We start from the raw sequence: 65,584 nt of genomic DNA on the forward strand, positions 1-65,584 counted from the left end.
GTACCGTATGTAGTGCAGGCAAACATCTCCTGTTCCTCCACCTCCTCATTATCACCTAATCTGCGTTGAGAAGATGAGATGAGGCTGGGCTGTGTAGCATCACCAAGTATAGTTTCTTTCTCCATCTCAACTTGCCCCACCCGAAAAGCCTCCTCTATAATTGTGAGCAGCTAGCGTTTTAGTAGACAGAGAAGCCGGATGGTGACGGTGATTATGGCATCATTGCCATTCACCATCTTAGTCGAGTCCTCAAAGTTTTAGAGAACCACACAGATGTCAGAGATCCATGGCCACTTATCAGCTCTTATGTGCGGAGGCTGACCGGAATATCGACAAGGCATTGTGTGGCTGGTAATCAGCTATTTCCAAAATATATGATGTTGAATTCCAACATGTGGTGACATCACACACCAGTCTGTGACTTGGAAGTTGCAAACGCTGCTGCAGCACTGCGAGGGCAGCGGCAGTTGTAGCTGACTTGCAGAAATGGGAACACATACAGCATACTTTCACAAGTAGCTCAGGCAGATATGGGTAGGTTTTTAGAAAATGCTGAACCACTAACTTGAGCACGTGTGCGAGGTTACCAAGCTTCAGAGGTGCCACCAGGTTACAGCCAGTGTCACACACAACCATGGCTGTTTGTTGTTTCAAGGGCAAGAGCCACAGATCAGTCTGGTCTGCTAGAGCTTTCAACAACTCTGCAGCGGTTTGCGGTTTGTCACCTACGCAGATTAACTTCAGCAGTAATTGTTGCCACTTGGCCGAGGCAGTACTGCAGTGCTTCCAGCTTGCGACTTATGTTGACATTTCAGAGATGGAGGAGGAGGAGGTGAAGGAATTGCTGTAGAAGATGGAGGAAACCCTGAATGAACCAGTGCCTCCAATCCTCGGTGTCAGTAGCACGTGTTCCATCCCAGGGCCCGACTGGGTCCCGGCTTTCACAATGTTCACCCAGTGTGCCATAAGCAAAATGTAGCATCCCTGGCCACAAGCACTTGTCAATGTGTCTGTGGTTGAGTGGACCTTCACAGTAATAGCATTGGTAATGGCATAGCTAATGTTATGGGACCGATGCTTGTGTAAGGCAGGGATGGTACCCCGAGAGAAATAGTGGCGGCTGGGGACCAAAGGAAGGCTGACACCATGAGGTTGTGGAAATCTTCCATCTCCACAAGCCTAAATGGCATTATTTCCAGGGCAAGCAGTTTGTAAATGTGGCTATTTAGTGTAGTGGCCTCTGGGTGGGTGGCTGCGTATTTACCCTTGCGTTCCAATGCTTGCATCATAGACAGTGGACTGGCGTACACGTAGAACAGAGGAAGAGGCAGGCAGTGCTGTCACCCGCAGACACTGTTTCTGTACCCTGATGTTCAGCCCAACTATTCAGGTGCTTTGCTGTCATATGTGTGAGCATGCTGGTGGTGGTCAGGCTAGGTAGTTGTGCTGCCCCTGCTGATGCTGGCATGGCAGATGTTGCAAATGGCATTTTTGGGTTAACTGGGCTGTGTTTAAATAAACGCCAGACTCGGGAACACCTAAACCTTGGCATGGCAAGTTCACCTGTGTGGGTGCTCTGGGGAACAGTGACCCTCCTTGTGTCTCTGGCCACCTCACTGCCTCTTGCTGACTGTTGTGGTGCTGAGGATAGCTCTCACTGCACGCTTCTGTCCTCGCTCTGTATGTCATCATCCCAGGTTAGGTCAGTGACTTCATCGTCCACCACTTTGTCTTAAACTTTTGTACCCTGGTCCTTCTCCTGACTTGCTGACGTAACAACACCATTTGGTGGCAATTGTATATCATACATAGGATGGGAAATCTTGAAAAATGAAATTCTCAAAGCACAATTGTTAACAATTCCGAAAAGAGGGAAGAATAGGAAGCGTTTAAGGAAACCAGGATGGATGAACACAGAACTGAAGCACATGCTAAAAAGGAAGAAAGAAATGTTTATAAAATGGAAAGAGGGAGGCATATCTAAAGAATAATATAATGCTGTCTGCAGAACCTGCAGGACACGAATCAGATTATCTAAAGCTGACATTGAATTGAGGCTTGCAAGAGATGTCAAAAGCAATAATAAAGGATTTTGGGGATATGTCAAAAGTAAAAGAAAAGTCAAAGATGCTATAGGATTTTTACAGGATGAAAATGATGAAATGGTAAGACAGGATGTTGAGAAGGCCGAACTTTTAAATTCCTATCTTGCATCTGTTTTCTCTCAGAAAGGAAATGTAACATCAACTATTCTTCACTGTCCTATTAAGGGAATAGAAGAATCCAGGATATCTATAAACAGAAATATAGTGAGGAAACACTTAGCTAACTAAAATGAATTCAAGTCTCCAGGTCCAGATGAATTACACCCCAGAGTACTGAAGGAGATAGCAGAAGAAATTTTTTAACCGCTCTCCATAATCTTTGAAAATTCGTGGAGAACAGGAGAAGTCCCAGAAGACTGGAGAAGAGCAAATGTTCCTATCTTCAAAAAGGGGAAGAAGGTGGACCCAGGCAACTATAGGCCGGTGAGTCTGACTTCTATACCAGGAAAGATCTTTGAACAAATTATTAAACAACATGTATGTAAGTACCTGGATAAGAATGAAGTGATTAAACAGAGTCAGCATGGGTTTGTAACTAATAAGTCATGTCAGACCAGCTTAATTTCCTTCTTTGACAGAATCACTGATTGGGTGGATCAGGGAAATGCTGTAGGTATAGTATATCTTGACTTCAGCAAAGCATTTGACAAAGTATCTCACACAATCCTTATTGAAAAAATGACTAAGTATGGAATAGACAAGGCAACTGTTAGGTTGGTTCATAACTGGCTTAGTGATTGGACCCAAAGAGTGATTGTAAATGGCTGCACATCCAGTTGGAAGAATGTCTCAAGTGGGGTACCACAGGACTCTATCCTGGGCCCTGTATTGTTCAACATCTTTATCAATGATTTAGATGAAGGAATTGAGGGTAAACTGATTAAATTTGCTGATGACACAAAGCTAGGAGGGTTAGCTAATATTAGAGAAGAGAGAGAAGATTCAAACAGCACATGTGAAAAAGACTTGGGTATACTAATAGATCACAGACTGAATATGAGTCAACAGTGTGATGCAGCAGCAAAAAGGCAAATGCAATTCTAGGATGTATTAACAGAAGCATACAGTCTAGATCATATGAAGTCATTATTGCCCTCTATTCCTCTTTGGTCAGACCTCATCTGGAATACTGTGTCCTGTTTTGGGCGCCACATTTTAAAAAAGACATCAACAAACTGGAGCAAGTTCAGAAAAGAGCGACCAGAATGGTGACTGGTCTGCAAACCCTGTCTTATGAGGAAAGGTTGCAGGATTTGGGAATGTTTAGCTTGCAAAAGAGAAGACTGAGAGGAGACTTAATAACTGTCTACAAATATCTCAAGGGCTGTCACATTGTAGAAGGATCATCTTTATTGTCATTTGCACAAGGAAAGACTAGAAGCAATGGGATGAAACTGAATGGGAGGAGACACAGATTAGATATTAGAAAAAACTTTTTGACAGTTAGAGTGATCAATGAGTGGAACAGGCTGCTAAGCTGCTAAGAGAGGTGATGAGTTCTCCTTCAATGGAAGTCTTCAAACAGAGGCTGGACAGATATCTGTCTGGGATGATTTAGCGAATCCTGCTTTGAGCAGGGGGTTGGACCAGATGGCCCAGGAGGTCCCTTCCAACTCTACGATTCTATGATTCTATGATCATCCACCTCTTGTGACAGTAATGGCATTTTCCCACCGGCGCCTTTCTGTGACAATGGTTGCTCAAATATTTGAGCATCGCTACATACGATCTCTTCACATCCCATTTGAAATCGGCAGGGCGAGAGGCCAGAATCTTTCAATGGAAATGTGAACAGCTCTTCGGAGTCTCCAAGTGCTGGATCACTTGCCTCCTAGCACTCTCCATTGTGGGAGGAAGGAGGATTATGTGGTCTAGAATCACGGCTACTGAGACTGGACCGTGTGGAAGACAGGGTGGTGCTGGCTAAGTGACCATATAAATTTCGCCTTGCTCCGCAAAAAATAAGCCTTCAAACAGCTCCATTGACCGAAAAATGAAAACACTTTTCAGCCTGGCTGCTGCACTTCGTGTCCTCAGAACTTCCAACCCTTATCCAGGGAGACTTCAGCATCCCATTAACATCCCTACTTCCACATCTGCCTCCCAGCTTCTATCACTGACTACCTCTCTAGGCCTCTCGCAGCTTTCAACCTCTGAGACACACAAGGATGGTAACACCCTTGATCTGATCTGGTCTTCGTCCGGCTCTGTTCAATCTCCCACCTAAATAACTCACCACTTCCACTATCTGACCACAACATTCTCTCCTTCACGCTCACAAATCCTCGCCCACCCCAGCTCACTCCTACCTACCACACATTCAGAAATCTACAAGCCATTAACCCCCAGACACTTTCAGATTCCCTACACTCATCACTGTCCCCAATCTCCTCTTTTTCCTGTCCTAATCTGGCTGTTCATCACTACAACGACACTCTTAGAAGCACCCTTGACCAAGTAGCTCTCCTCACCCTCAGAACCTCCAAGCACAAGTAAAACAGCCCTGGCTCACATAGCAAACTCAACTTCTCCAGCGATGCTCTAGGAGTGCTGAACGCTTATGGAGAAAAACCCACACACCAGAAGACTTTATCCACTTCAAATTTATGTTAAGAACCTATAACGCTGCCCTTCACCTCGCCAAACAGACCTACTTCACCACCCTGATCTCCTCACTAGCCAACAACCCCAAGAAACTTTTTGACACTTTTCACTCCCTCCTCAGGCCAAAAGCACAAGCCCTTATCACAGACATTTGTGCTGATGACCTGGCCTCCCACTTTACAGAAAAAATAGATAATATCCATCAGGAAATCTGCTCCCAACCACCAAGTGCTGTGACTCCCATCCCTTCCTGCATCTCCCCTGGCTCACTTTCCACATTTGATCCCATCACAGAAGAAGAAGTGTTAGGAGTGGCGGAAGACACTAAATAAAAAATAAATAAAGTGCCTTCGCCACCCGGGGTCCACCGTGCGGTGGATGGAAAAACCGCTGCTAGAGAGGCAGAGCACAAGGCAGTAATGTGCACAAGGGTCAGAGGGCACCCAGTGCACAAAAGCAAGCTCTGTTATACTCACAGAGCTGCAGGCAAATAAGCTCAAATTAAACGCTGAGTCTGTTCAGAGTCACAGACACACAGCGATACAGTCACGGTATTCGCGGTCACAGGAGTAGCCTTAAACAGCAGGACCGCTCCGTCTAGACCTACCGTGAAATAAGGTGCGAAGCGTCGCAACCGCGGACGCAGAGAAAGCTGCAACTGCAGAGTGGCAAAAACTGAGCCGCTGGCAAGGCGCTGCAATAACGCTGGCGCAATGCAGACGCTAAGCTGCTGAGCAAGATGGAGCATATGCACGCTGGCGCTAGCGCTGTTACTGGCTGTTACTTGCCAAAAAACGGGGATAAGCGCTCTGTTGGACCATTCCAACTTGGACGCCAGTGTCCGCAAACGGACGGCATACTGGCTAACCGAGAGCGACCCCTGAGTAAGGGCGAGCAGCTGCAGAGACGTATCGTGCGTGACCCAAGGACCAAGAAATACTTGCTTGATGGCTGTTAACAAGTTGGCCGCAGTCCGAATCTCGAGGTCACCACGTTCCCATAGAGGCGTAGCCCATTCCAGAGCCTTGCCCGACAGTAGAGTGATAATGAAGGCCACCTTAGCCCGCTCTGTAGGGAATTGTGCAGCCAGCAGCTCCAGGTGTATAGAGCGCTGGCTGATGAAACCCCTGCAGGAGGCGCCATCCCCAGAGAATTTTTCGGGCAACGGGAGGCGGGTAACTGTCGGCACAATGGAGGAAATCGGCATCTGTGAGTGCCTGAACAGCAGCATCTGTGGCCTGTGCAGCTGCAAGAGACCTCTCAAGGGTGGCCAAGCGAGCCTCGAGCAGTCGCACACACTGCACCAGTTGCTGCTGATCTGTCATCTCTAGCCAGACCCTGGCGCTAGTATTATGTTAGGAGTGGCGGAAGACACTAAATAAAAAATAAATAAAGTGCCTTCGCCACCCGGGGTCCACCGTGCGGTGGATGGAAAAACCGCTGCTAGAGAGGCAGAGCACAAGGCGGTAATGTGCACAAGGGTTAGACGGCACCCAGTGCACAAAAGCAAGCTCTGTTATACTCACAGAGCTGCAGGCAAATAAGCTCAAATTAAACGCTGAGTCTGTTCAGAGTCACAGACACACAGCGATACAGTCGAGGTATTCGCGGTCACAGGAGTAGCCTTAAACAGCAGGACTACTCCGTCTAGACCTACCGTCAAATAAGGTGCAAAGCGTCGCAACCGCGGACGCAGAGAAAGCTGCAACTGCAGCGCGGCAAAAACTGAGCCGCTGGCAAGGCGCTGCAATAACGCTGGCGCAATGCAGACGCTAAGCTGCTGAGCAAGATGGAGCATATGCGCGGTGGCGCTAGCGCTGCTACTGGCTGAACCCAAACACTCACACAATCGTATTATCAGAGGGAAGGGGTTTCTTAATAAGTCAGTCACCAGTTCAAGCATCCATCACCATACATACAGCAGCAAGTATGAAATACTAGCGCATGGCGGAACAGCCATGCGTGCTTTTTATACCAAACGGGACCTTCCGGAAGTCTCCAAGGCTCCAGGAGGAGCCAATAGGATTAGACACAGGACCTGAGCATGTGACTCCCGAACTCCAATGGGAGCTCGTCCCATGAGCATGCTCAGTGGAGGGAACAGAGGACTTAGCCTCTGGAGAGAGTTGCCGCAAGGCACTCTCCTCTGCAATCTCCTCTACCGCAGATGAAACGCAGGAGACTGCAGCATGTAAGGGTCTAGATTTCATCATAGGGAAGGAAGAAATCAGACTCCTAACAAGAAGTCTCCAGACTCCTCTCTTCTCTCATCCGACTACATGCACTACCGACCCCATTCCCTCACATCTCCTCCAGTCTCTCTCTCCAGTCGTCTCAACCCACCTAACTGCAATCTTTAATCTCTCCCTCTCCTCGGGCATTTTCCCATCCTCCTTCAAACACGCCATCGTTACTCCATTACTAAAGAAACCCGCTCTCGACCCATCCTGCACAAACAACTACAGACCAGTCTCCAATCTCCCCTTCATCTCTAAACGTTTGGAGCGCCTAGTTTACTCCCGCCTTACCCGTTACCTATCCACTCACTCCCTTCTAGACCCTTCACAGTCCAGCTTCCGCCCCCTATGTTCGAATGAAACTGCACTCATCAAAGTGACCAATGACCTTCTGACAGCAAAACGTAACGGTGGCTACTCTCTACTCATTCTTCTTGACCTATCTGCAGCTTTCGATACTGTTGACCACCATCTCCTACTCTCTAGGCTCCAGTCACTAGGCATTAAGGACACTGCTCTCTCCTGGTTCTCTTCCTATCTCTCTGACCGCTCCTTCAGTGTTTTGTTCTCTGGCTCCACGTCATCTCCTCTTCCTCTTGCAGTCGGGGTACCTCAGGGCTCAGTCCTTGACCCCCTTCTTTTCTCTCTCTACACGGCCCCAATTGGACAGACCATCAGCAGATTTGGCTTTCAGTACCATCTTTATGCTGATGACACACAACTATATACGTCTTCCCCCGACCTTACCCCCGCTGTACTACAGAACGTCAGTGACTGTCTGTCCGCAGTCTCCAACATCATGTCCGCTCTCTATCTGAATCTCAACCTCTCCAAAACTGAACTTCTTCTGCTCCCGCCATCTACTAACCTCCCTAAATCTGACATTTCCCTCTCCGTGGGTGGTACCACAATAATACCCCGGCAGCAGGCGCCCTGTCTGGGTGTTATGTTTGACACCAATCTCTCCTTCACATCCCATATACAATCTCTTGCCCGCTCTTGCCGCATACACCTAAAGAACATCTCTAGAATCCGCCCTTTTCTCACCATGGAAATGGATCGCCCCCACCCAGGGCAGTGGAGGACTTGGTACCGGGCCCGTGGAGTTCAATGGGAGATGTCACGGTAACTGTGACCCGGTCCGTGGCCCTGGGCGTCCATTGAAAAAGGGGAATAGAGTGGATGATGATGTTTAAAGTTGATAAGTGAACGATTCGTGACGCCACTTGTGGTGTTCGGCAATGAAGATGTTAAGCCGACGCTGCAGACAGATCCCCTGGGACAGATGGTGTGGTGCAGCAATGATGTTGTGGCCCTCCACAGGTAGGGCTGTAGTTCCAGGGCAGTGTATATGGGAAGATAGTGAGGAGAGCGTAATGGTGCAGTGTTAAGCACAGAGATGTAGAAGTGCTGAGTGGGTTGGCGCAGGAATAAGCGGAGGACACCAGGGCATGTAGTTCCAAAGCTTTACTCACAGTCTGTTGTGCACACAGGTGCCTGCATCCATGCTGTGTCCTCCAGGTCAGGAGCTCAGTTAACCTCCAGGCAAGATGAAGTACTCCGTTCCAACACTCCGCCAACATATATGCCTTTTCTGAACGTCTCCCTTCTAGCGCCTATTTGAAGTACTCACAGTACTGAGTTACACTAGAGTTCCTCCTTTCAGATGTTCTTAGAACTCTACTTGTACGACAGACAGCTGTAGCCTGCTTCGGGGACTCCTTGCTACTAAGTCCCGGCTCACTCTCGTTGCTGTTTTGCCCCCAAGTCTTGTGTGGGAATAAAATGGTGACAAATTCTATTCCTCCGGTGTCTGCTGTAGGACCATTAGTATCCATACAAACTCGGGGACCGGACCCCGGCCATGCGCTGAGAACTTGAGGAAGGGCTCTGCTCTAACCCTAATCCTTAGTTCTCTTCTTCTCCTCACGGTCCGTACAAAATTATCTTTCTTATGGAGAATTAGGCTTTCTGAATATCTCTTTCCTGTGCCAGCAGACCCAGATCACTGAGGTCTGCTGCAGCACTTCCTTCAATCCATCCCACTCGGGGGATCTTCTCTCACAGACTGACCTAGTCCCAATAATCTCCCGCTCTCTTGTGCAGACTAAGCTCCACCCACCTCCCAGCTCTCTTGTGTTCCAAGCAGGGAGCCACCAAAGGTGCTTTGCTACACTACTATGTTGTGTGGGATGCAGGGGTTGGAGTGTGGTACCTGAATGGTGGGGTACCAAAACTTCAGGAGGAGGTGCAGTACCTCTGTGGCGACTGAACCCTCAGGGGTGCCACAGAAACAGCAAAAAACCTCACTGTAGCATTGATCCACTCCCGCCTGGATTACTGCAACACTCTATTAATTGGCCTCCCCGTCACTCGACTATCCCCTCTCCAGTCCATACTTAATGCAGCAGCCAGGGTCATCTATCTGACTAATCGGTACTTGGACGCGTCCGCTCTATGCCAGTCCTTACATCGTCTGTCCATTCATTATAGGATCCAATTCAAAGTACTTGTTCTCACCCACAAAGCTCTCCACAGTGCAGCACCCCACTACATCTCCTCCCTCATTTCTGTCCATCGGCCTAACCGACCGCTGCGCTCTGCAAATGACTTTCGACTAACCTCTGCACTAATCCGTACCTCCGACTCCCGACTCCAAGACTTCTCCCGTGCTGCTCCTATCCTCTGGAATGCTCTACCCCAAGAAATCAGGACTATCCACAATTTGCATAGTTCCAGGCGCTCCCTCAAAACACATTTGTTCAGAGCGGCCTATCACATTCACTAATCAAAGTCATTCTATGTGTAAGTGTGCGTGTGTAGCCCATTCACTATCTCCATCCATCTCTCACTCCGTCAAGATGGCTGGACCTTCATTGTAAATACACCATTGTAAATACACACCTGTACTTTGTATCTCCCCCACCTCATTGTAGATTGTAACCTCTCACGAGCAGGGCATCTTATCTCGTCTTATTTTGCTTTAATTATTGTATTGTTAACGTTGTTACTTATGACTTGTGTTTTGAAACTGTTAAACTGTAAAGTGCTGCGGAATATGTTGGCGCTATATAAATAATGATTATTATTATTATTACTACAAGTTTACAATTTATTTTACCACTAAAATAATTTTAAAAAACTGGACACTTTCGAAAAAATTAAAAAAAAACTATTGCTCTTGGAGGAAAAAAAAACAAAAACGGAAATTGGCCATGTTAGGAAGGGGTTAAAGATTTTCCACTTTAATTGAATGCTTCTTTTGTTGTATGCAGTAGCGTAGGTACCGGGGGGGGCAGAGGGGGCGGTCGCCCCGGGTCCTGCTCTCTGAGGGGGCCCACCGGAGCTACACTAATGTAACTGTATCGGCGTGCACAGCGCGCCGATACAGTTACATTCTGCGGCAGAGCAGGGAGAATCGATCTCCCTACTCTGCCATCCTGCCGCTATGGGCCCCTGAGAAGGCAGTGGGGGACCCCGATGCCAGCAGTGGGCTCACAGCCAGCAATGTCATCCTGAGTTAATCTGTGCGCACAGGACCTGTGAAGAGGTCACACGAGGGGCTTAGTCAGGGGGTCACATGATCAGGGACTTCAGTGGCTGTCTGCAGGACTCTGCTGTGCTGGTTGTCATGCATTGGTGCTGGATAAGGTGAAGTTTATGTGTGGGGTCGGGAGGGGTTTACAGCCAGGTGGATGTAGCAGGGCTGTGTGTGTATGAGGTGTACAGAGCGGAGCCGTGTGTATAGAAGGTGTACGAAGCGGAGATATGCATGTATGAGGTGTACAGAGGAGTGGAGCCACATGTGTATGGGGTGAGCGGAGCCGTTTGTGTACAAGGTGTACAGAGCGGAGCTGTTTATGTACAAGGTGTACGGAGCGGAGCTGTTTGTGTACGGAGCGGAGCTGTTTGTGTACAAGGTGTTCGGAGCGGAGCTGTTTGTGTACAAGGTGTACGGAGCGGAAACGTGTGTGTACAGGGTGTACGGAGCGGAGCCGTATGTGTACAAGGTGTATGGAGCGAATGGGGGGCGCTGCCTTTTACTACAGTCTGCCTATAGGGGATGGGGGGGTGCCTTATACTACAGTCTGCCTATGGGGGGAGTGCTTGCCTTATATTACAGGCTGCCTATAGGGGGGTTGGGGGGGTGCTGCCTTACATTACAGTCTGCTTATGGGGGGCTGCAATATACTATTGAGTCTGCCCATGGGGGGGCTGCATTATACTGTAGAATCTGCCTATGGGGGCTGCGTTATACTATATTGAGGACTATCTGGTGTATTATACTATATGGAGGCTATCTAGGGGGCCATCATACAATGTGGAGATTATTGAGGGGGCCATCATACAGTGTTGGAGCCATCATTGGGGGATACTAAGGGGTCAGTATGTATACAGTGAGGGGGAATATTACTGTGTATAGGAGAGCTGTACAGGGGGGGACTCAGGACATTAATAAATGTAAAGTGGGCACTTATTGTTATAGGTGAACTCAGGTTACAGTGACTGTCAAACGGGGCACACAGAGGGCAATATTACATTCTAGGAGACAATATGTGGGCACTGTTTTCTAGGGCAATTGCACCCGGCATTACTATATTATAGAGGGATGCTTTAGAATTTAGAGGTCACACAGAACCACACAGTAGGTGCAGTAATAGGGACACATACAGCTGCAGCGGCTCAGTATTGGGGTATCAGGTGCAGTAATAGGGTCACATATGGCATCAGAGGCTCAGTATTGGGGTATCAGGTGCAGTAATAGGGACACATAAGGCAGCAGAGGCTCAGTATTGGGGTAGCAGGTGCAGTAATAGGGACACATACGGCAGCAGAGGCTCAGTATTGGGGTATCAAGTGCAGTAATAGGGACACATACGGCAGCAGAGGCTCAGCATTGGGGTATCAGGTGCAGTAATAGGGTCACATATGGCATCAGAGGCTCAGTATTGGGGTATCAGGTGCAGTAATAGGGACACATAAGGCAGCAGAGGCTCAGTATTGGGGTAGCAGGTGCAGTAATAGGGACACATACGGCAGCAGAGGCTCAGTATTGGGGTATCAAGTGCAGTAATAGGGACACATACGGCAGCAGAGGCTCAGCATTGGGGTATCAGGTGCAGTAATAGGGTCACATATGGCATCAGAGGCTCAGTATTGGGGTATCAGGTGCAGTAATAGGGACACATAAGGCAGCAGAGGCTCAGTATTGGGGTAGCAGGTGCAGTAATAGGGACACATACGGCAGCAGAGGCTCAGTATTGGGGTATCAGGTGCAGTAATAGGGACACATACGGCAGCAGAGGCTCAGTATTGGGGTATCAGGTGCAGTAATAGGGACACATACGGCAGCAGCGGCTCAGTATTGGGGTATCAGGTGTAGTAATAGGGTCACATACGGCAGCAGAGGCTCAGCATTGGGGTATCAGGTGCAGTAATAGGGACACATACGGCAGCAGAGGCTCAGTATTGGGGTATCAGGTGCAGTAATAGGGACACATACGGCAGCAGCGGCTCAGTATTGGGGTATCAGGTGTAGTAATAGGGTCACATACGGCAGCAGAGGCTCAGCATTGGGGTATCAGGTGCAGTAATAGGGACACATACGGCAGCAGAGGCTCAGCATTGAGGTATCAGGTGCAGTAATAGGGACACACACAGCAGCAGAGGCTCAATATTGGGGTAGCAGCAGGATGAGGAGTTTGTGCAGGTTGGGGATAGATGGTGATGGGGCTGGAATATGAGAAGTGAAACATGTCTTTGTTGTATTCTCAGTAGCAGAGTCGTGGCTGGAGAAGTTGTCATGTCGGTCTGGGCCAGATGGAAAAGACGTGAAAAGTGAACGATTCCATCAGAAAGAACGTCAGCGGTAAGGCACTAGCTGTATCTGTGCAGTAATCACTTGTATGTTTTGTAGGACTGGTATTTACCACTGACCATATTGCGGTAATATCCATGTTGGTCTTTATATAGGGATTATTCTCATTAACAGCGCAGTCATCTTCTACATCCACTATTAGGGGGCGTCACCGAGTTGTAATCAAAGTTACCTAGTTAGGGGCCCACTCTGAAGTTTCGCCCCCCCCCCCCCCCCCCAAAGCAAAACCCTAGCTACGCCTCTGGTTGTATGTCTTAGGTCTGCAATGAATAATATAGGGGCATGCGTTGATTTCACTATAATATGGGTGTGTACACTTATTTCTCTTTTTATAGTATAACATCACCATTGAAATAAATCATTTAGGTTCATTTTTTATTTGCAAACTAAAGCAGCCATTGGAAGCAATATTATACCAATAGTACCAGCTTTTCACCAGCAGATGGCGCAGATGCGCTGTTATGTGCCGCCTTTAGAGGACCTTGACTGCCTGCGATCGCTGACCAATCAGGCTTGGAGTTACATGTGCTCTGTGTGCAGCCCCGGCACTTCAGGAGGAAGAGGAGGGTTCGCACTCTGTCACTAACAGCGGTGCTCCCCCTGTTTTCTATGGCTTCGTCCTCACTCCTGGCACAGAGCTCCCTGCGGCTCCCATTTCCTAGATCAGTGAGGTGAGACCTGTGTGCAGCAGACAGGAGCGGGTCCAGTGTGCGGTTTTTATAAAGTGCTGCCAGTCAATCGTCCGATCTGCGCCCATTATGGAGTCCTGCTGACGGTGACTTATCACGAAGGACTCTGGACATCAGTGTCACCTGCTTCCTTACCTTTCGTCCTCCCTGTTCCTGTTCCTTTCCCACCTTTTCTAACTTCTCTATACGTCTCTTTTTCTGTACCTCTCTATTGTGTTGCCCGCATAGCATCACATATACAGTAGCGCTGTACAGCGATTGTCATCAGATTCCTCATTACTGAGGACCCTTTAGGGTATGTTCACACAGTATTTGGAGCAGACATTCCTGCACTCAAAATGTGTCTCTTAGGCTAGTTTCACATTAGCGTTTTTTTGCGCAGCGCATCGGGCGCATAAAAAACGCAAAGAAAAACGCAAAACAAACGCGCGTTTTTTTAACGTCATGCGCACGCTGATGTGTAAAAAAAACGCAGAGTTGTTTGCGTTTTACATGCGTTTTTTGCATGCGTTGGCGTTTTTTATGCGCATGCGTTTTTAAGTGTGACGTTTTTTCCATTGTCTAGAGAACATTCTAGACTTGTTTCACTCAAAAACGCATGCGTAAAAAAACGCAACCGTGCGCAAGACCATGCGCACGCATGCGTTACCATAGACTTCAATGTGTTGTTTTTGCGCATTCCGTGCGCAAGCGTGCGCATGCGTTTTTTTGCCGAGACAGGGCGCACCAAAAAATCCAACATGTTGCGTCTGGCGCACCTGGCGCAAAAGACAAAAAAACGCATGCGCACGAAAACGCAAGTGTGCGCAAAAACATGCGCACGTCATGTTAAACATAGGTGCGCAGTGCGCATGCGCACGGGTGCGCACGATGCGCTGCGCACAAAAGCGCAAATGTGAAACCAGCCTTAGTAGAAAGAATGCTGCGTAGAATACATGCGTTTTTGATGCATTATTTTTTTTTCCCTTTTGTCTTTTTTTTTCTTCATTTGAATGTTGGAAAAGTGTTGACATGCTGCAGATCTGAAAATAAGCATCGTGTGCATGAGATCTCCAAAATCTTATTCATTTTCCTGGTACAGAATGCTGCACTGTGTACAGTCATGGCCAAAAGTTTTGAGAATGACACAAATATTATATTTTCACATGATCTGCTGGCCTCTGGTTTTTATGTGTGTTTGTCAGATGTTTTTATCACATACAGAAATATAATTGCAATCATATTATGAGTAGCAAAAGGTTATATTGACAGTTAGAATGAGTTAATGCAGCAAGTCAATATTTGCAGTGTTGACCCTTCTTCTTCAGGACCTCAGCAATTCTCCCTGGCATGCTCTCAATCAACTTCTGGATCAAATCCTGACTGATAGCAGTCCATTCTTGCAAAATCAAAGCTTTTATTTTGCCTGAATTTGAAGGTTTTTGTTTGTCCACCCGTCTCTTGATGATTGACCACAAGTTCTCAATGGGATTAAGATCTGGGGAGTTTCCAGGCCATGGTCCCAAAATCTCTATGTTTTGTTCCCTGAGCCATTTAGTTATCACCTTTGCTTTATGGCAAGGTGCTCCTTCATGTTGAAAAAGGCATTGTTGATCGCCAAACTGCTCTTGGACGGTTGGGAGAAGTTGCTCTTGGAGGACATTCTGGTACCATTCTTTATTCATGGCTGTGTTTTTAGGCAAGACTGAGAGAGAGCCCATTCCCTTGGCTGAGAAGCAACCCCACACATGAATGGTTTCAGGATGCTTGACAGTTGGCATGAGACAAGACTGGTGGTAGCGCTCACCTGGTCTTCTCCAAATAAGCCGTTTTCCAGATGTCCCAAACAATCGAAAAGGGGATTCATCAGAGAAAATGACTTTACCCCAGTCCTCAGCAGTCCACTCCCTGTACCTCTTGCAGAATATCAGTCTGTCCATGATGTTTTTTCTGGAGAGAAGTGGCTTCTTTGCTGCCCTCCTTGAGACCAGGCCTTGCTCCAAGAGTCTCCGCCTCACAGTGCATGCAGATGCACTCACACCTGCCTGCTGCCATTCCTGAGCAAGCTCTGCACTGCTGGTAGCCCGATCCCGCAGCTGAAACACTTTTAAGAGACGGTCCTGGCGCTTGCTGGTCTTTCTTGGGCGCCCTGGAGCCTTTTTGGCAACAAGGGAACCTCTCTCCTTGAAGTTCTTGATGCGATAGATTGTTGACTGAGGTGCAATCTTTCTAGCTGCGATACTCTTCCCTGTTAGGCCATTTTTGTGCAGTGCAATGATGACTGCACATGTTTCTTTAGAGATAACCATGGTTAACAGAAGAGAAACAATGATGCCAAGCACCAGCCTCCTTTTAAAGTGTCCAGTGGTGTCATTCTTACTTAATCATGACAGATTGATCTCCAGCCCTGTCCTCATCAACACCCACACCTGTGTTAATGGAGCAATCACTGAAACGATGTTAGCTGGTCCTTTTAAGGCAGGGCTGCAATGATGTTGAAATGTGTTTTGGGGGATAAAGTTCATTTTCTAGGCAAATATTGACTTTGCAAGTAATTGCTGTTAAGCTGATCACTCTTTATAACATTCTGGAGTATATGCAAATTGCCATTAGAAAAAATGAAGCAGTAGACTTTGTAAAAATTAATATTTGTGTCATTCTCAAAACTTTTGGCCATGACTGTACTTACAATTGCTCATTTTGCCTTTCTACCCAGATAATTCTTCTATTTGTCTATGACATCACGTGATAAAATAAAAACTGACGAGCTGAATCGTTCTAAGCTTTGCACAGATACAGGAGGTCAATTCTCTCTCTTTCCCCCCATTTGCCTTGGTCACATCATTTTCCATTCCACTGATGCCAATGTCCCCTGTAAGAGAATTAAAGTATTAAACAACCATATTCCTCACCTGTCCACGGAGAAGATAATAATCCGTTTGTCCCGCGATGGTTCTAGTTCTGCTTCATCTAGCTGGCAGGCTGCGTTGTTGCATGATGCGACTATACAGCCTGCCATCCAGCAGAGACACAGAGCAGTGTGTGCTATCGCTGCTCAGTGTCTCGTGGTGAAGGCCTATGTCCTGACACCATGAGCGTGAGAAAGTTCTCCTGCTCACTGTGCCATCTGACTGGCTGTGGACTCCCAGGACCTTTCAACTCACTTCACCTAAGTGGAGTCAGCGTGATCGCTGTTAGAAATTTCAGGCTTTTCCAAGGACATAGGTGTGTACAAATTGGATAGCACTCGGATGGGCCGAGTGCCGTGCGATGATTATTAATTTTTTTTATATCGCCCCCATTGACTTGCATTTGTGGGGCTGACATTTGCAAAAGATGGACCAGTTTTTATTAGTGTGTTCTATCCCTTTGTCTACCATCCGTATAAAATCCTACAAGATTGGAAATCTAAATAAATCTACCCCGGTTTTCTAATCCTGATGTGCTTGAAAAACAATAAGTACATTGATGTGAGCCCACAGTGATTTGTGGATCTACCGGTCTCCGCAAGAAGGGACCAAACAGAGAGGACCTCTTGGCCGGCAGTAGATAAGTCTGAAGCAGAGGTCTGGCGTGTGTGTGGGCAATGATAGTGCAGTATGGTATTGGATATGTTCATTGTACACTGTAGTCCTTTTTTATAGATCTGATGCATCGCAATGAACTGTACTTTGTTCTCCTTTCAGTCTTCATAAAGTGAAAACAAAGCTATAATTGCCCCTAACTCTGTATCTTATTGCTGTCTCCACCATAGGCTCAGTCATTGGGGTCGTGTTCCAGCCCTTGGAATACACGCAACAGCACGGCATATGCAAGCCTCTCAGCAAGACTTTGAGAAAGCACAGAGTGACTTGAAGACCCTGAAAAAGGACCCTGGCAATGACATAAAATTGAAATTGTATGCACTGTTTAAACAGGTAACGGAGCAGTAACCAAATAAATAGACTTGTATAATAAATGCAAGTTTGTAGCTTTAGTATGTATTCGGTAAAGGAAGATCTTTTTCTGCCCATATACACGAATGAGGATTGTGCTTTAAAATAAAAAGCCATCTTGAGCACCATTGACCCTCATTTGATCTCCATGACTGTATGGCAGCTACTGTTAAAATATATAAATAAATATATATATATTTTTTTAATATTGAATATGTTTCTACCTATAAATGTGGGAAATGTTTATTATAGTCTATGGGACATCCTGGTTTTCCCAGAGAGTTGAAAAGCCGCCCAATAGCAATTAAACCCTTACTACATATTCACATACTGGTACGTTCCCGCTGGTGTCCATAAGTGTGGAGAGGGCTCCCCCCCACACACACACACACAGTAGATGCTGACTGCTACACAGCCATCATCTGTCTAAGGCCAGGATCACACATGCAAGAAACTCAAACGAGTCTTGCATGTTAATATCCGGCACTGCCGCCTGCACTCAGGAGCAGAGCGTGCGGCTCCATGTATTGCTATGCAGCCTCACGCTCCGATCCGTGTGTCGGCGGCAGTGCCGGGTATTAACATGCAAGACTCGACCAAGTTTCTCGCATGTGTGATCCCAGCCTAAGGCCGGGGTCTCACTTGCAAGTGTGATGCGAGAAACTTGCACGTCAATACACGGCACTGCGGCCAGCACTCGGGACCGGAATGTGTGGCTGCATGTATTTCTATGCAGCCGAATACTCCCGTCCCGAGTGCCGGCGGCAGTGCCGGGTATTGACGCGAGAGACTCGTGCATCACACTCGCAAGTGAGACCCCGGCCTAATACAGCGGCCAGGCTGAGCTCAGGTCGCTGCTGTTAAATTTTTACATGCTGTAGTTAACAGCTTTAAGCGGCATTCAACTGGAATGCTCACCGGCGTGCACGTCTGCCTCTTATTGGTGCAACATGATCCAGTTGTGAGGTACCCTTGGCTGCCATCTTGGTACGCATGTGAAGCCCAGTTTATACAACTTTGGAATTGCTGTAATCCTACTGACCTGAAGAATTGCGTTGTCAGGTCATATATAAAATGAAAGCAAAACTCCCAAAACAATGGCAGAATTGCATTTTTTTTTCTCCATGCCTTCCCACTTGGAATTTTTCTTGTTTTTCGACCTACAAAAAACAAGCCATCATACATCTATGTTGACTGAAAATTAAAAAAAAAATTAATTCTGGCTCTAAGGCCGGTTTCACATTTGCGCTTCAGGGCGCAGCGACGGCCTGCGCACGGCCGCCGCTAAGCCCTGCCCCCTGCCGCGCCTCTGCCGGTAGCTCCGCCTCCCGGCGCATGACGCTGTATGCGTCATGCATCCCCTATCTTTATCACAGGACGCTGGCCGTGCGCAGTATGCGTTTGGCAGCGCCTGCGTCCTTTTGACGGTGCGCCGAGCGCAACCAAATTGCAACAGGTTGCGTTTGGCGCTGGCCGCCAAACGCATACTGCGCACGGCCTGCGTCCTCAGTGATAAAGATAGGGGACGCATGCAGCGTAATACACCCGGAGGCGGAGCTACCGGCGGAGGCGCGGCAGGGGGCGGGGCTTAGCGGCGGCCGTGCGCAGGCCGTCGCTGCGCCCTGAAGTGCAAATGTGAAACCGGCCTTAGAAGTATGCAAGAGAAAAATAAACAGCACAAATGAAAAATTGCCCATTCCTTAAAAGGTAACAGGAACGGTCTTATGACATCACATCACATCGGGAGTTTTTCCATTCGACACCCCCCCTTCTGTGTACCATACATAGTTAACCTTTGGTTTCAGTGCAACACTCGAATGTCTTCTGTAGCAGCGAAGTTGGCTTAGACCAGGAGCCGCCATCATTTTTATATGTCATCCCCTATAATTTTGACAATTCCAATTGCTCTGGTTTGCATATATTAAATTAACATATACCACTTCATGTTGTTCATTGCCTTTTCTCCATTTTCACAATTTTTTTATATCCTAAGGCAACACAAGGTTCTTGTAATACTCCTAAGCCCGGCATGTTGGACTTTGTGAATAAAGCAAAGTGGGATGCATGGAAATCGTTGGGAACTTTGTCACAGGTAATAAAACTATGCAGCGTCTAAAAAAGGAAATGTAGTTTCTGGAGGCCATTGTTTCATGACGTTATCCAGAACTTTCTTTATTTCTTTTTTATCCCTATGTGGCTAAGCACTTATCTGCAGGTAATTAATAACTACTTGCCTGTGCTGCCCTGTCACCATCTCAGCCGGCTCAGAGTGGTCACGGGTCACTACAGCCTGGAAATTTTCTTTTCTGTGATGTCAACAGAGCAATTCCTTCAATTCTGTTCTGTCGACAGGCCTTCACTGACATCATGTTGATTGACGCCTGTCCCCACACTGCTTAGCTGCAGAGAGCCAGCTGTCAGTTAACATTTCGCCAGCAATAACACCCAATCGACAGAGCAAAGCGGAAGAGAAAAGGCTGCGCTGTTGACGTGATGTCACAGAAAGGAGAATTGTCCTTAACCACTCTGAGCAGCGAGAGGTCCTTGCAGGGCAGAATAGGCGAGCAGTTAGCAGGTACCAGTCATTAAGTAATTAGCTCCATAAGGGGAAAAAAATCGGCTTAGGATGAGCATTAAATGATCAGAAATTGTTCATTGCACATAGGTGGCCATTATTTTTGGCAGCAGAGGTCTTTGTTACACAGGACAAGGCGCTGGACCTTTGATTATTATCTTAATCTAATATGTAGGATCATCCGTGTAATATTTTCCCCATTCTCGAACAGCCTTCCATGAGGTGAATATTCAGAATTGAGAGTCCTCAGTGGTTGATACCTTTTAATGGCTAACTGAAAAGATGGTAACACATTGCAAGCTTTCGAGACTACTCAGGTCTCTTCCTCAGGCTACACGGTACAAAGATATATGTCTTTCCTGTATCTTCCATGAGGTCACACATTCATGGTTCTTTTCACTTATTTGTTTGGCAGCTTTGCAATTTTCTGAATGTCGTACAAATGAATGGAGACCTGCATCTGTCATACGTTTATGATATTAATGATTTCTTTGGTCTGTGCTCCTTCTAGCTTTCTTAAAGATCTTCAAGAATCTACTTGAAAAAAAAATTACCTTAAATTTATTAATTGGAAGGTTATGGCATATCTCTATCCTTTCATAGGATCGCCGGTTATCAGGGAAAGGTCTTCCAGGCCTCTTCATGTCCCTTGTAGTTGATTAATAACTATTTCCCTCTAGCACTGTAGTCATCGGCCTTTGAACCAGCATGTCTTTTCCTCATATTGCCATTTCAAAGTGTGTGACCATTAATATAGGCTTAGGCCTCTTTCACACATCAGGTTTTCGCCGTCAGGCGCGATCCGGCGCTTTTGACAGAAACCGGATCCGGCGAAATGCAATGCCGGATCCGTTTTCCCCCCCATTGACTTGCATTTGCGCCGGATCGCGCCGGATGGCCATGCGTTTCATCCGGTTTTCGCCGGATCCGGCAATGTGTCGCGATCCAGCGTCTGGAAAAAACGGTGACTGTAACGTTTTTTGTCTCCGTCGAAAAAGCCGGACACGCCGGATCCGGCGCGTCCGGCTTTTTCACACAACGAAAGCCTATGAGCGCCGCAATGCGCCGGATCCGGCGAAAGCCGGCCGTCGGCCGGATCCGGTTTTTTGGTCTGAGCATGCTCAGTAGCTCTGCCCACAAGACATATATAAAAGCAAGACAGTGGGACCCACAGCCACACCCAACATGCCACCCAAGACAGCAACCAGGCGCAGGAGAAGGCAGGAGACCACTGCAGCACCATCCGCACCACCACCACCCCAAATGGAGCAGCAAATAGAACATGCTGAGGAGGGGAGGCCAGCAGCAGATGAGAGACGGTAATTATCAAATCCCCCATTCCTCCAAACTAGGGCTATTGAATATCAAGATATTCATTGGCCCTTTGTTTCTCTTTATTCAACAGCCGCCCAAGAGATGCAGCAGCAGCACTGGCTTCACTGGCAGCAGCTGTAACACCACCCACAGCCATGGAGTCTGGCCAGCAAGAGGACAGCACATCTTCTGGGAGCCCTCCCTCGCATCGTCAGCGTTTGACGGTAAGTTTTTATTTCCAAAATCCATCTTCTCTGTAATATATGTCTATTCATTGCCTTTTATTTCAAAACAGGAATCACAAGATGAAGAGGAGCTCCCAGAAGAAGGAGGAAGGGGTGGACAGACACTTGGAGTGGGCTCACAATTGGTAAGTTTTTTGCATCAAACGCAGAAACACAACATCACACTACACACAACACATAGAAAACAATGTTCTGCAGACCACACACAGCAAACAAATGCCTACATCCAAAGACATAACTTTTTTTGTTTTCTTCTCTAGTCTTCCCAATCTGGTGCTTGGCCAAGAGGTCCTCGCAGTGCCTCCCAGGGTCGTCGGCGACAGCAACGCGGCGGTCACCAGCGTGTAAGTATAAATATTTTTGCTTTGTTTTTTTGCACTTTTTATTTCATTTCTTTTGTGGAGGCTAATTATGTTATTTTTGTCTTTTTCTTTAACAGCCTTCACAGCGTGCTCCCGACTCTGACGGTGAGGATGGAGGGATTGATGTGGACCGCCTCATCGATCTCGTCAGAGAAAGGGAGCCGCTCTGGAATATGGCTGACCGCCGCCACGCTGACCTGATTGTTACCCGACGACTCTGGGAGGAAATCTGTTCTCTCCTTGTGGGCCGCTGGGAGGACCTCGAAGCTCGGGCCCAGATTAAAGAGCGTAAGTATATACAGTACCAGTTGCTTGATGTAAACCAGTGTTTCCCGAACTCCAGTCCTCGTGGTCCCCACGGATCATGTGTTCAGGATTTCTATTTACTATAGAAATCATGAAAACATGACCCCTGGGGACCATGAGGACTGGAGTTTGGGAAACACTGATGTTGTATACTAACCACTCCTTTCTTGTTTCAGGGAACAGAATTGTGAATCGGTGGCGGTCTGTGAGGGATCGTTTCAAGAAGGAGTTCAATAAAGAGATGCGGGCCCCGAGTGGATCTGGAGGACGCAGGAGCAAGTACAAGTACGCAGAAGCCCTGTCGTTCCTCCGGGAAACAATGGTCACCAGAAGGTAAATATTACACACCACATGTGAAAAAAAATGTTATATGTAAAAAAAAATTTCAGCCAGGGCCATACCATGTCAGTATTTTAATTGTTTTTTTTTCTCTTTATTCCACAGCACGGTGAGCAGCACTCGGGAGCCGGCACGATTGGACCCTTCTGAGGCGATCCCTGAGGAGACCGGCACCGAGGGACACTTCGACCGCCCCGGTACATCTGCACCTTCCCAGCCTTCACACACATTCGACCCATCTGTCCCATCCACCAGCACAGGAGCATCGTGGCCGCCTACATTACATGAAGCTGCTGGTGAGGAGATCGCTTTCCCTTTACCCCACCCTTCTGCCCCTGCCACCTCTAGTACACCTGCGGGTACTGGGCGGCAGCGGCAGAGGGGTCAGGAAAAGACTTATGCGCCAGAGTTCTTGCATCTGAATGCATCTTTCCAGAACTGTCTAAAAGTCTTGTCAGAGCAAATATCCGCAGGCTATCAGCAGATCAACTCCAGCATTCTGGAGGTGAAGACACTTCTGCAAACCATGCATTCAGAAGCAAGATCTTCGCCAAACCACACCTTTTTCAGGTCTGTTGTGGAGCGCATGGAAACGCTCTCTCCTGCCCAGCAGATGCATGTAATGCATTCATGCCACGCTGCTCTCCAGCAAGTTACCTCCCAACCTCCTCCTCCTCCCACCACAGTAGTTCCTCCACCTGCACCCCCTCCAGCCACTTTCCATCCTCCCCCTCCTATTACATCTACACCCCCTCCAGCCACTTTCCATCCTCCCCCTCCTATTACATCTACACCCCCTCCAGCCACTTTCCATCCTCCCCCTCCTATTACATACCATCCACCTCCAGCCACTTTCCATCCTCCCCCTCCTATTACATACCATCCACCTCCCCAGCACCATCCACCTCCCCAGCACCATCCACCTCCCCAGCACCATCCACCTCCCCAGCACCATCCACCTCCCCAGCACCATCCACCTCCCCAGCACCATCCACCTCCCCAGCACCAGCAACCTCCCCAGCACCAGCAACCTCCACAGTACCTGCAAACTCCCCAGTACCAGCAACCTCCCCAGTACCAGACATCTCCCCACTTCCAGCAACCTGCCCCGTACCAGACATCTCCCCACTTCCAGCAACCTGCCCCGTACCAGACATCTCCCCACTTCCAGCAACCTGCCCCGTACCAAACTCCTTCCCCATACAACTTGCCATCAACATCATCTGCTCCTACAGTCCCTGCCCAACCCTCCACTCCACCACCCACCACCTCTTCTGCTTCCCACATGTCCACCCATTCTGTAGTTTTTTCCACACCTTCACCTCTAACTGTTCCTTCCCCACCACGATCCCAGTCCTCTCTCCACACTCCCAGTGTCGAAGTGTCCCGCAGCCCCTACAGCAGTATTTCCACCACACACTACACAGAATTATAATGTGTGTATTTAAATAAAAATGACCAGTTTTATGGTTTCAGTTTTATAGTTTCAAAGTTTTATTAAACAAGTTTATTACAATTTTAAAAAAGTTTACTAAAAAAAACATTTTTCAATAAAAGTTAAATTATTTTACACTGGTTGTCTGTCATTTCTTTCTGCGGCGAAAAAGGTTAAATACAGGGTATTTAAAAGGTGAAATGGTATTCAAAACTAGGTATATAACTGTGGGTAAATTTTAGTTTTTTGCCACAGTTGTGTTCCTGGTTGTGTTTGAAGCAAAGTATTTCACCTAAAAAGTTGTGTTTATTGTTGGTGATTTCCTAACAATGTACACAACTTTTGTTAAAAGGTGAAATACTTTGCATAAAACACAACCAGGTACACACCTGTGGCCTAAAGCTAAAAATAGAGACCATGACAAGATAGCCAACTTTGGTTGGCAAAGGTATATACTGTTGGTCCAGAAGGTACACAAGTTTGGTTAGGGCACAAATCTTTCACACTCTGTCATCCTGCCAGTGTACTCTGCCTTGAGGTGACATAAAGTATAGTGCAAAATTGTCCCTCATTACTGAAACCGTCACAGAACTTCTAGTGGTAATGTCATGGTAATCTTGCAAGGTGGTTTCTTCAGAGGTGTCCTCAATGGAAATGGGTTCCTTGCAGATAACAAAATTGTGGAGTACCACGCACGCTTTGATCACCTCGTCCACAGTTTCTGTCTTGAGGTTGATCGCAGTCAATAGGACCCGCCATTTGGCTGTCAGAATACCAAAGGTACATTCAACCATTCTTCTTGCTCTTGTGAGGCGGTAATTAAAAATGCGTTTTGGTCTTGTCAATCCTCTGCTAGAGTACAGTTTCAAAAGGTGTTCTGACAGCTGGAAGGCTTCATCCCCTACACAGACAAATGGCATAGGTGGACCAGATGTTTGCGGCAGCGGTCTAGGTGGTGGGAACTGGAAGGTGTTTCCATACAGTTTACGCCCCATGGCAGACAGTTTGAAAACTTGAGAGTCATTGGAGCGGCCATAGGCCCCAATATCAACCGCAATAAATTTGTATTCCGCGTCAGCGATGGCCATGAGGACAATTGAAAAATATTTCTTGTAATTGAAATATTCCGATCCCGATCCAGCTGGCTTTACAATGCGGATATGTTTCCCGTCCACAGCGCCCAAGCAGTTTGGAAACTGACATATCTGTTGAAACTTGTCAGCAATTTCAATCCACCTCTCTGTTGTGGGCTCTGGTAAAAACTCTTCAGCTAAGGAGTCCCACAATGCACGGCATGTGTACTTCACAATTCCAGATATGGTGGAAATCCCGAGTCTGTACTGGAAATGCAGTGACGAAAGGGATTCTCCAGTTGCAAGAAATCTGTGGGGAATTAAAAAACAATAAATTAGTTTTAAATCACAGCATTACATACCAAAACTGACCTATAACACTTGGAGATACAAATTACCACCAACAAGATTGCAGTGAAAGTGTGCTCTGATGCGATCATATCCAATAAATGTGGCTTACCTTAAAGTCACCATCAGACGCTCTGCGGGTGAAACAGAGAAGCGGCAATAGGTGTCCGCTTTTCTTATGAGGTGTGCAATGCGCTCCACCAAGTAATCAAAATTCTCCATTTTCATCCTAACATATCCAAAAAATTTATCCGGGTTTCGTCGAAGGTCCATGCATAGTGTAGAATAGACCCCACGCGTCATTCTCTTGGCTGTGATGGGGTGGATCCACAAACGTTGTCTACGATGCCTGATGCGCTGCTGTCTCGCTCTCTCCTTCTCCAGAACAATCACCCTCAAACGATTCGCCTCCGCTGTAAAATCCGCCAAATTCTTCAAAATATTTCCAATCACAACATCCATCTTCGCCAGTAACTTGCTCTTCTCTCCAACCTGCACTTTCTCCTCTACAACCTGTCAAAGAAGGGCTGTAGGAACACGCTATATATAGTTTTCCAGTAGCCAATCCCGTTCGGAAGGCCACAAGGGTCAATTTTAAAAACCGGATCCGGCGTAATCCGTCGAAAAAACGGATAGAAAAACGGATGAACCGGATGAGACGGATCCGGTTTTGTCTATCCAGAAAAAGACGGATCCGGCAGAAAACCGGATCCGTCACATCCGGTTTTCAGAAACATTTGCCGGATCCGGCGTTCCGGCACGACGCCGGATCGCGCCTGACGCCGAAAACCTGATGTGTGAAAGTAGCCTTACCTTCCAGGTATATGTCTATGCTTTGTCATTCATACTTCATTACTTGGATACTTCTTGGTCACTTGTTTTTTTATGATTATGCTGTAGTTATAGTCATTATATATCATATATGTGGACACTGACTGCATAAAATTGGCCACTTATTGGGCCCTATGCAGTATACAAGAGAAGTTTGGCTCTCGTGTATGAAGCGCTATGCTCTGGCCTCTCCTATTTCTTCAATTACATATTTTATTGATCAACCTCTGATCCCAAAAGCTTAGAACCAACATTGGTCCATCCGTGGATTTCAGTGGGACTTTTCAGATACGCAGACTTGGTTGACATTGACAGGTTGGAAATTCTCTCGTTTGACCTGAAGTCTAAATTTTCTGTAACAGATAGAGAATTCTTCTAATTTATGCAGAACAAAACACCTTGCTTTTTCACCATTTCGCTCAATGACTGTCTCCCAACCAACTGAGTTTGAGAAGTTCTATAGAAGGGGTTAATATCTGATATTTATTAGGTTATAAACTCTGCCCAGGAGGATCCTCCGAAGAAACACCCCTATATGATTAAATGGGAGCCTCTTCTAGAGAGGGAGCTGCCCTCACATTATTGGCAGCGTATTTGGGACAAAGCTGCCAAATCCTCCATTGCACGTTTATATGAAGAGAATCCATAGAAGTTTTATGTGTTTGGTACCACTCCCCAGAGCTCCTCCATAATCTGAATCCCCAGTATCCGCATATTTGCTGGCGATGTGGCTCAGCAACTGGTTCTCAATATCACATCTGGTCTTGCCCAGGGGTGGTTAGATTTTGGGAATTAGTGAAAGTTTTAATACAAAGGGTACTCTTCGTGGAAGTTGAGCTAGAACCTGTAAACTATTTGCTAAATGTTTCTTCTAGAGGGAGAAGAACTCATCTAAATTATTATTGCATATGTTAACCATAGTTAGGTGTTAGATCACTTTCCAATAGGAACAGACCACTCCTCCCTCTTAACAAAAATTGTTACAATAGAATGGCTGATATTCGTAGAATAGAATACATGACTGCTTTAATAAATGCGAAGGTGGATAGATTTGATGCTATCTGGGCTCCCTGGGATTATTTCTGGGCTCAAAAAAATAGCTAGGACCTATTTGGACTACTGTATCTATATTTTTTTCCCCACGCCTTGATGTGTTTGTTTCCTGTCTGTCGACTGTTAAATAAGAAATTTGAATTTAATAAGTGAATGGGGTTTGGTTTATTATGGCATCGAGTGTTATTAATATATAAAGTATTTTTTTTTATTTGAAACTTGAGTCTTTTATGGTTTTAGTTTGCAACATATTTTCATGTAACTAGAGGGAAATGTTTTCCATCAGTTAAACTTTAATGTACCCTATCCTCATTGACTATTTTCTTTGTTTATTTTTCATGTTAAAATATGAATATTTTGTGCTTATTTTGAGTGTTAAAAATGTATAAAACTTAATAAAAATGAGTTTAAAAAAAAAAAACAAATTCGGGTCTTACTGCTTAAACAGGCAATTGAATGACCTCTAATCTGTCAGCATGTGGCAGTGGGGTGGTGAAAATGTGACTTACTCTTTCACAGCCTACCCATGCATGTCATCCAGAGATCTCTATAAACAGAAATGGATAAAGTAGGTAGATGTGATATACTTCAGTACATTGTCATTATATACTGACATTATTGTTTTATGTTTTTGTATATATTTTCAGGATGAAGCTAGAAAATCCTATGTAGAACTTGTTAGCAATTTGATCTCTTCTGAAGCCCCTGCAAAAGATTCCGCTTCACCGTGCACTGGTCAGAAATATGATACAGTTCAGGTGGTTATTGGTGACAATATAACGAAGATATATCTGAACAGACCAGATAAGAAAAATGCCATCACACTACAGGTAAAAATCAATTAGGTTCAGTCTTTGATCGAAAGCGCTGTCCTTTGCTGTATGTATGGTTGATCACACAGTTCATGGATAAGGGGTCCTTGCAACTTGTTGAGCGGTTATCGAGGCCTATACCTAAGTGCTATGTAAATTAATATTTTTCTTACAAGCTCCTCTGCAGAAAAAATGAAGCATTACACAGGCCCATTAAAAAATAAAGGGAACCTGTCTTGTTGAACTTGATCTATAGTAGCCAGTGTTATAAGGCAGAAGGAGCTGAGCAGATTTATTTATTATTATTGCCCAGTTTATCCCATGGCGCTTTACATGTGAAAAGGGGTATACGTAAAATATAATTACAATAATCATGAACATAACGAGTCACCGACTGGTACAGGAGGAAAGAGAACCCTGCCCACAAGGGCCCACAGTCTACAAGGGATGAGTGAGGGCAGACTGGCCGTGCAGCAGTATGGTGGAACAAAGGTTACTGCAAGTTGTAGACTTGTTGGAAAAGGTAGGTCATCAGGTTCCTTTTGAAGGTTTCCATGGTAGGCAAGAGGATATGTTGGGGTACAGCAAGGGTGGGGAATCCTCTTTCTTTTTTGCAAAGGGCCACTTAGATATTTATACCATCCTTCGGGATGGTACAAATTTGGTTTCAGTAGTCGAGGCAGAAGATGATGAGGGCATGTACTAGTGTTTTTGCAGATTCTTGAATAAGGAATGTACGGATCCGGGAAATAATTTTAAGTTGCAGTTGGCAGGAAGTGGAAAGGGCTTGAATATGTGGTTTGAAGGAGAGATTAGAGTCCAGGGTTACTCCGAGGCAACAAGCTTGTGGGACTGGATACAGTGAACAGGCATTTACTTTGATGGATAGGTCTTTTGGGGGGTTGAGTGAGATGGGGGGAAGATGATGAATTCTGTTTTGTCCATGTTAAGATTTAGAAATTGAACAGAGAAGAAGGGTGAGATAGCAGACAGATATTGTGGGATTCTGGTTTGTAAGGAGGTGGTATCGGGTCCAGAAAGATAGTTCTGTGTGTTATCATCATAGAGATGATACTGGAAGCCGTGGGACTCTGAGCTGTCCCAGGCCGAAGGTGTAGATTGGGAAGAGCAGGAGTCTTAGAACTGGACTTTGAGGGACCACCAGCAGATAGGGGGCGAGGTAAAGAGGTGGTGTGTAAGTGGGAGACGCTGAATGTCCCGTCTGTTAGGTATGAAGAGATCTAAGATAGGGCCACATCCTTATACCAATAAATGAGTGAATCTGTAGTTAAAGGCAATGGTCAACTGTGTCAAAGACATATGACCGGTCCAGGAGGAGCAGGAATGGGGCATAGTCTTCAGCTGAGAGGAGAGGGAGAAGGTGCTGAGGCACGGAGGAGAGAATTAAGAGTCTTGAATAGCTGTTTATGGTTGTGAGACAGGGAGAGATAAGTATGTTTGTTTTGCTGCAGTTAGTGTGAACTTGAAAGTGGTGAGGGACTGTTTGAATGTGATAAAGTGCTCGTTGGAGTGGGCTCTTTTCCATCTCCACTGAGCATCCCTGGACTCCCGCCTTAAGGGGGTTTTACACATAGCGATATCGCTAGCAATATCGCTAAAGCATCACCGATTTGGTGACGCAGCAGCGATATCGCTACGTGTGATACTTACCTCCGACCGGCTCCCCCGCTGTCTGTCGTTGATCGCGCAGCTCCATTTCTCGTCGGGCACTTCCTGCTGGCGCCGACGAGCGACGCGTGGACGCGGGCGGAGGACGTCAGGATCGCCGCGTCTGAAAGGTAAGTAATGACCGCTGTATCGCTGCTGCATCGCTGTGAGATCTGCCTGTGTGGCAGCTCACTAGCAACCATTTAGCGATGCACCAGCGATCCTGACCGGATCATGTCGTTGTCGGGATCGCTGGTGCATCGCTAAATGTAGGCTGGTGTGCCAAGGTTGCCTGTTGATTTTGTGAACTTTGGTATGTGCGAGGGGAGCGACCGATTCAAGACCTGCAACTGTTGTGGTGTTATATAAAATGGCAGCAGCTCCTCCATCGTATAAGGAACCTATGTTTGCAAGAGGGATAAGGGACTCAAAGTGAGTGTAAATCAAGGTGTTTGAGATTTCTGTGAGACTGTGCAGGGTTATGGACAGACAAAGGGAGAGGTGAGTTAGAGAGGTTAGTTAGGGAATAGAGGCGGGTGAAGTTGAGGTCCAGTGTATGGCTATCTTTGTGAGTGGCTGTAGAAGACCCTTTGAGCAAGGCTGAATGACGATGTGAGAGATAGAAGCTTAGAGACAGCAGAGTGGTAAGTGTCAATGGGGATGTTGAAGTCACCCATGATGATAGTGGGGATGTTAGCAAAAAGAAAATAAAGTAGTCAGGTGGGGAAGTGGTCAAAAAAGGTGTTGGCTGCCCCTGGGGGCGATAAATGACAGCCATTTGGAGGGGGAGTAAATGTGCACAGAGTGCACCTTAAAAGAATTGAGAGTAACAGAGGGTGGGAGTGGAATTTGGGTGAAGGAGCATTTATCTGACAGGATATAACCGACTGTTCCACCATTCTTGCTGCTGGGGTTGGGGTGTGTGAGAAAGATGGAGACCCTATAAGAAAGTGTAGCTGGAGACTCTGTGCCAGAGGGGGTGAGACAGATTTCAGTGATGACAAGGAAGAAAAGTTTGTTAGTGATGAAAAGATCATGGATGTATGAAGGTTTGTTGCAGACAGCGAGCGTTCCATCGAGCTCTTGTTAGATGGACTGGAGAAGCAGGGGCTGGGCGAATGAGTCTAAGGTTAGAAAGGTTGCGGAAATTTGTGATAGAAGTTATTGTATGCATGTGGTGAGAAGGACGAGGATTTAAAACACAATGGTCCTAATTCCTGAAGACTCACGGTCTTGATAAGAGAGCATGGTGGAGTCAGATGCTGATTAATGAAGAGGTACATTCCTCTTTATGAATTTGGAGCATCTAATGAGTGGTGTGCGCCATGGCAGAAATGTTACTCCAGTCCTAATTGGACGAAGATTTCTGGCATACAGAATTAAACGAGCTGTGACGTCACGCTTCTGCTGTGCCCTCAGCCCGTCCCATTCTGGTGGGGCTGTGGCTGGGAAGAACTGGCATTGACACGCTAAAAGTCGTAAAATTTTTGCACAGCTTTTCATAGCAGTTTACACCAGTATTGTCGAAATTGTTTTGATATTTGGCCAAAATGTCATTTTTTTCAGCATTTTTACTACTGTTTTTCCAAATTAAAATCACATTGATTTATCGCCAAAAAACGCAAGTGATGTATGTTGTGTTTTTTTGGGCCATAGCCTGTGTTTTCATCTGGGGAAAAATAGACATCAATGTGCGAACATACCCTTAGTTTTCTTTTGGTAATACCCATTTCCATTATCTCATTTAATCTTTTATTACTGCTTTAATATTGTAGCTTTGCCATCTTTATTGACTTCATTTTTTCTGTTTTTTAGATGTACAGAGAGATTGGTCTGGCATTAGATGAAGCTGCCAAAGATGACTCCGTTATTACTGTATTGACTGGTATGATCATCCCTGAATATTAACATTCTGATTTAACACATTAGTTGTATAACCTACATTTTATTATCAATCATCAAAGAGTGTTGATTGAACTAACAATCAAGCACATCTATTTCTTTTCTTCGTTATGATCTAATCTTTCTAAAAAGGTGATAGCACAATGAAAGAAAAAAGGATGGCACTCACCGTTACCAAAAGTAGAAGTCTTTATTTCATGGATAAAAATGTATGGGCTCGGGAGCAATGCAAAGAGTGCGGACGCATTCTTTGCATTGCTCCCGAGCCCATGCATTTTTATCCATGAAATAAAGACTTCTACTTTTGGTAACGGTGAGTGCCATCCTTTTTTCTTTCATTGTGCTATTGGATTTTGTTATATTTCTTCAGGATTGAGCACCCGTTCCTTGGGGTATGTGGCGTTCATATAGTGTGTGAAGGGTCTCTTTAGATTTGTTTAAGAGACCACGGTGGTGCAGCGGTGGCGAATCTGTTTCTCTTTTTTGGACTTTCTAAAAAGGTGGCTGGCACCATGAATAAAAGGTAGAAAGGTGGTCTCTTCTCACAGTATGCTGACATATTTAGTCTACAATGTGATAGTGCCTCTGTGAGCTCCATAAATCCGTTAAACGTCTTAAAGGGAACCAGGTTTTTGCTATGTAATCTGAGGACTGCATGAGGTAGGGGTTAGAACACAGATTTCAGCGATTTGTCACATGTCTGCTTGTGTGCTGATGTTTACTTATTCAGAAGGTTTTATCACCTTGTGAATTATTCTCTGGACAACATCAGCTACAGCAGCGCTTGCATGCTAGTCTGACTGCGCCCCCAGCGATCGGCTGCAGCCTGGAATTCCTCTTCATGTTCAGTTTGTCTGAAGGCGGAGACAGTGACGCCAGTGCTGATTGGGCGCCAGACATCACGTATCATTCCTCCGCATCACAGGCCTGGGACCGCCAGTGCCGGCACGGGAGGCAACTATAGGTTTTATTATTTTATCAGGGCCAAACATTTAGTTTAAGAAGGAGTTGTCCTAGTAGTGGACAACCCCTTTAATGACATGTAGAATGAAGTTAAAGGTTTTTTTTTTTCCACTCCTAGGAAAGTGGACCACAAACAATTCCTGAAATGTAAAGTAACAAAGCCAAAATAGTACTCCTCTTCTGTAAACATTTAAGGACTTGCTTTTCTGTAGAGACGAGTTATATCCTTGAATTGCACTCTTCATTTTACAGTGTAGAATACTTGAAACGGGAATTAAATTCCAAGTGCACGTAACTTTCAGTAAAAGAGAGAAAAAATGCTATTCTGATTTTTATTTTTATTTTTGAGGAGGTGGGGTAGAGGGATTGTTTTTACAGTCAAAAGTGTGTAATAAAAATGACCGGCCCATATGATTCTCTTCGTCAGTACAATAAAGGCAATGCCAAACTTGTCCAGTTTTTATTATAGTGCTGAAAAAAATCAGAAATTTATAAAAGATTGGTTGTATTGCCATTCTCTGGGACCCGTAACACTTTAATTTTTTTTAAAAAGGGGAGAAGCCAGCGCTGCTTGTGGTCAGAACGCAATACATAAAGTGCATATGCACATATTAATTTCTAACTGTGTTTCAAAATGAGACATTTGGCAAGAAATTGATCAATCATTTGAGCCACCCCGCCACCCCAAGGCAATCTCATATGGGACAGTCCTACTTTACGTTTTTTATATTTGCTGTGCCATTGCGGCCTCCTAAATGTATTAAAAGCAAGACCATATTGAATGCAATGTACCTGATGCGTTTCTGAATCACTCCCATGGAGCCAGAAAAGGCAAGCGCAGATAAAGGCCAACCAGGTCTGGATATAGACATCTCAGGTTTAACCTCCACACTCTCCTGACCAGCAATCAGAGATGAAGGGTGATACAGGCCCAGACACAGGTGCACAAAAAATAGAGCTTGGGGCAGGGCTGCCGTGTGTGCACTTTAATTTTTTGGTCTGTGAAGCTGTGATAGGGCTTGACTAGTCAAAGTCATAAATTACATATCGTATTTACATATGCAGACTCAACTGCTGGGGGTATGAGGGCCATGACAGGTTCACTTTTAAATACATTTTTATTATTCCTGATTTCCCCTGTAACTAGGGCTGCTGTATTATCCACACTACAGGTCAAATTCCGTCTCCTGCTTGAACTACAGCGTTGATCGGTGTCTCTAGGACCCAGCAGCTCTTGTTCTTTTCTAGCACATGGCAAGCACATGATTCCTTCCTGGGACCTGGAGGAGGATGTGCTGTGCGCCTTGAGCTGAGACTCATTGGGTTACATTGGTAAAGCACACAGGAGACGCAGTGTGAGCTTGGTAAACTGAATAGCTGTCACATGGTTCAGAAGAGGTCTGTAATGTTATTGGAAACTGTAAAAGAATGATTGCTAAGTATTTACAGTAAATGCCTCCATGATACACTATATACACATGGATCAAGCATTAGGAAACAACACTTTCTGGGCGTTCTTTTAAATTTGATGGTACAGATATAAATGCATGCACCGACATTCTTTCTAGCAATCAGTGGGAGTCTATTGAGCGCCATTAGAAGTGGTCACATGCAGTCATGGCCAAAAGTTTTGAGAATGACACAAATATTAATTTTTACAAAGTCTACTGCTTCATTTTTTCTAATGACAATTTGCATATACTCCAGAATGTTATAAAGAGTGATCAGCTTAACAGCAATTACTTGCAAAGTCAATATTTGCCTAGAAAATTAACTTTATCCCCGAAAACACATTTCAACATCATTGCAGCCCTGCCTTAAAAGGACCAGCTGACATCGTTTCAGTGATTGCTCCATTAACACAGGTGTGGGTGTTGATGAGGACAGGGCTGGAGATCAATCTGTCATGATTAAGTAAGAATGACACCACTGGACACTTTAAAGGGAGGCTGGTGCTTGGCATCATTGTTTCTCTTCTGTTAACCATGGTTATCTCTAAAGAAACACGTGCAGTCATCATTGCACTGCACAAAAATGGCCTAACAGGGAAGAGTATCACAGCTAGAAAGATTGCACCTCAGTCAACAATCTATCGCATCATCAAGAACTTCAAGGAAAGAGGTTCCCTTGTTGCCAAAAAGGCTCCAGGGCGCCCAAGAAAGACCAGCAAGCGCCAGGACCGTCTCTTAAAAGTGTTTCAGCTGCGGGATCGGGCTACCAGCAGTGCAGAGCTTGCTCAGGAATGGCAGCAGGCAGGTGTGAGTGCATCTGCACGCACTGTGAGGCGGAGACTCTTGGAGCAAGGCCTGGTCTCAAGGAGGGCAGCAAAGAAGCCACTTCTCTCCAGGAAAAACATCATGGACAGACTGATATTCTGTAAGAGGTACAGGGAGTGGACTGCTGAGGACTGGGGTAAAGTCATTTTCTCTGATGAATCCCCTTTTCGATTGTTTGGGACATCTGGAAAACGGCTTATTCGGAGAAGACCAGGTGAGCGCTACCACCAGCCTTGTCTCATGCCAACTGTCAAGCATCCTGAAACCATTCTTGTGTGGGGTTGCTTCTCAGCCAAGGGAATGGGCTCTCTCTCAGTCTTGCCTAAAAACACAGCCATGAATAAAGAATGGTACCAGAATGTCCTCCAAGAGCAACTTCTCCCAACCGTCCAAGAGCAGTTTGGCTATCAACAATGCCTTTTTCAACATGATGGAGCACCTTGCCATAAAGCAAAGGTGATAACTAAATGGCTCAGGGAACAAAACAGAGATTTTGGGACCATGGCCTGGAAACTCCCCAGATCTTAATCCCATTGAGAACTTGTGGTCAATCATCAAGAGATGGGTGGACAAACAAAAACCTTCAAATTCAGACAAAATAAAAGCATTGATTTTGCAAGAATGGACTGCTATCAGTCAGGATTTGATCCAGAAGTTGATTGAGAGCATGCCAGGGAGAATTGCTGAGGTCCTGAAGAAGAAGGGTCAACACTGCAAATATTGACTTGCTGCATTAACTCATTCTAACTGTCAATATAACCTTTTGTTACTCATAATATGATTGCAATTATATTTCTGTATGTGATAAAAACATCTGACAAACACACATAAAAACCAGAGGCCAGCAGATCATGTGAAAATATAATATTTGTGTCATTCTCAAAACTTTTGGCCATGACTGTACATATCTGGCACAGGGTTATCCTTTTCTTAGGATTGGAATCCATGGCACATGAAGAGGCATGTGCCCCTTAGTAATCCAGATGCATCTTACAACTGCTGTGTGCCTTTGCCAAAAATACTACTCCTGCTAGGGACTGGCACACATTTCTGGTGTAATTTAGTGGCGCAAATTATTTTGAATTTACCAGGTGTGTTTCACCACTACCTGTCCCACCCCTGCTTTATGCTGGAATTCTGACGAAAACCCATAGAGTCGGGGCCTTAGAGAGAAGATCTGTTAAATAAGCGCAGCTCCAGTGGACCCAGCACAGCCATGAATTACATAGTCGCCTCTTGTGTTATTGTATGGCTATGCGTATCCTCCCTGTGAGTAGCAGCTGATTGCGGTAGGTTCTGGGAGCTGAAAGAAAACAGGCGGTTTTTGTCTTGATGAGACATCCCCTCTTAGTTCAGATGTCATTTTTGTTCCATTTTGTTATAGGGTTTGGGGATTACTTTTGCAGCGGCAATGACTTGAATAATTTTACAAATATTCCACCTGAAGGCAAAGAGAAGATGGCAAAGGATTCTGCTGTCATATTAGAGTGAGTACATCTGCTTTAAAATGCACAAAATCTCCTATTGAGAAACTTGTCCAAAGTTAATGTTCAAGTGTAAAGTCAATTGCATTTATATTTATTTATTTTACTCACTTAAATAGCGCCATTAATTCCACAGCGCTTTACAGACATTATCACTGACCCCATTGGGGCTCACAATCTGGATTCCCTTATCAGTATGTCTTTGGAGTGTGGGAGGAAACTGGAGAACCTGTAGGAAACCCACTCAAACACAGGGAGAACATACAAACTCCTTGCAAATGTTGTCCTTGGTGGCATTTGAACCCATGACCCCAGTGCTTAACCATTGAACCATCATATATAAGATGTCTCAACAATTACTACATTCAATTTGAAGTTGTTAAAATAACTCTTCTAACCTCCAATTATTTTTTTTCTTATTAAATTCCATTTCTCCTTTTGTAGGGCTTTTGTCAGCAAATTTATTGATTTCCCTAAGCCTCTAATTGCTGTAGTAAATGGACCTGCAGTTGGGATCTCAGTGACAATATTAGGATTGTTTGACCTTGTCTATGCCACTGACAGGGTAAGTGTTATATGTTTTTTGAAATGGCCATAAAGGGACAAAAGTATTCAAAAACTTTCATTTAAAATATTTTACCTTTTTTTGTTATATTCTAGGTTTTGCATCAAAGTGTACTTCAAGTATTTAGAAAATAATGTAGAAACAACTGTTTTTGTGGTGTGCTGTGGAGTGTTTGAGAATCAGATATATTACTGAATTTATAGGGCCACATTTAGGCTATGGGCCCACGTAGCGTTTTAAAACGCACAGTGAAAACCGGACTCCTTCCCAGAAATCGCGCGTTTTTTTTCAGCGCGATTTCACCGTGATTTTACCGAGATTCTGTTTGCGATTTTGCCGCGATTTTCTCAAGCACTTTCCAAGCGATTTGAAGCATCGCTTGGAAAGTGATTGACAGGTTGGTCACACTCGTCAAACATAGTGTTTGACAAGTGTGAGCAGCTTTTTACTATTGAGGCCGCCTATGCGGCCTCAATAGCAAAAGATAGAATGTTAAAAAAGAATAAAAAAATTAAAAAATCGTGGTATATTTACCATCCGACGTCCCGCGCTGCATTCCCGGGCCTCAGCGTTCCCAGAAATGCCTTGCGAGACCTGTGATTACGTTGGTCTCGCGTTGCTATAGCGATCTCACGAGACTACGTCATCACAGGACCTTGCCGCAAGGCATTACTGGGAACGCTGAGGCCTGGGATGGCAGCCCCGGACGTCGGAAGGTAAATATACCCCGATTTATTCTTTTTTTTTTACAGGGGTATGGTACCCAGGGCCTGGAGGACAGTCTCCTCTCCTCCACGCCGTGGGTACCAACCGCACATGAGACGCTTAACTTCCCGCATGGTGGGCATAGCCACATGCGGGAAGTAAGCGATTCTCATGCATTCCTATGGGTGCGGAATCGCGGCAATTCTTTGCGATTCCACACAAAAGAATGAGCATGCTGCGATTTTTTCCGCGATGTGATTCCGCATGTGTGGAATGCCATAGGAATGCATGGGGGGCGTTCTGTACACGATTTTTAAACGTTTTCGTGCCGAAAATCGCGGCAAAAACGCTTAAAAATCGTAACGTGGGCACACAGCCTTAGTGTTCCTGCGGTGCCAATACACTCCACTCAGTCATATATCTGTCCTGTGCACCAACCAGAGCTAACAGCTTCACTTTTAAAGTCTGATTCACAAAATTATGTGTCGTGGTCGGTCTTGTGAGTTTTTGACACCAAAGTGGGCACAGTATGGACTGGTTGGGACATGACTTCCATAATCATTAAAAGTTATTCCACTAATTACTCCAGAAATGTTAGACCAGTCCTTGACAGGAGTAGCATTTCTGACAATGCCTGGGATTCTTATTTTGATATTTGGTAGTATGGCATCTTTATAGTCGGGGATGATAATGTCTTAGTGCTTAACAGGTCAGATTTGCGTGTTTTGTGAAAAGGCATTGCATCTTTTTTACAATACAACAAAATAAAGAGCAGGAGAAGCCCTGTTTGATCCTAGCTTCTGCGTCATGGTCTCAGCACCGAGGTCAATTTGCTTATCACTGCAAAGCTAATCTTCTATGTAGTGTAGAAAAGCACATGGCCACTAACATTCATCACTCTTGATGTGGAGAGACGCTGCAGCACGTCATCAGACACCAACCCAGTATTAATTTCACTCCACCTGTTAGCCACAGGCGTTTTTAATCACAGCAGGGCCACCACCTCTCCACAGAGATATAGATTTCAGTCTAAAGAGAGGTTTTACATAGGTTCCCATACAGATGAAGACCTTAGTCTAAGTGAGGATTGACATTAGGTTAGGGTCCTGGAACACGAGAAACACCTTACTGTGGCTTCCAGGTACACATAAATTGGCCATTTTATGAGCTAAGCTTTCTCCGTTTTTCATATTTCTAATACAGTAATGCAATTCATTTTTCATATTTCATGTTTGCATGCTATGGAGCTACAGAGTGCTTCCTTTTTTGTTTGAACCCAGCCAGTATTGTACCTATTAATTGATTATTATGATACCTGCTGGGTGTCGAACTCTTGCCCACTTTTGATGCAACATTGCCAAGCTTCCTCACTGTATGGCTCAGCAGCTGCCATGGCGTAGAGCAGGGGTCCCCAACCGCCGGTCGGCGGCCCAGCACCGGGCCGCTGCAGTGCCCTTGCCGGTCCGCGGACACAAGGGGAACCAGGGGCGGTCAGTGGCGTAGCGGGGGCTGGGGTGGCGTGTGTAGCGGCGGCAGGGAGCGATCAAGCAGCTCCGCTGCCTGCAAGAGGGAATAGCAGGAGCGGAGCTGCAAGGACCTGTCCACTGCGTCCAGCTTCCTGCCCGCCGCCCGCGCTTCCTGTCTCTGACTGACACAGAGAGGAGAGCGCGGCCGCTGCTGTGTCAGAGCGAGGGAGCGCGGGCGATGCTGCGACAGGTGAGAGGAGAGAGGTGGTGTCTGTGTGTATGTATAATGTGTGTGTGTGTGTGTGTGTGGTGTGTGTGTGTGTTGGTCTGTGTTTGTGTAGCCTGGCCCTGGAGGAGATGGGGACATGAGGAGAAGGCCATGAGGGGAGTGATGGAGAGACGGCAGTGATGGGGTGAAGGCAATGATGGGGAGAGGGGAGTGATGGGGTGAAGGCAATGATGGGGAGAAGGGAGTGATGGGGTGAAGGCAATGATGGGGAGACAGCAGTGATGGGGTGAAGGCAATGATGGAGAGATGGCAATGATGGGGAGAGGGGAGTGATGGGGTGAAGGCAATGATGGGGAGAGGGGAGTGATGGGGTGAAGGCAATGATGGAGAGATGGCAATGATGGGGAGAGGGGAGTGATGGGGTGAAGGCAATGATGGGGAGACAGCAGTGATGGGGTGAAGGCAATGATGGAGAGATGGCAATGATGGGGAGAGGGGAGTGATGGGGTGAAGGCAATGATGGGGAGAGGGGAGTGATGGGGTGAAGGCAATGATGGAGAGATGGCAATGATGGAGAGAGGGGAGTGATGGGGTGAAGGCAATGATGGAGAGATGGCAATGATGGGGAGAGGGGAGTGATGGGGTGAAGGCAATGATGGGGAGACAGCAGTGATGGGGTGAAGGCAATGATGGAGAGATGGCAGAGATGGGGTGAAGGCAATGATGGAGAGATGGCAATGATGGGGAGAGGGGAGTGATGGGGTGAAGGCAATGATGGGGAGACAGCAGTGATGGGGTGAAGGCAATGATGGAGAGATGGCAGAGATGGGGTGAAGGCAATGATGGAGAGATGGCAATGATGGGGAGAGGGGAGTGATGGGGTGAAGGCAATGATGGAGAGATGGCAATGATGGGGAGAGGGGAGTGATGGGGTGAAGGCAATGATGGGGAGACAGCAGTGATGGGGTGAAGGCAATGATGGAGAGATGGCAGAGATGGGGTGAAGGCAATGATGGGGAGAGGGGAGTGATGGGGTGAAGGCAATGATGGAGAGATGGCAGTGATGGGGAGAGGGGAGTGATGGGGTGAAGGCAATGATGGGGAGAAGGGGGTGATGGAGCACTTATTCAAAACCTATGGTGAGTTGAGTCACATTATAAATGTTATTTAATTATAAGTATGCACTGCTACACTACAACCGCGTCCATAGCCCCGCCCCCTTATGACCAAAGCCCCGCCCATGCCACACCTCCATCCCCGCCCTGCCGGGCCATGGAAGAATGGTCTTGCTTGAAACCGGTCCCTGGTGCAAAAAAGGTTGGGGACCACTGGCGTAGAGGGAACATTGGCCACGCTGTCACCAGTGAGAATCTAGATTTCATTCACTCCAGTACTAGCTGTAGACATTCGTGAAACCTCCTACCTCTTTGATACCATTGGGATTGATTGGAAAGATGTCTTTAAAATTTACGTTTTACTGAACTGCTACCTCTGCATGGAATATTTGTATTTTTTTTTTTTTCACCATTTCCATAATTTTTGATATGTTATAATTTAGCTTTCTCTACTTTGTGAAATGTATTGTTTGATTCTTTTGGCAGGCGACTTTTCACACTCCCTTCAGCCAGTTAGGACAAAGCCCAGAGGGTTGTTCATCATATACATTCCCACGTCTTATGGGTCTAAGTAAGGTGAGTATTATCTGGCTGACTCCCTAAAACTTATGGCTCTGTCAAAGCCTAGGACACTTAAATTAGAAGGTGTTAGTAACATGATCACTGGTCATACCCATTTTATGTCTTTTTTTTTCCCCTGACAAATGTTTACTTCAAAGCATGTGTCAAAGGAACAGACGCTGGGTAAAGATTGCGGAGATGATAACATTTGTAAACTGTAAAGAGTTTTTGCTCTTTTTAGTCCCTGTGCTCCCCTGAGGTTTATTTTGGTTTTAAAAAACCGCCATATAGTTCCAGTGATATGGACGTCTTTACCTAGTGGTCTGTTCAAGGGGATGTGTCTCACAGGATTCTCTGGGGTGTCTTTAGGCTGTCCTGAATAATTACACTATGAGCAATGGCCCTTGGTGAAGACCAGAAAAAATAGCAACATTTAAAAAGGACCATATGACTGTAACTATATGGTAAATATAAAGAAAATTAAAAAAAAAAAAAAAAAAATACTTTGGAGCAGGGGTAATAATAACAAAAACTGACCCTATTAGCCTGGAGAAAGGACTTTTTTGAAGGGGTTATTTCAGTTTCACCTTAGACATGCTTGGTCCGCACCATCATGGCTCTTTTCATTCATCTGTCATGATGAGCAAAACCCTTTAACCATGTATCAACCAGGCCACTGTAAAAAAAAAAAAAAATTATTTTTTTTATTTTTAAGTGTGAGGGTGCAAAAGAATAGCAATCAAACACTAAAATTCCATACTCTCATTGCTTTTTTGTACCACTTTTTATTGCATTAATAAAAAAAATAATTTTTTAGCTGTCACATATTCTGTGCGCTATAACGTTTGATATTTCTGACCGGGCTTGTTTTTTTGTGCTCACCAAAGGACTACTACCATTAAATATTAACCTTTATTATAATATTATTAAACAACCAACAAAACGTCTACCAGGCAACAAAATGTTAGCTGACGTAGCACAACAACATGAGGGGAAAGGTTGGGTGGGTGTAACTAGTTCACCTTAATGTCCCCTGATGCGACCCTGCCTATCAACGGAGGTTGGCACCCTTACTTGAACGTAAATTGGCGCCCCCACGCAATGACAGCTCACCCTGATGACCCTAGAAGTTCCTACTCAACTTGTAGCGAAGTTAAGGTACCATACCAAACTACACCATCTATTACTACAACAAAGGGAACACACCCATTACCAGACCATTTATATATGTTTGGGCCTGGACTAGCAGTCTACGCAGGGGACTGTGGTGGGACTTTACAAGAAAGCAGCCAAAGTTCAAATACCAACCAACAAGTGGAATGTAATTGCAGATCCAAAAATCACAGCAATAATAAAATAACCAAAGACATTCCCTTAGTTTTAGAATGGGTGGAGAGATATTAAGGATATATTAATTATGACTCGGCCTCTAGATTCCCTAATAAAGGAGTCCCTTCCTTGCTGCGGGGGTTGGCACCCTAAGTTATACGCAAATGGCGCCCCCGCTCACCAATGACTCTCCCTCACTGAACCCTAAATCGTTCCCTCCCACAGATTACTTGAACAAAAGGGTACAAGTGAAGTGGAGAAGTGGGTTATTGAGTGATAATCTCAGGGTGTCTCTTGTTGGAACTGCTCAGGAATTTAATTCATTCCTCAATTCAATTTCTACAGAAAATATGGAACTAAAGGGCTATTAATACTCCACAGTTTAGTCTGCTTAACCCCTTTCTGACATCGGACATTATATTCCGTCCATGTGCCTTGGGCCTATTTGACCATGGATGGAATATTACGTCCGAGCGATCGCTGCTGGGTGTCAGCTGATTTTGACAGCTGACACCCGGCACTAAGTGCCAGGATCGGTCACAGACCGTTACCAGCACTTTAAGCCCGTGAAATGCTGCTATCGAACACAATCGCGGCATTCCAAGAGCCAGCAGAGGGCTGCCTTTGGATCGGAGATCCCTCGGCGTCACTTTTTCTTTATCACCTTATTGGGGGACACAGAATACCATGGGTGTATGCTGCTGCTGCTAGGAGGCTGACACTATGCAAAACAAGAAAATTAGCTCCTCCCCGGCAGTATACACCCACCGACAGGCACTAGGCACCTCAGTTTGTGCTTAGTGTCTGTAGGAGGCGGACCGGGATCTCCCCAGATCCGCAGTTAACTTTTTTCCTTAGGTTTTCTAGTAGAACGTTTTAATTCTTTGTCTTTTGTTTTTCAGATTCAAGTCGGGAAACAGGGTGTAAGTTTCACCCTGCTTTCCCATATCAGGCGGCTGAGCGAGCAGTGTGGTTGATCCCACATCGCAACTCTCAGTACCGCTGGCAGGACTTTTTCCCTATCACCTTCTGGTGCTATGGGATGTGGACAGGTGGCTGGTCCTTGCCAAATCCCCCTCCTCACCCCTCTCTCGGGACAGGGCTGAGAGGAAGACGGCGATCGCAAGATTCTCCTCGCCAACAAGAGGTTAATGCCGTCTTCTGCAGGATGCAGGTACAGAGGACATTTCCCAGCGGCTTGCCTTATGCTCGTGGGCCCCTGTGATCACCCTCTTCAGGGACGTCAGGTAAGTGCCTGTACGATCCCTCCAGCCCCCGCAGTGTTACAGAGAACCCATCAGCATTTGAATCTCTCGCCTCTCTCCCCTGCCTGCCGCGGACCTCTCTCATCAGCGCGCGCCTCCCTTTCTATATTCAGGGGGGCACAGCACATGGCCTGGGCAGGGATTTCAAGAAATCTGCGGGCATAGATACCTTAATAGCGGCATTTTTTATTGTCCTGAGTTGTTATCAGGCATGGGGCTGCGGCGACGTCAGATTCACTTTCGCCGCTCTCAGCGCGCTCCCTCCTCCTTCTGAGCGCGCTTTCTGTCGCGCTTTTTCTAGCCCATCACAGGGCTCCTTTCTCTATGGCCTGGCCAGCCCTCCGACTCGCCGCCCCCCCCCTCCCCCGCTGCTCTTATCCAATCGCTGCTCAGCCGCTAAGCTCTGACCCCAACTTCCATCATCAAGCATTTCCTGGGTTTTCACTCCTTTTCCTGCGCTGCTTGGGGGCTACTTCGGCGTTTCTGCTGCTCGCCTGAATCTCGGTAGGCTCTGCTCTGAGGCTGGAATTAGCTCTCCTCGGCAGTTCTTCCCTAATTCCTTCGGCCATTCAGAGCAGTTTACTTATGCCCAACCCTTCAGGGGATCTCTGCTTCAGGCCCACCGCTACCCATTACGCCTGTGCGCGCGGTAAAAAGAAGTGGGCATCGGGTTAGTCGTCTCCCTTCTGCCCATCCTGCAGTCCTTCAACTATGTCTGCATCTCAGGAGCACACGAGTCCCTGCCTGTGGACACTCCACCCCTCCCCGGAGTGGGCCGTTGTAATGTCTCAGTCAGTATCTGACTTGACAAAAGTTTCTCAGTCGCTGGTCCAGGTCTTAGAACGATTACCTTAGCTATCTACAGCCACCTGTGCTCCGACCGCCTCTCAGGGTGAGTCGTCCGCACCTGACCGCGACCTTCAGAGAGACAGACAGGGCAGGAGTTCTAGGAAGCGAGCCTTATCTACTTCGTCCCTTCCTCGGATGACGACCTTAAGTCTGGCGATGACTCTCAATCGGGATCTAGTTCAGAAGCAGACAGCGTTTCTAAAACACGGGACATGGTTGATAGTCTCATTTCGGCTATCTTCCAAACCTTTAAAATTAAGCAAGATAAGGCTCCCCCTCAGGAATGCTCTGTTCTCTTTAAACGAGCAAGGACTCCATCTCGAACCTTTCCCAATCACAAAGAGTTCGATACTACCTTGTCCAAACACTGGGAGCTCCCGGAGCAACGTTTCTCAGTCCGCAAGTACTTAGACGTGCTGTAACCCTTTGATGCAGACCTGCTCACAAAGTGGATTAAGGCTCCCGAGGTGGATCCCCCAGTTTCCCGGATAGCCTCAAAAACGGTTCTATCCCTTCCAGATGGGGCATCGCTCAAAGATCCTACTGACAGGCAGATTGAATCTCTGGCTAAGTCTATCTTTGAGGCATCCGGCGCCTCCCTCTGCCTTATTTTCGCATCCGCCTGGGTGGCGAAAGTAATTTCCGCTTGGGAAAAAATTCTTTGCAGGGGCGTCTTAGCGACAGCTCCTCAAGATGAGTTGGCAGATCTAGCGGATCAGATTAACCATGCAGTAAAATATCTTTTAGCCGCCTCCTTGGACGCGGCCGACTGCGTAGCAATTGCTAACAGCATCCATAGTAGCTATACACCGAGTCCTTTGGCTAAAGTCATGGAATGCGGATACTACTTCAAAAAAGTCGCTTACTAATCTTCCATTCCAGGGCTCTAGGCTCTTCGGAGCCAAGCGGGATCAGATAATCTCCGATGCTACGGGTGGTAAAAGCACCTCTCGCCCCCAGTCTCGACCATAACGTTTTTTTCAACAGAAAGGGTTTTCGGCCATTCCAGGCCCTTTCATCCCTTCTCTTCCACGGAAAGATCTGCCCAGCAAGATCGTCAGTCCACCACCAGGGAGCGGGAGCAGAAAAAACCTTCTTACAAACCCGCTCCTTGCTGGAGATCTAGAGGACAATACTCCAGATCTTCAGGCGCCAGTTCCGGCAGGTTTTCCTCTAAGTGACGAGTCACCCCCACCTGGAATTTCTTCCAGGGTGGGAGGCAGACTTTCCTTTTTCATGGTTGCTTGGCTCTCTTGTCGACGACGCTTGGATCAGGGAAATCGTCGCATCCGGATACAAGATCGAATTCGCTTCCCTCCCGAACAGACGTTTTTTTCCTGTCTCGACCACCAAAACAGCGGTCCCACATTTCAGGGTTCTTTCAGGCCGTTTCCTCCCTACTTTCCGCCGGAGTGATTGTTCCCGTTCCCCCAAACGAACGGTTTTCAGGGTTCTACTCAAATCTCTTCGTAGTCCCGAAGAAAGACTGCTCCCTTCGTCCGATCTTGGACCTCAAGTTGCTCAATCGCCACGTGAAGATTCTTCATTTCAAAATGGAGTCCCTTCGGTCGGTCGGTATAGCCTCAATGGAACCCGGGGTATTCCTATGCTCTGTGGACATACGGGATGCCTATCTGCACATTCCTGTTTGTGTGCAACATCAGATATATCTTCGATTTGCGATTCAGAAAGATCACTACCAGTTCATGGCGCTTCCCTTCAGCCTAGCGTCCGCTCCCCTTGCTTTCACGAAGGTAATGGTGACTGTCGTGGCCATCCTTCGCTCCAGGGGGATCCTCATCATCCCTTACCTGCATGATCTCTTGATCAAGGGCTCGTCCCGTCAAGACTGCCTTCAGAGTCTTCAGATAACCCTGGATACTCTCCGCCGCCTGGGATGGATAGTCAACAAAGAGAAGTCCATTCTAATTCCCACTCAGCGTCTGACCTTTCTAGGCATGGAATTCGACACGAACCTAGCCCGGGTGTTTCTTCCGAGGGACAAATTTGCGGCTCTTTCCAAAGGCATCAGGATCCTAAAACAGCCAACTCCCATTCCCCTTCGGTTCTGCATGAAGGTTCTGGGGAAGATGGTAGCTTCCATGAAAGTAGTGCCCTTTGCACAATTTCATCTTCGCCCCTTCCAGCTGTCCCTTGTTTCAGCCTGGGTCAAGACCACTCTGTCTTTGGACCGTCCCATTCTCCTCCCTCTCAGAGTGAGGCAATCCCCGACTTGGTGGGCAATGCCAACGTCAGTTCTACAAGGGAGGTCTTTTCTCCCTTTCCAGTGGCAAGTCATCACCACCGATGCCAGCCTTCTCGGATGGGGAGCGGTGTTCCATCAGAGAATGGCCCAAGGACGCTGGAGTCCACAGGAGGCTCATCTTCCTATCAATCTTCTGAAGATCAGAGCAATCTCCCTGGCCCTTCTTCAATGGCAGCCTCCCCTCGTCGGCAAAACCGTTACGCATTCAGTCGTACAACGCCACGGCTGTGGCGTACATAATCCACCAGGGGGGCACTCGCAGCTAGCAAGTTATGTCAGTAGTGGCCAAGATACTGTGCTGGGCAGAACGTTACGTTCCGGCAATCTCCGCCGTTCACATTCCAGGGGTGGAAAACTGGGCAGCCGACTTTGAGTCGTCAAGGCCTAGCATCACGTGAATGGGCTCTTCATCCCACAGTCTTCGATCAGATATGCCAGCGCTGGGGCTCTCCGGATATCGATCTCATGGCATCTCGGATGAACCACAAAGTTCCGCGCTTCGTGGCCAGGTCCAGGGACCCGCTAGCCGTAGCTTGAGACGCCCTAGTGACTCCGTGGTCCCAGTTCCAACTTCCTTATCTGTTTCCGCCTCTTGCCTTGATCCCACAAGTGGTCAAAAAGATAAAATCGGTAGGCGTACCAGTGATTCTTGTGGCGCCAGACTGGCCAAGACGTCCTTGGTACGCGGAGCTGTTGAACATGCTCGCAGACGTTCCCTGGAGGCTTCCAGACCTTCTCTCGCAAGGCCCCCTTTACCACGAGAATTCTCAGTCTCTGAGTTTAACGGCATGGCCGTTGAGGCCGCGATCCTGAAAGGATCAGGTCAGTCCAGCCAAGTTATTCAGACTATGATCAGAGCCAGAAAGCCAGCCTCTTCCTGCGTCTACCACAGGTACTGGAAGGCTTTTTTCCATTGGTGCGACAATAAGAAAGTCTTTCCAATGTCCTTTTCCATTCCGTCCATACTGGGTTTTCTCCAGTCTGGCTTAGATTCGGGTCTCTCTCTCAGTACCCTCAAGGGCCGGGTTTCCGCTTTGTTTATCCTCTTCTAAAAAGAGCTTGCTTCCTTGTCGCAGGTTAAGACCTTTCTCCAAGGGGTCGCCCACGTGGTTCCTCCTCATCATTCACCGATAGACCCGTGGGATCTCAATCTCGTCATTAGCGCTCTTCAAAAGGCGCCGTTCGAGCCTATCCAGGACATTCCGTTGTCCCTTCTCTCATGGAAGGTAACCTTCTTGATTGTCTTACGTCCATCAGAAGAGTTTCTGAGCTGGCGGCATTGTCATGTCGTTCCCCTTACCTGGTCCTCCATCAAGATAAGGTCGTCCTCAGGCCCGTTCCTGCCTTTCTTCCGAAGGTGGTGTCCTCTTTCCACATCAACGAGGATATCGTTCTTCCATCTTTTTGTGCTCCTCCTTCTCACCCTCTTGAGAAGTCTCCACAAACTGGATGTAGTTAGAGCCTTGCGTGTCTATCTCGCCAGGACCTCTTCATTTCGTCAGTCCGATTCTTTGCTGGTCATCTATGAAGGTAGCCGGAAAGGACTTCCGGCATCCAAATCCACGATCGCTCGCTGGATTCGTTCTACCATTCTGGAAGCGTACCGGCTACAGGAAAAACGGCCCCCTCCGGGAGTGAGAGCTCACGCCACCCGAGCCGTGGCGGCGTCGTGGGCCGTTCGTCACCAGGCCTCGGCCTTACACTTTTGCAGGGCCGCTACCTGGTCGTCCTTGCACACCTTTGCAAGGTTCTACAGGGTTCATACCCAGGCCTCGTCTGATGCAGTTGTTGGTAGGAAGGTTCTGCAGGCGGCGGTGGCGCACCGGCCGACCTAAGCCCTTCCTGTTCTTTCGTTCCTTATTGCTGTTCCCGCCCTTGGGACTGCTTTGGAATGTCCCATGGTATTCTGTGTCCCCCAATAAGGCGATAAAGAAAGATGGATTTTTGATTCTTACCGTAAAATCTCTTTCTTGGAGCCTTCATTGGGGGACACAGCACCCTCCCTGTTTAAATTGTACCGTGTTGGGTCTTTGAGTCCCTTGTTGGGTTGGTACATATGTTAAGAGTGGTTTCGTTGCTTCTCCTACTGCTTTTTCACCAACTGAGGTGCCTAGTGCCTGTCAGTGGGTGTATACTGCCGGGTAGGAGCTAATTTTCTTGTTTTGCATAGTGTCAGCCTCCTAGCAGCAGCAGCATACACACATGGTATTCTGTGTCCCCCAATGAAGACTCCAAGAAAGAGATTTTACAGTAAGAACCAAAAATCCATCTTTTCAACTTAAGTCACAGAGATATGTCACACAAAATAGTTACTGAACATTTTCCACATGTTTACTTTACATCAGCACAATTTTTGAACCAAAATTTTTTTGTTAGGAAGTTATAAGGGTTAAAAGTTGACCAGCGATTTCTCATTTTCCCAACAAAATTTACGAAATTTTTTTTTTTTTTTTTTTTTTTTTTTTAAGACCACATTTGAAGTATATATGAAAGAAGATATCCAAAAGTGACACCATTCTAAAAACTGCACCCCTCAAGGTGCTCAAAACCACATTCAAATAGTAAATAGTCTATTAACCCTTCAGGTGCTTCACATTTTTTTCTTTTAAATTACCGGTAACTAGAGTTGAGCGATACCGTCCGATACTTCAAAGTATCGGATCGGAATGGATCGGCCGATCTTAAAAAAAAAGTATCGGTATCGCCGATTCCGATACCGGAAGTCCCATTCAAGTCTATGGGACTTCCGGTATCGGAATAAGAAAAATCCTGTTTTTCCCTTGTACAGCCTCTCTGGGGTCTGTACGGGCCTTTCGGGGGGCTGTGCCGGCCTGCCAGGGGGGCTGTGCAGGCTCCGGTGGGCTGTGCCGGCCTGCCGGGGGGCTGTGCCGGCCTGCCGGGGGGCTGTGCAGGCTCCGGGGGGCTGTGCCGGCCTGCCGGGGGGCTGTGCAGGCTCCGGGGGGCTGTGCCGGCCTGCCGGGGGGCTGTGCAGGCTTCGGGGGTCTGTGCAGGCATCGTCCGATGGGACTACAAGTCCCATCGGGCGATGCCTGCTACCATGACAGTGATTGACACATTAGCCAATGATGGGACAGTAGTAGTCCCATCATCCGGCTAATGTGTTGAATGTAAAAAAAAAAAAAAATTACATGCTACATACATGCTACATACATACAACATGCATACTACATACATGCTACATTCATACTACATACTACATACATGCTACATTCATACTACATATATACTACATGCAACATACATACTACATATATACTACATGCATGCAACATGCATACTACGTATATACTACATGCAACATACATACTACATATATACTACATGCAACATACATACTACATATATACTACATGCATGCAACATGTGGGAATTTCCCACACAGCAATGGCATAAAGTGAGACTAGGGACTTTTTTTTTTTTAAGTGGCGGAGGAATACAGTGCGGAAGGATACCTACCTTTCATCATTGGATTCCTGCAGCCCGTAGAGAACGGCAGCAACAGCTGATGCTGCAGTTCTCTACCCAAGATCGTCGTGGGACACACTCGTGGACTGCTTCGGATCGTGGGTGAGTATTTTTGTGGTTTGTTATGTTAATATTTATTCCGTAAAAGACAATGGCTTCGGGGAACAATGTGACAAGTATTGGTAAGTATGTTACTCTATGTTATATGTACTGTATGTCTATGTATGTATTGTATGAATGTATTGTATGTAGTATGTATGTAGTATATATGTGGTATGTATGTAGCATGTAGTATGTATGTAGTATGTATGTAGCATGCATGTAGTATGTATGTAGTATGTATGTGGTATGTATGTAGCATGTAGTATGTATGTAGCATGCATGTAGTATGTATGTAGTATGTATGTAGTATATATGTAGTATGTATGTAGCATGTAGTATGTATGTAGCATGCATGTAGTATATATGTAGTATGTATGTAGCATGTAGTATGTATGTAGCATGCATGTAGTATATATGTAGTATGTATGTAGCATGTAGTATGTATGTAGCATGCATGTAGTATGTATGTAGTATGTATGTAGTATGTATGTGGTATGTATGTAGCATGTAGTATGTATGTAGCATGCATGTAGTATGTATGTAGCATGCATGTAGTATGTATGTAGTATGTATGTAGTATATATGTAGTATGTATGTAGCATGCATGTAGTATGTATGTATGTAGTATGTATGTAGTATATATGTAGCATGTAGTATGTATGTAGCATGCATGTAGTATATATGTGGTATGTATGTGGTATATATGTGGTATGTATGTAGTATGTATGTAGTATGTATGTAGTATGTATGTGGTATGTATGTAGTATGTATGTAGCATGTAGTATGTATGTAGCATGTAGTATGTATGTAGTATGTATGTAGCATGCATGTAGTATGTATGTAGTATGTATGTGGTATGTATGTAGCATGTAGTATGTATGTAGCATGCATGTAGTATGTATGTAGTATGTATGTAGTATATATGTAGTATGTATGTAGCATGTAGTATGTATGTAGCATGCATGTAGTATATATGTAGTATGTATGTAGCATGTAGTATGTATGTAGCATGCATGTAGTATATATGTAGTATGTATGTAGCATGTAGTATGTATGTAGCATGCATGTAGTATGTATGTAGTATGTATGTAGTATGTATGTGGTATGTATGTAGCATGTAGTATGTATGTAGCATGCATGTAGTATGTATGTAGCATGCATGTAGTATGTATGTAGTATGTATGTAGTATATATGTAGTATGTATGTAGCATGCATGTAGTATGTATGTATGTAGTATGTATGTAGTATATATGTAGCATGTAGTATGTATGTAGCATGCATGTAGTATATATGTGGTATGTATGTGGTATATATGTGGTATGTATGTAGTATGTATGTAGTATGTATGTAGTATGTATGTGGTATGTATGTAGTATGTATGTAGCATGTAGTATGTATGTAGCATGTAGTATGTATGTAGTATGTATGTAGCATGCATGTAGTATGTATGTAGTATGTATGTGGTATGTATGTAGCATGTAGTATGTATGTAGCATGCATGTAGTATGTATGTAGTATGTATGTAGTATATATGTAGTATGTATGTAGCATGTAGTATGTATGTAGCATGCATGTAGTATATATGTAGTATGTATGTAGCATGTAGTATGTATGTAGCATGCATGTAGTATATATGTAGTATGTATGTAGCATGTAGTATGTATGTAGCATGCATGTAGTATGTATGTAGTATGTATGTAGTATGTATGTGGTATGTATGTAGCATGTAGTATGTATGTAGCATGCATGTAGTATGTATGTAGCATGCATGTAGTATGTATGTAGTATGTATGTAGTATATATGTAGTATGTATGTAGCATGCATGTAGTATGTATGTATGTAGTATGTATGTAGTATATATGTAGCATGTAGTATGTATGTAGCATGCATGTAGTATATATGTGGTATGTATGTGGTATATATGTGGTATGTATGTAGTATGTATGTAGTATGTATGTAGTATGTATGTGGTATGTATGTAGTATGTATGTAGCATGTAGTATGTATGTAGCATGTAGTATGTATGTAGTATGTATGTAGTATATATGTAGTATGTATGTAGCATGTAGTATGTATGTAGCATGCATGTAGTATGTATGTATGTAGTATATATGTAGCATGTAGTATGTATGTAGCATGCATGTGGTATGTATGTGGTATATATGTGGTATGTATGTAGTATGTATGTAGTATGTATGTGGTATGTATGTAGTATGTATGTAGCATGTAGTATGTATGTAGTATTTTTATTTTTTTTTTTTAACATTTAACACATTAGCCGGATGATGGGACTACTACTGTCCCATCATTGGCTAATGTGTCAATATCTGTCATGGTAGCAGGCATCGCCAGATGGGACTTGTAGTCCCATCGGACGATGCTTGCACAGACCCCCGGACATCAGCACAGCCCCACGGCAGGCCGGCACAGCCCCCCGGCAGGCCGGTACAGACCCCCACAGGGTGCACAGACCACCGGCAGGCCGGCACAGCCCCCCGGCAGGCCGGTACAGACCCCCACAGGGTGCACAGACCACCGGCAGGCCGGCACAGCCCCCCGGCAGGCCGGTACAGACCCCGGGCAGTCCACACAGCCCCCCGGCAGGCCGGCAGAGACCCCCGGAAGGCCCGAAATGACGGCGCATCATGATGCGCACACACCGCGCATCATGATGACGTCAGGCTGTCAATCAACTTTGAACTTCCGATTCCGATGCCGACTTCCGATATTGAAAAAATATCGGAAGTCGGTATCGGAATTCCGATACAGCAAGTATCGGCCGATACCCGATACTTGCGGTATCGGAATGCTCAACACTACCGGTAACATTTAACTTTTTCACAAAAAATTGACTTCAGATCCATTTTTTTTTTTTTTTTTTTTTACAAGGGTAACAAGAAAAAATGGACCCCCAAATTTGTTGTGTAGTTTGAAAATTGTGAAATTTTCCCCAAATTTCTTTTTTTTTTATTCACAAATGCAAGTCATAACGAATAAATTTTACCACTATCATGAAGTACAGTATGTCACGAAAAGCAATCTCAGAATCACTGGGATCAGTTGAAGCGTTCCAGAGTTATAACCACATAAAGTGACAGTGGTTAGAATTGCAAAAATTGGCCTGGTCATTAACATGCAGATCACCATTGGGGGTAAAGGGGTTGAAGGTGCAAAGTGATCAGACTATGTGAATATGAATAAAGAGCTACCCTAGGGTCACAACACGCATTATAGTCACACTTTTAGCAGAAAGCATAAAAAGATATAGCAGCCCTGGGTTTTTCAGAAGATACTTTATTTTACCAGTATGTATATTTCTTTTTAAGGCTTTGTTCCAGTACTTAATAACATGTAATTGAAACATTAACCACAACCCAAAGAAAGTGCCTAAACAGGAGTCTTGCAAGAAGCAGCATGCACAGAGTTGTCATGCCCAAAGTAGATCAACCTAAACACTTAAAAACAAATGATAGTGATAGACTTATCTGAACTTATTCATAGAAACATGAATTCCCTCCCATTATGAAAGTTCGTCAGGAGGCATACAGGGCTTTCTATGTATATTCACAACATCAGAGATGGATACAGCGCCTGGTTGCAGGTGTGAGTCAATAGGGGCAGGGGTGCCTTTAAATAGCTCAGAAGGCCTACTATTAGTACTCTAGGTAAAACACTCAAGGGGTTGATCAACTAACTCCTGGATATAAGTTTTTCCCCATTCAAAATCTGTGCATGTGTAAACCAAAGCACTGACACTAGAGGTCATTCAAAGCAATCGCCGGCAGCACATGCACGGCAGCACACCACAATCTCTATGAAATCTTGTACGTCTTCTTGGACATGGTGTATATCACACCGCGCATGCGCCGTCCGCAGGCGGCCACGCCTGCACAGCACCATCCGAGGTTCACGAAGTCTCCCATCTTGGCCGGGCCCAATGTAGGTCATACTGGGCACGTGTCATCACAGAGCCAGCAGCACCTGTGCAAGTGCAGCCAACATGTCCGCCAGCCAAGCGTGGGTATTTGTCTTCGGTGCCCGCACATCCCATCCTGTAGGATGTACCGTATTTTTCGGACTATAAAACACACTTTTTTCCTCCCAAAATGTGGAGGAAAATGGGGGGTCCGGATGTATCGGCTCTGGCTGTGGTAGGGAGGTGGAGCAGTTTCGGCGGAGCAGCAGGTTTCAGAGGCAGGAGCTGGTGGCTCTGGCTAAGTCCTGTGCCTGCTGCTAAAGAGAAGTGAATATTCGCTGCATTCCATGCCCAAGGGCGTGGAGGGCAATGAATGTTCATTTATTTTTGGCATCCTGGTATGACTGGCCCCATCCCGATCCTAGTATGCGTGGCCCCATCAGAAAACATATATAAAAAAAAAACAAAAAACACCACACTTACCTTCCTCCGCCGCTCCCTCGCAGTATCCTGCTCAGGTGTCAGCAACTGCTTAATGCTTGTAAGCAGCACATGGCAAGAACATCATGCACTGTTCACAAGCAAGTCACAGCTGCCGGAATACTCAACGGGACTGTTCATCGAAGAGAGCAGTGAGTATTCATTGCTCTTCAGTAGCGCGCAGTGTCAGCCACCTGCTTCCTGCTGCTACTGGCGGGATATTCAGAATATTCATTTATCTTAAGTAGCAGCACACGTTACCGCCAGCAGCAGCAGGAAGGCTCCAGCTGACGCTGCCCGCTACTGAAGAGCAATGAATGCTCACTGCTCTCTGCGATGAACAGTCCCGATGAGTATTCCGGCAGCTCTGCTCTGCTTGTGAGCAGCACATGACGTCCCTGCCATGCTCTGCTTACAAGCATTAAGCAGGTGCTGGCACCAGAGCAGGACACTACGAGGGAGCGGAGGAAGCAACGTGTAATGGTTTGGGTTTTTTTAATCTTTTCTGATGGGACCATGCATACCAGGACTGGGATGGGGCCAATCATACCAGAATAAGGATGGGGCCAATAATACCATGACTGGGATGGGGCCAATGATACCAGAATAAGGATGGGGCCATGCATGCCAAAATAAGGATGGGATCATGCATACCAGGACCAGGATGGAGCCAATCATACCAGGATAAGGATGGGACCATGCATACCAGGACTGGGATGGGGCCCTGCATACCAGGACTGGGATGGGGCCCTGCATACCAGGATGGGATGGGGGTGAATATTCCTGCCAGGATGAGGGTCATGAAAATCAGGATGGGGATGAGGGGACCATATTTACCAGGATAGAGGATATACAGAATTGACGACATTATTTGCTTCAGTTTTTTTTTTTCCTAATTTCCTTCTCTAAAACCTAAGTGTGTCCTATGGTCCGGTGTGTCTTATAGTCCAAAAAATACAGTATATCTCAGTGCACAGGCATCCAAGACCGATGGTGCCTGCAGAGATGCGGACAAAATACCACACCAGCGCAGCCATCTGTCAACGGCACACACATACATGTATTTTCAGTCAACAATTCCTTATATGCAGCATAATTCTCCTGAAAGGTACAACACCCGGTATATCACATTTGATGTATCAACCGATATTTGCACACATCACATCTTTTAAAATATGGGCTAATACTATATTTAGACCCACACATGTCCACATTTATCATCAAATTCAAGGGGAAGTGCAGGATAAGAAAACTGCCTTAGAGAATTAAATTTTATGGACTAATAAGTACCCAATTTTATCCAGGGTTACAGTACATATTCAGTACATATTGCTACCATTAGTCTTAAAGTTATACTGTCGCTTCTACAAGGCAACACTCAAACCTGATGTAGAAAGTACAAAACATGTTTTTTGGTTATGATGTTTGCATAGATGCTATACAAAAACCCTCACAAAAAGGGGTCTATATGTGACTAGCACAAACCATCTCGTAGGCCTGTTCTTAAACATGAGGCCTTTCTAAACTGACCAAAGGTAGAGAAAAAGATATTTGTGACATAGAAAATAGGTATTCTCAAATGAAACAACCATACGTTAAACAATCATTTAGCCCCTGTGGATCCATCCTGAGTCTATTTTTGCAGAATCGTCCTGTTCCAGTCTCCATGTCTACTATTTTGTCTAATCACCTCCAAAATGCAGAAAGAGAGGACATCTCCGTTTCCCTGATGAGCATTCCACACATGGCGGGCCACAGGGGTGTCCTCAGTTCTAACGTCACCCAGATGTTCGCTAATCCTTTTTCTTAGTTCTCTCTTGGTCTTCCCTGTATAATTCTTTGAACACAAACAGGTAGCCATATCACCACTTTGATGGTCTTACAGTTAGCAAAGTCTCTAGTAAAGAATTTTATGCCATTAGAGGCACTTATGAAGCTCTTACATCGTGTTATCTATTTACAAAATGAACAGTTTCCACATCTAAATGTGCCACAGATTTTTCTATCAAGTCATGTTATGTGCCCTCTCATTTTGGCCTGGTGTAATGGCTATGTTCGAGTCGGTCCTTCAGAGAACGTAATTTGCGAAAGGTGACCTAGGGTTTTCTGGGGATAATGTCCACAAGTGTCCAATCTGCTTGAAGAATACTCCAATGTTTATTAAGAATCTTAAATACTTGGTCTACCTGACTATCACCTCATCCGGGTAACCCCGCTGCCTCAACCTATCCCTGAGCTCGTATACCGGTGCCCTAAAGGTCCCTGAATCAGAACAGTTCCTCTTTACCCTAAGGTAGGTCACAGGCGTACAAGCTCATGGATAGGTTCAGGCAGCGGGGTTGATATGACAACCAGAGGTCTCCTGTAGACCTCTATGATTGTCGCTGCTGGATTGCTATGAGCACCGTATGTTGGTCGGCGCTCATAACAAGTCAGCAATTCTGCTACATACAGGCGATCTGATCATCGCCTGTATGTAGCAGAGCCGATCAGACAAGTGCAGATTCTAGTCTCCCATGGAGACTATTGAAGCATACAAAAAGTAAAAAAAAAATGTTTTAAATATTAAATATATATTTATAATTTAATATTTATATACACATACATATTATATATAAATATATTCAAATATACATAATCTCACACACACACTTAGTATCTATTTATATATAGACACACATACATATTATATATTTACCGTATTTTGCGGATTATAAGATGCACTACAAATTTTGAGGAAGAAATAGGAAAAAAGCTTTTTTTAATAAAATGGTGGTGCTTCTAATCCATGCATCTTATTGCTTACCGGGGGTGGTGGCTGCGGTGAAGTGGGGTTCCTAGGATCGCTGCTGGAGCAAACAAGAGTGGAGCGTTGCTGCAGGCCGCAGACTGGGATGAGGGGGTGTTCTGCTGTGCGCCGCTGCGGGTCTTTGGTGGTGCGGGGACTTTGCCGACATTTTGTGAAAGCCCAGAGCCCCTGCACTTACATGGTTTACTGTGCGGTGGACTCTGGGAAAATGTCTGCCGCGGGAGGCGCATGTGCAGATGGAGATCTCGGCACCGAGATCTTTGGAGATGAGATCTCAGCGCTGTATGTATATGTATACCAATCCTGGTAGTGCGCCTGGCTGTCGATCAGTGGGATTCCCTCGGTTATTGTGCAGATACAAGAGCTGTGCCATCAGAATAATGTGCATGAAATGCCTCCTGCAGCAAATGTGTTGGTGAAGCTTTGGTTTATTGTGCAAAGTACAGATATTAGGATTGGTGTTCATTGTAACTTGAATCAACAGATGTTTCGTTTCTTTCAATGTTTGCCGTTTAGGGGCTTTTTAATACCATAGATCAGTGTCTGATTTCTGTCCAATGTGTTTTTCAGGCTGTAGAAGTACTTCTTTTTAACAAGTTGCTGACAGCACATGAAGCTTGCAAGCTTGGACTGGTCACTGAAGTTTTTCCAGATAGCACTTTCCAGAAGGAGGTTTGGGAGAGACTCAAGTCTTATGGTGGATTACCCAAAGATGTAAGTTCGAGCTCACAAATTCACAACCTGAGTGGATAAATAAGTGTTAGTATCTCCAGTCTTTTGAGATAACTGCATCCAAACCTCCATCAGACATTTACTAGTCTTCCTCAGCAAGCAGAAGAAAAACCTTTCCAAATGCCAATGGATTGTGTTTTTCACAAAAGTTCAAACACAATCCATACAAAGTAAGTGATCTTTTTTTTTTTTTTTTCCTGCTCCTTCTTCCAACAACCTGTCTGGCGACATGGCCACAAAAAGACTTTTTTTTTGCCACACGAGTTGTTGTTTTGAATAACTGTATTTTACAATTGTAGTGAAATCATAAACAAAAAATACTCCAATTTTATATTTTAATTTTTTTCTTTAACTCTTCTTTTTATGTGCAGTCTTGTGTTTTGCACATCAAACTGTAGCTTTTGATGTCATTTTGAAGTTAAAACATGATGTGAGTTTTTGATTATTATTTGGGGAAGTATGACGACGAAAAAACACCAATTTTTTAGGCACATTACAGTACTAAATATGTAATTTTTTTTAGATTTTTAGATTTTGCTATTTGTTTGGGGAAGAGGTGGGTAATTTTATCCTTTTGTATTTTATTTTTTTTGTGGGGGATGATTTGAAGTGGTGGTTTAAATTTTTATTTTTTAATGAGTTTTCCATTTTGAAATAGTCTCCGAATCTCCAATTGTTTATTCACGTATACAACACACTACCATACGTGTGTGTGATACATATACTGTGACCGTGTCGCCAAGTGATTAACTGTTTCCCTTAAAAAATGTTCTTACACTCAATCCTTTTGATATATAAAAAGTTTTTCTTTCCCTACTGGATGCTTAACTAGAGTGTGGTCTGTTCAGTACTATGGGTTTAAATTCGAGAGCCAGCGGAGTACTTGCCTACTATAATTAAACTGTAAATGTCATTTTGATTAAAAAAAATTTTTTTTTCATAAATCAATAATCCACTTTTTTCTCTTCCTGAACTGATAAAAATTAACTCTCAACTTATGAATAAAATCTGTATTGACCAAATTATTGTTTTTATAGCACCTTTGATTCCATGGTGCTGTACATGAAGGGGTTACATACAAAACACAAGTCGAAATTACAATGAACAAAGTTATAGTGACAGATGGATACAGAGGGGAGAGGACCTACCTTTCCGGTCTTACATTCTACGGGATAATGGGGAAGAAGACCAGTTCTATGGAGAACAGTCATTGTTGTTTCAGGAGAATCTTCAGCAGAATGTTTTGTCTGCCTCTGGATCCTACGCATTCCCCCTCTCTATGGAATTTTATTAGTACCAATTGCTAACTCCTATCTCAGTAATGGGAAAATCTATTTAATTTAATACAGATTTTTGCCTATCAATTGAGTGAAAGATCAATTTAGGATGAGAAATTTCTCTGAAAATATATATATTAGACATTTCTTATCTGTAATATTGAATTATGAAATAAAAATGTAAACGACATTTACTCTTTGAAGGGGTTGTCCAGTCTTCTGATAAGTTTGCAGTCACTTTGTGACTGGAGGCTTTTGAATCCTTAAAACGTGTGCACTCTGTCAGGATTATCCATATTGTTAGTGAGGACGAGCAGCCACATACTGTAAGCATGTAATTTGCAGACTTGTGGCCACATGTCAACTAGACGTACTCTGCTTCTTTCAATACACTTGTAAAGAGGGAAGCAGAGACGGCTAGTCTGAATATGGCCAGAAGTGTGCAAATCACATAGTGACTGCAGCTTTTTATCAGACGGACAACAACCCCTTTTAAGTCCTTGTTGGTAAGTTCAATTTGAACTTGGGTATACTGTAATTTAGCTGTAGCTTCCACAGTGCAGAGCACATGTCTCTTTCCAGGCAACTTGCATTCAGAGCTGCACATTAACTAGTTTATATAGCTAAGTGGCTAATTGTGTGTCAAGATCTCAAACCTCTCCTTTTCCACCCTAATGTAATGTTGTCTGACGTCTTCTTTTAGTCCTTGGCTTTCTCCAAGCAACTGATTCGCGAGACAGAAAAAGAAAAGCTTCATGCCGTTAATGCTCAGGAGTGTGAACGTCTCATAGAACGTTGGCTGTCAGAGGAGTGTATGAATGCAATTATTAGTTTCTTCCAAAGCAAAGCAAAGTTGTGACTTATGTAATGATCTATAGGTGTTAATAATATATATAATTTTCATAATGTTCTTAATTTTTAAGGTAATAAAATATTCCCAATTTATTAAACATTTCTTTTGGCTCAATAAGTTTTATTGATATAAAGTAGAAGTACAAAAAATGAGGGATGTATCAAATACGATGAAGTACAAAAGATATTGAAATATTCATGCATTATTGGAAACACAATGAACCATGGGTTTAAGCTGCTGCTACTTAGACAGAGACATGTCACTAGGAAAAAAGTTGGTTCTGAACTGTTTTACCCAAGCATTAAACGAATTGACCACCTTCAGGACTATGTATTTATTTTTTCTATTTGAAGACATGACTTTGGGGCAAAAATCACTTCTTTCAGTTGGTTTCATTAAACACTGTGCACTGTTTGGCTTTTAAAGGCTCTTTATTTCCCCTGCACACTCAGCTATGATGTGGTCTGGGGTCATCATAAATCACCTGAAAGGAGCTTTGAAAAAGACCAAGGAGTTGCAAACCTTTCCCTCAGACTGTCAGTGAACTCAATATTGGATTATAGGTAAACTCATTCTGTAGTCAGCTATAGACAGCACAACAGAGGCCCTTTATTGTAACCCATGCAAAAAAAATATTATGAAACCAAATTGCAAAAAAGGATTTCTTTATCCCCTTATTGGGGGACACAGATTACCATGGGTGTATGCTGCTGCTGCTAGGAGGCTGACACTATGCAAAACAATAAAAATTAGCTCCTCCCCGGCAGTATACACCCACCGACAGGCACCAAGCACCTCAGTTTGTGCTTAGTGTCTGTAGGAGGCGGACCGGGATCTCCCCAGATCCGCAGTTAATAATGCATTTTTTCTTTTAGGGTTTAGTTCGAACTTTTTAATCCTTTCTCTTTTATTTTTCAGGTTTTTCCGTCGGGAAACAGGGTATAGTTATCACCCTGATTTCCTATGTCATGCGGCTGAGCGAGCAGTGTGGTGTCACCCACATCGCAACTCTCAGTACCGCAGGCAGGACTTTTTCCCTATCACCTTCCGGTGATAAGGGTTGTGGACAGGTGGCTGGTCCTTGCCGAATCCCCCTCCTCACCCCTTTCTCGGGACAGGGCTGAGAGGAAGACGGCGATCGCAGGAGGTTCAAGCCGTCTTCTGCAGGATGCGGGTACAGAGGACCCCCCCCAGTGGCCTGCCTGTTCTCCGTGGGCCCCTGTGGTCATCCTCTTCAGGGACGTCAGGTAAGTGCCTGTACGTTCCCTCCGGCCCCGCATAAGCTTCCGTGAATGGGAGAAGTTGGACCTTGGTGACTACAGGTCCTCAGTTATTTGAATCTCCCGCCCTCTCTGCCTGCCGCGCGCTCTCACAGCCGCTTGCGTCTCGCCCTCCTCCTGCACTAGTCAGGGAGACACTGGGGATCCCCCCCCCCTCCACTCACCACAGCAGCGTCACAAGCAGCAGGGCCACTGTCAGTTCGGCACCGTTATGTCGGCGTTTCATTCACAATTGCTAGGCATGGGGCTGCGGCGTCTTACTTTCACTTTCCCTCAGCGTGCTCCCTCCACCCTTCCTGAGCACGCTCTTTTCAGCGCGCCTTTTCTAGCCCATCACAGGGATCCTTTTCTTTTGAAATGCCAGCCTCCCCCTTCGGCCATGCCCTCTCCGTCGCTGTTAGCCAATCATGGCGCAGCCGCTAAGCTCCGCCCCCAGCCTCCAGCACAAGGATTTCCTGGATTTTCACTCCTCCTGCGCTGCTTGGGGGACACTTCGGCGTTTTCTGCTGCTCGCCAGAATCTCAGTAGGCTCTGCTCTGAGGCAAAGATTAGCTCTCCTCGGCAGTTCTTCCCTAATTCCTGCGGCCATTCAGTGCAGTTTACCTATGCCCAACTCTTCAGGGGATCTCTGCTTCAGGCCCACCGTTACCTATTACGCCTGTGCGCGCTGTAAAAAGAAGTGGGCATCGGGTCGGTTGTCCCCATTCTGCCCCCCCCTGCAGTCCTTCAAATATGTCAGCATCTCAGGAGCGCACAGAGTCCCGGGCTGAGAACACTCTCCCTTCCCCCCTCCCCCCGGAGTGGGCCGTTGTAATGTCTCAGTCAGTATCTGACTTGACAAAAGTATCACAGTCGCTGGTCCAGGTCTTAGAACGATTACCTCAGCTATCTACAGCCACCTGTGCCCCGACCGCCTCTCAGGGTGAGTCGTCCGCACCTGACCGCGACCTTCAGAGAGACAGACAGGGCAGGAGTTCTAGGAAGCGGGCTCTGTCTACTTCATCCTCTAGCTTGCAGGGCCCTTCTGCTTCTCCCAGGTTTCCTTCTCCTTCCTCGGATGACAACCTTCAGTCAGGCGATGACTCTCAATCAGAAGCTAGTTCAGAAGGGAACAGCGTGTCTAAAACACGGGACATGGTCGATAGCTGAAATAAGACTATCTTCAAAACACTTAAAATTAAGCAGGATAAGACTCCCCCCTCAGGAATGCTCTGTTCTCCTTAAACGAGCAAGACCTCCATCTCGAACCTTTCCCAATCACAAAGATTTCGATACTACCTTATCCAAACACTGGGAGCGCCCTGAGCAACGTTTCTCAGGCTGCAAGTACTTAGACGTACTGTACCCCTTTGACGCAGACCTGCTCACAAAGTGGTCCAAGGCTCCCGAGGTGGATCCTCCAGTTTCCCGGATAGCCTCAAAAACGGTGCTTTCTCTGCCAGATGGGGCATCGCTTAAAGATCCTACTGACAGGCAGATTGAATCTCTGGCTAAGTCTATCTTTGAGGCATCCGGCGCCTCTCTCTGCCTTATTTTCGCATCCGCCTGGGTGGCGAAAGTCATTTCCGCTTGGGCAAAAATTCTTCGCAGGGGCATCTTAGCGTCAGCTCCTCAAGACGAGTTGGCGGATCTTGCAGATCAGGGTAACCATGCTGGAAAATACCTTTTGGCCGCCTCCTTGGACGTGGCCGGCTGCGTAGCAAGGGCTAACAGCAACATAGTAGCTGTACGCCGAGTCCTCTGGCTAAAGTCATGGAACGCAGACACTACTTCAAAAAAGTCGCTTACCAATCTGCCATTCCATGGCTCTAGACTCTTTGGAGCCAAGCTGGATCAGATAATTTCCGATGCCACTGGTGGTAAAAGCACTTCGCTTCCCCAGTCTCGACCGAAACGTTTTTTCAACAGAAAGGGTTTTCGACCATTCAGGCCCTTTTGTCCCTTCTCTGCCACGGAGAGATCTGCTCAACAAGATCGGCCGCCCTCCACCAGGGAGCGGGATCAGAGGAAACCTTCCTACAAACCCGCTCCTCGCTGGAGATCTAGAGGACAATACTCCAGATCGTCAGGCGCCAATTCCGGCAGATTTTCTTCTAAGTGACGGGTCACCCCCACCTGGAATTTCTTCCAGGGTGGGAGGCAGACTTTCCTTTTTCGTGGATGCTTGGCTGTCTGTTGTCGACGACGCTTGGGTCAGAGAAATCGTCGCATCCGGATACAAGATCGAATTTGCTTCCCCCCCGAACAGACGTTTTTTCCGGTCTCGGACTCCGCGACAGCGGTCCCAGACTCCGGGTTTTCTGCAGGCCATTTCCTCCCTTCTTTCCGCCGGAGTCATTGTTCCCGTTCCCTCAAACGAACGGTTTTCCGGGTTCTACTCCAACCTCTTTGTTGTCCCGAAGAAAGACGGCTCCCTTCGTCCAATTCTGGACCTCAAATTGCTCAATCGCCACGTGAAGATTCTTCATTTCAAAATGGAGTCTCTTCGGTCAGTAATTGCTTCCATGGAACCCAGGGAATTTCTCTGCTCGGTGGACATTCGGGATGCCTATCTGCACATTCCGGTTTGTGTGCAACATCAGAAGTATCTTCGATTTGCGATTCAGGGAGACCACTTTCAGTTCACGGCTCTTCCTTTCGGCCTAGCTTCGTGTTTTCACGAAGGTGATGTCGACCTTCATGGCCATCCTTCGCTCCAGAGGGATCCTCATCATCCCTTATCTGGACGATCTTTTGATCAAGGGATCGTCTCGCCAGGACTGTCTCCAGAGTCTTCAGATAACCCTGGACACTCGGCCGCCTCGGTTGGCTAGTCAACAAAGAGAAGTCCATTCTGACCCCCACCCAGCGTCTGACCTTTCTGGGCATGGAATTCGACACGAATCTAGCCCGTGTTTTTCTTCCAGGGGAAAAATTTGCAACTCTTTCCAAGGGCATCAGAACTCTCAAGAGGCCTACTCCCATTCCCATTCGGTCCTGCATGAAGGTCCTGGGGAAGATGGTGGCTTCCATGGAAGCAGTACCCTTTGCGCAGTTTCATCTTCGCCCCCTCCAGCTGTCTCTGCTTTCAGCCTGGGACAAGACCACGATGTCCTTGGACCGTCATATTCTGCTCCCTCTCAGAGTGAGGCAATCTCTCACTTGGTGGCTACGGCCAGCGACAGTTCTCCAAGGGAGGACCTTCCTTCCGCCTCAGTGGCAAGTCATCACCACCGATGCGAGCCTTCTAGGATGGGGAGCCGTGTTCCATCAGAAAGCGGCCCAAGGACGCTGGAATCCACAGGAGTTTCTCCTCCCAATCAATCTTCTGGAGATCAGAGCAATCTTCCTGGCCCTTCTTCACTGGCAGCCTCTCCTCTCCGGCAAGCCGGTCCGTATTCAGTCGGACAACGTCACGGCCGTGGCGTACATAAACCATCAGGGGGGCACGCGCAGCAAGCAAGTAATGTCAGAAGTGGCCAAGATATTCTGCTGGGCAGAACGTTACGGTCCGGCAATCTACGCCATTCATATTCCAGGGGTGGAAAATTGGGCAGCCGACTATCTGAGTCGCCAGGGCCTAGCATCCGGCGAATGGTCCCTGCACCCCACAGTCTTCAATCAGATATGCCACCATTGGGGCACCCCGGATGTCGACCTCATGGCATCTCGGATGAACCACAAGGTGCCGCAGTTCGTAGCCAGGTCCAGGGACCCTCTAGCCGTCACATGCAACGCGCTGGTGACTCCGTGGTCCCAGTTTCAACTACCTTATCTGTTCCCGCCTCTGGCCTTGATCCCACGAGTGGTCAAAAAGATAAAATCGGAAGGCGTTCCAGTGATTCTAGTCGCTCCAGATTGGCCAAGACGGCCTTGGTACGCGGAACTGGTCAACATGCTCGCGG

The 65,584-nt window shown here is 45.9% G+C and overlaps 1 protein-coding gene across 1 annotated transcript; it reads left to right on the plus strand.

The window, feature by feature from the left end:
* The first annotated feature begins 13,326 nt into the window (after positions 1-13,326).
* On the plus strand, positions 13,327-60,522 carry ECI2 (enoyl-CoA delta isomerase 2). The gene is made up of 10 exons (XM_073567452.1): positions 13,327-13,495; positions 17,247-17,409; positions 19,421-19,519; positions 27,956-28,138; positions 31,604-31,673; positions 36,314-36,416; positions 36,858-36,978; positions 40,980-41,069; positions 58,129-58,272; positions 60,271-60,522. The coding sequence occupies exons 1-10, from the start codon at positions 13,434-13,436 to the stop codon at positions 60,424-60,426; spliced, it is 1,191 nt and encodes a 396-aa protein (XP_073423553.1). The 5' UTR covers positions 13,327-13,433; the 3' UTR covers positions 60,427-60,522.
* The last annotated feature ends 5,062 nt before the right edge of the window (positions 60,523-65,584 follow it).

The sequence above is a fragment of the Dendrobates tinctorius genome, unplaced genomic scaffold, assembly GCF_039654945.1.
Source record: "Dendrobates tinctorius isolate UK_male_01 unplaced genomic scaffold, ASM3965494v1 ptg000004l, whole genome shotgun sequence".
NCBI classification, from domain to species: Eukaryota; Metazoa; Chordata; class Amphibia; order Anura; family Dendrobatidae; genus Dendrobates; species Dendrobates tinctorius.

Excerpts from the sequence above, each read along its gene's own strand:
- ECI2 (XM_073567452.1), top strand. The coding sequence starts at position 13,434 with ATGGCTTCGTCCTCACTCCTGGCACAGAGCTCCCTGCGGCTCCCATTT. Across the intron at positions 13,496-17,246 it reads CCATTTCCTAGATCAGTGAG|GCTCAGTCATTGGGGTCGTG; the intron begins GTGAGACCTGTG and ends TCTCCACCATAG. Across the intron at positions 19,520-27,955 it reads CGTTGGGAACTTTGTCACAG|GATGAAGCTAGAAAATCCTA; the intron begins GTAATAAAACTA and ends ATATATTTTCAG.